This window comes from Phasianus colchicus, chromosome 18, assembly GCF_987193195.1.
Source record: "Phasianus colchicus chromosome 18, bPhaCol1.hap1.1, whole genome shotgun sequence".
In the NCBI taxonomy this organism is placed as follows: Eukaryota; Metazoa; Chordata; class Aves; order Galliformes; family Phasianidae; genus Phasianus; species Phasianus colchicus.
In genome coordinates, this window is record NC_143453.1 from 5,457,150 (window position 1) to 5,515,523 (window position 58,374).

The 58,374-nt window shown below is 53.4% G+C and overlaps 5 protein-coding genes, 1 long non-coding RNA gene and 1 gene segment (V, D, J or C); 4 read left to right on the top strand and 3 right to left on the bottom strand.

The window, feature by feature from the left end:
• Positions 1 to 1,123: 1,123 nt before the first annotated feature.
• CHCHD10 (coiled-coil-helix-coiled-coil-helix domain containing 10) lies at positions 1,124 to 2,379 on the top strand. The gene is made up of 4 exons (XM_031592374.2): positions 1,124 to 1,197; positions 1,266 to 1,446; positions 1,569 to 1,722; positions 2,136 to 2,379. The coding sequence occupies exons 1-4, from the start codon at positions 1,139 to 1,141 to the stop codon at positions 2,153 to 2,155; spliced, it is 414 nt and encodes a 137-aa protein (XP_031448234.2). The 5' UTR covers positions 1,124 to 1,138; the 3' UTR covers positions 2,156 to 2,379.
• Positions 2,380 to 3,483: 1,104 nt separating this feature from the next.
• On the top strand, positions 3,484 to 13,260 carry LOC116228490 (pre-B lymphocyte protein 3-like). 13 transcript variants are annotated; one of them, XM_090152489.1, is made up of 7 exons: positions 3,489 to 4,360; positions 4,483 to 4,691; positions 5,569 to 7,164; positions 7,987 to 8,331; positions 8,500 to 8,859; positions 9,796 to 9,870; positions 10,389 to 10,912. In XM_090152489.1, the coding sequence occupies exons 3-7, from the start codon at positions 7,104 to 7,106 to the stop codon at positions 10,682 to 10,684; spliced, it is 1,137 nt and encodes a 378-aa protein (XP_090008615.1). In that variant the 5' UTR covers positions 3,489 to 4,360; positions 4,483 to 4,691; positions 5,569 to 7,103; the 3' UTR covers positions 10,685 to 10,912. The 13 variants fall into 13 exon arrangements, with proteins under 13 accessions (XP_090008620.1, XP_031448211.2, XP_031448213.2 ...); XM_090152490.1 differs by having other exon boundaries at positions 4,483 to 4,678; XM_090152488.1 differs by having other exon boundaries at positions 3,489 to 3,901; positions 4,033 to 4,360; positions 4,483 to 7,164.
• Positions 13,261 to 13,514: 254 nt separating this feature from the next.
• Positions 13,515 to 16,108, top strand: LOC116228494 (vacuolar protein sorting-associated protein 29-like; the record flags this gene model as incomplete). Its single annotated transcript, XM_031592370.2, has 4 exons — positions 13,515 to 13,745; positions 14,135 to 14,323; positions 14,879 to 15,114; positions 15,676 to 16,108. Coding segments are annotated over 4 exons (774 nt in total), but the record flags the coding sequence as incomplete, so codon positions are not given.
• A 6,483-nt stretch (positions 16,109 to 22,591) lies between these two features.
• On the bottom strand, positions 22,592 to 23,800 carry LOC116228290 (Ig lambda chain V-1 region-like). The segment is given in 2 exon segments: positions 22,592 to 22,899; positions 23,740 to 23,800. Coding segments are annotated over 2 exon segments (369 nt in total).
• Positions 23,801 to 25,870: 2,070 nt separating this feature from the next.
• Positions 25,871 to 36,769, bottom strand: LOC149915517 (uncharacterized). The gene is made up of 3 exons (XR_016472056.1): positions 36,208 to 36,769; positions 26,461 to 26,548; positions 25,871 to 26,020 (listed from the first exon to the last, which is right to left on the bottom strand). It is a non-coding gene; the product is annotated as an uncharacterized LOC149915517 (long non-coding RNA).
• On the top strand, positions 27,438 to 43,939 carry LOC116228491 (immunoglobulin lambda-1 light chain). 4 transcript variants are annotated; one of them, XM_031592354.2, is made up of 4 exons: positions 39,596 to 39,749; positions 39,875 to 40,166; positions 41,933 to 41,970; positions 43,421 to 43,939. In XM_031592354.2, the coding sequence occupies exons 1-4, from the start codon at positions 39,605 to 39,607 to the stop codon at positions 43,732 to 43,734; spliced, it is 789 nt and encodes a 262-aa protein (XP_031448214.2). In that variant the 5' UTR covers positions 39,596 to 39,604; the 3' UTR covers positions 43,735 to 43,939. The 4 variants fall into 4 exon arrangements, with proteins under 4 accessions (XP_090008625.1, XP_031448214.2, XP_031448216.2 ...); XM_031592356.2 differs by having other exon boundaries at positions 39,875 to 40,163; XM_090152498.1 differs by having other exon boundaries at positions 39,875 to 40,160.
• On the bottom strand, positions 43,640 to 53,645 carry LOC116228318 (carbonic anhydrase 15-like). 3 transcript variants are annotated; one of them, XM_031592070.2, is made up of 8 exons: positions 53,373 to 53,645; positions 52,295 to 52,330; positions 51,613 to 51,783; positions 51,375 to 51,526; positions 51,179 to 51,271; positions 51,029 to 51,095; positions 50,766 to 50,932; positions 43,640 to 50,294 (listed from the first exon to the last, which is right to left on the bottom strand). In XM_031592070.2, exons 1-8 carry the CDS (start codon positions 53,437 to 53,439, stop codon positions 50,088 to 50,090), a joined length of 960 nt encoding a protein of 319 aa, XP_031447930.2. In that variant the 5' UTR covers positions 53,440 to 53,645; the 3' UTR covers positions 43,640 to 50,087. The 3 variants fall into 3 exon arrangements, with proteins under 3 accessions (XP_031447930.2, XP_090008622.1, XP_090008623.1); XM_090152496.1 differs by lacking the exons at positions 52,295 to 52,330; positions 53,373 to 53,645 and adding an exon at positions 52,008 to 52,285; XM_090152497.1 differs by lacking the exons at positions 51,179 to 51,271; positions 52,295 to 52,330; positions 53,373 to 53,645 and adding an exon at positions 52,008 to 52,285.
• Positions 53,646 to 58,374: the final 4,729 nt, after the last annotated feature.

Here is a 58,374-nt window from a genome sequence, read left to right on the forward strand (position 1 = left end):
TAATTACCAACCCTGCAGTTGCTGGGCTCTCTAATTCCTGCTGGTCAGTGAACCAGCCCAAAGAGCTGCTTTTTCTAAGTTGCTGAATGTATGAACGCAGCCCTGGAGCCATAACACAGCTGAGGTTTTTTTTTTCCCTGGACAACTTCCGGATCAATGTCAATTTTGGGAATTTCTTTCACTCACAGGGCAGAAGGAGCATCCAAAGATACAGCAGGGAACCAGGCCTGGGAGCAGCCACGGACTTACAAGATACAGGAGCCCAGCTGGGCTGCCAGACAGGGTGTGATTACCAGCAAATCGGTTTGAAGGTAAAGCTGGCACCTGCCAGCCCGTCTGTCTGCGATTTGAGGGCTCACTTTGGGTGTCTGGGTGTGTGCTCCCACCTCCCAGCAATGTCCACGCCTTCAGAGGTTTCCTTGATCTGCTGGTTTGTATCCAGAGGGCTGCTGTGAAGATTGTTGTGCTGGTCAGTGGCTGAGACCACATCACTCCTCCCCGCTCTCCTCCCCGGCTCCCTTTCTCTCTGCCCCATTTGCAGACCGCTCCTCTCCCTTTCCGAGCCCTTCATTATCCACCTCCCCTCCGCCCACCGCCTCTCATGCAGCACAGCCCGGCTCCGTTGCCCATTCCCAACAAGCCTCTTCATGCTCTGCTCCTGCAAGGCCAAACCCGGTCAGAGCAAATGGAGCTGTGGTCAATGACTCTGAGGAGGCAGATGCCATCACACAACTTTATCCTCCTCTGCTGCATGCCCTCCCGTTAGCACAGAAGGCTTGGCTGCAGCTCATGGGCCTTTCCCACAGGGGCAGCTGAAGCACGTCGAGGGCTGAGCAGTGAGGCCGTGCAGCAGGGACGGGTTGTGCCGGCCGGGGGAACGAGCACAGGGCCGACCCCGCGCTGAGGCCAGGCCGACGGCAGCGCCTGCAGCTCCCGCCCTGTCCGCCAGGGGGCGCCGCGGCGCCCGAGCCCGAGAGCAGCAGCGCCTCCTGGCGGTCCGGACGGGTGCAGCAGGCGCCGGCGCTGCTCGGGGAGGACGGCTTCGGGCGGCGGCAGTGAGCATGCGCAGGGAGTCACGTGGGAGCGGGGGCCATTCTTAATGCGGCGTGCGTGGTCGCCTGGGCAGACGGTTGCGGGGATGGCGCGGGGCGGCAGGAGCAGCAGATCGCGGCCCGCGGCGCCGCCGGCACCCGCCAGGTACGGGCTGGGACGGGAGGGGCTCGCCGGCGTCCGCCGCGGCTCTCTGACTCTGCTCTCTTCCGCAGCGCGGCCCCAGCGGCCCCGGTGCCGGCGGCGCAGCCGGCACAGCCCGGGCTGATGGCGCAGATGGCGAGCACGGCGGCGGGAGTGGCCGTGGGCTCCGCCGTGGGGCACGTCGTGGGCAGCGCCCTCACCGGAGCCTTCAGCGGCTCCTCCGAACCGCCCAGAGCGGCGGTGCCCGCGCAGGTAGGAGCCGGGCCGGCGGGCGGGGTGACCTTGTGCCGCCATTGTGCCGGGCCGCGCCGCTGCGGGACGGCCTGAGAGCACGGAGCTGCGGCTCACCGCACCGCGTCGCGCCCCGCCCGCAGGAGCCCCGGCAGCAGCCCGCTGTGCAGCCGCAGTCCCCGTACGGGCCGTGCCACTACGAGATGAAGCAGTTCCTGGAGTGCGCTACCAACCAGCGGGACCTGACCTTGTGCGAGGGCTTCAGCGAGGCCCTGAAGCAGTGCAAGTACAGCAACGGTGAGTGCGTGCTGCCCCTGTGGGGGCTGCTGTCAGGATAGCGGCTGACAGGGCGTGAAGGCTGCTGAGCAGCCTGCTGTGTGACCTTGTGTTTGGCAGTGCTTCTGCCCCTGTGAGCGCCCTTCCTGTGCCCTGGAATGCTGAGGGGAGGTGGGGAAGGCAGGGAATTGCCCTCACTACCCCTGGAGGGGAGGAACTGAAGGGGGGGGGGGGTCACACAGCTGTGGTTAAATTCCAGGTGCTCTCCTCTTGCTGCTCTGAGAACCATGCTGCTGTTAGCATACAGCTGCCTAATTCCTGCTATGTTTGTTACTAGCAGATTTCAGTGATTGTGTCTCAGCTTAGGCTGATCTACTTACGTGGGAGAGCATTTGCTAATTGCTGCTGCTGACCTTGTGCTTTCTCCCCTGTAGGTGTTTCTTCTCTCCTGTGAAGAATCTGCTCCCCTATAGGAAGAAAAGGAGCTGGTGTAGAGCCGTGTTGCCTGCAGGGAGTGAAGGAAGGATGGACAGGTGCTGAGCTGAGGGAACGGGCTGGGAGAGGAGCCCTCTAGTGGTCCTTCACTTCTGGACTAGTAGGGAAGGAAAAGAACAGTTGAGACTGTGGAAATTAGTGTTCTATTTATCATGGAGAAATAAAGAAGCTTATTTGGAAGTACTACCTGTGCATGTTCCTTATTTAACACGAAGGCTGAAATCAGGCTAGCTAAATATTACCCCTGTTATCTGCTTGCAGGGCAAGGCACGTATTTGCATAACTTCTGCAGACAGGAGCTGCAGCCCAGCTGGAACTGTACCTGTGTGACTTGGCGAAAGTAGAGGGCACAACTGAGATGGGGTTGGCAGTGCTGCAGAAAGAGCAGGGGCTGGTAATAGGAATGTCCTGCAGTGCTTTAGAAGTGTTCTGTTTGCACTGATAACCTCTTCCTGAAGAGCTGTTCTGACGAGCTAGGAAGGTGTGACTGTCTGGGGTGTGACTGGGATGTGTTTGGCTGATCTTGCTTAGTGTGTTATGCAATGTTTTCAAGGTCATTAGCATCGAGTGGAGTTCAGGGCTGCTTTCTATTTACAGTTGTGGCAGCAGAACAAGTCTCGTTATTACTGCCTGCATGCTGTCTTTGGGAGATTCTGGTTCTTATCTTGGATAACTCCGTATTCCTTATTACACAGCAGTGAAAGCGTAACACTTTGAAATACTTGACCCTTGAGTTTTCATGTCAGAATCAATCTGTAAACTGCTGAACACTGAGCAAGTTCTGGGCTTTGCTGGAGCTGTGAAGAAGTCCAGATGGAGATGCTTTAAGTTGGCAGTAGTGTTTGAAGGTGCTGGCCCTTTCAAATGTCAGAACCCAGATGCTTGGTAGTAGACTGTGTCCTGAGCTGCCCCTATCCTCACCCCGTGGTGCCTCGTGCTTTTTTGAGAGACAGCCATCCTCAGTTCTGCACGGCAGCTCTGGCTGCTGCTGCTTGCTGCCTGAGTTCACTTGTTAGAGCCAGGACAGCCATGGAGCTGTGCAGAGGGCTGTGATGTGGAGCAGGGCTGTCCCATGGGTGGTGTGTGAGGGGAGCCATGCCTGCACCATCAGTTCCCATGGGGATGAGATGGGTGCCTGGCCCTTGCCTGCTAGCTCAGGGTAGTGTTTCCCCAGCTTCCCCAGTAAGGATTCATAGCAGGTAGCTGCAGTGCTTTTTTTTTTTTTTTCCTGACAGAAGAACAGGAAAAGTGAATTAATCTCTTTACTAAAAACCGAAGTCAAGACTTGTAAATGGGACAGGTGGCTCTGTTGTGAGAATCTGCCTTCCACCTCAGACACTTTTAATGTGAGTTTCTTTCTGTGCAGCCTGCAAATGACTACTGGCTGTGAGCCCTCTTGAAAGCTGCATCGTTGTTTCCAGATGGTGATGAGGCTTCCCTGCTGTGTGGGACAGTAACCTGAAATGCTGTGCAATGCTGCCCACCCTCTGAAGCAGACCCCCTCCTGGTGCAGTGGCTGAGCTGTGCCACCTTGCTGAGAACTTACAGACATCTCTGGTGAGGATGTAGCACTGCCTTTCACGTAGCTGCTTACTGGCAAATTCAGATGTGGTGTTTTCTGCTTTGCTCAAATTCATCTGCACCGCACATCACCCACAAGATCAAAACAGTCTGCAGAAACGGATGTGGTGAAGAAGGTTCAGAGGTATTTCCTTGGCAAGTTAGTGCTATAAAGAGAATGTATTGAGGTCTAGAGGGGAGGAGGTGTGCTTTACCTGTGTTTTGGGATAATCTGCAACTCTCATGCAGTGTGTTACCCTTTGCTGCTTCTTTAAGGGAGAATGTCTGTCCTTGGGATGATCACTGCTCACACACTGCTTGGTACCTTCTGTCCCAAACTCACACTTCTTCAGGTGAGCAGTGAGGATCAGGATGCAGCACTGCAGGTTCACCACCTCCTGGCAGTTGGCTGTAAGCAGAAAATGAGATCTGTGTGACTGCCCTGGATCCAGGGGCCCCACTGACACAGCAGGGAGCTGGGAGCTGCCTGGTCACAGTCAGCAAAGCTGAGGTCTCTGCATGGCCTTCTCAGCAGCACTCTGAGCTGCATTATTACAGGCCATGTCTGCTGGTACACGATGCTGGAAATGCTTCAGCTTATGAGGTGAGCTGAGTATTCTGATTTGGGAAAAACTATTCTGCTTTGTGAAATACCTATGTCCTTTAACTTAGTCTCCTTAAATCAGAGTAGGAAAAATCCCTGTCTCTTGCTATTTCCCTTCCAAGAACTTGTCCAGGTCACAAGGGGAAGGACTTAAATCTCAGCTGAGTCATTCTGGATGTTTTGGCCATGAACTCTCACCCAGTGTCACTACAGAGAAACTGCCAGGGCTGACCAACGTCAGCAGTCAGCACTGGGCATCCAGCTCAAATAGCAGAGGGAGCAAAAGCTTTGGACCACGTGCATCTGGCAGCTTCAGCAGTGAGTGCTTCAGGTCAGGCAAAGGCTGCCTGCCAAGTGTGGGAATGTCAGCACAGCCTGCTCGTTCCCTCCTCCCCTGCTGCATATGCTTGCACTCTGAAGCTGAGGGCCAGGATTAGAGCAAGGGGAGCCCTCCCATAAACCTGGGAGCAGAGGTGCTGTGCTGGCAGCTGTCATTGCCCAGTGACTTTGCTGGTCTAAATGGAGCCAGAAAAGTCCCCAACTGGCAAGTTCCCCAGAGCTGCAAGGCTGGAAATGTGCAGTGAGGACAACCTGGGGCCATTCTACCACTCATGATCTTGGCTGCTGCTCAGTAACCAACCCCTTGCTTGGCCTCCCTTCTTTCAGGTAGCTTAACTCTGTGGCATGGCTTTCCTGTATGACTCATTGTGCAGGAGTTAAATGTGTCCATCATACATTTTTTTTTTTATAATAAATAAATAGATAAAGGATGCTGATGTGCTCTGGTGGAGCTCTCCTGCCCTACTCCCTGACCTCTGCACACTGCATATAGTTCCCTCTCCAGGGGGCTGCTGCCAGGCACTAAGAGCTGAATCAAGGCTGGTGTTTTCCCCACTTACATCACTGTGACAAACAGCACTTCCCAGAGGTAGTTGAGGTAACAAAATGCCAGTGGTGTTTGCTCCTGGGCACTCAGAGAGGGGCAGTGTTCTTAGCAGATGCTGTCCTAGTTTCAATTGCAAATTTCCCAGCAATGGGGAACTGTCCATGCAGATTCCTGAGCCTTCTGCAGCTGGATTCTGGGAGGAATATTATGGAGCTTTACTAACAGCGTTCTGGGAGGTCTGGCTGACCTGTGTGATCTCAGCTGCTCTGAATCTCAATCTTTTCACAGCATGGATGATTCTGTCCCTTTGTTTGCCCTGCAGGCTCTCTGGGCTGTGATGGTGCCAGACTGAAGAAAGGAAGACACAGGGGCACAACAGAGAATGCAGGATGATGCAGCACCAGTTCTGGTTCTTATTTTGCCCACACCTGATAGGAGTGGCTATGCCTTAGTCCCTAAAACATCAAATTTAGGATAAAACTAGAGAGAATTCACTTTGTTCAGTAAGCACATATCATAGAATGGCCTGGGTTGAAAGGGCCCACGATGATCATCTAGTTTCACAGAGCAGTCTGCACTGCTTGTGCAGCGGCTGCATCTTCCACTGAGTTTCCAGATGTTTCCCCAGCAGTGCTTGTAGGTGCTGTAGCGTCATCTCCTTTTCCTGTGGAAATGCCAAGATGTGCAGGTGAAATCCTGTCCCACAGCTTGGCTGCAGAGCACCTGAATGGTGGGAGCCAGTACTGACGCTGTTACAGGGAGTGATCTGCAGAGCTGTGCTGTGTCACAGTGCCATGGACAAATTGCCTTTCTCTACATTTCCCCTCCTCACACAGAGAAAGGTCCTGATAGCCGTGTGGGGTGCAGCAGGGTGTGTGTGGGCAGAGCTGTTCTCACTGCTCTGTTTATCTCACTTTTCCCACGAGGAACTGTGAAACCACAGAGCAGAGCGTAAGGCTGATTAGCAGTAGCCTCAGAGCTGGGGCTGGTGGTGCTGCAGCTCTCACTACTGGGCTGGCCTAAAACCTTGGTTTCCAGATCAAACATCTGAGTGTTCACATCCGTTTTAAGTGATGCCTCACTGTGCTGCACGTTGCAGTAGCTACTATACCAGGCTATGGAAGATTCATCTTTCCCTTTTGGGTGGTACAGCACAGGTCTTGTGAGCACTCACATGTGAGCCTGCGGATGACTGTGACAAGGAGGGTTGTTTGGATTCCCCTGGGCCATGTTCCAAGGCACCAGGACAGTTCCCGTGCTAGCATTTGGTATTTCTGCTCTCAGGGAGGTGATTTAGAGTGCAGCATGTGTCTGGAGAGTCCCTGGAGCAAGCAGAACAAGCACAGGGAGCATGTTCCTGTAATTAAAAGCTTCTTATTAAAGGAAATTGCCCCCTTGCTCCAGCATTGGCACCCCTGCCCTGTGCCCTGCCCTGCCCTGTCGCCTCAGCCTTGTGCTGGAGGCAGCTTGGTTGGGAAGCTGGAGCAGATGGTGAAGCTTCATGAAGGAGCTTTGCCTCCTGCCCCCAGGGGCCGTGGCTGCCAGCTCGCAGGCTTTTCTCCTGCTTCTGAATGCAACAGGGAACAAACCAGGGTCCCTCTTTAGCTGAGAGGCCTGGAATGACCCCAAGCCACTGGGCAGACCCCAGCGTGGTGGTGCCTGCAGCCTCCTGTCCCCTGGATACGGTCTCAAGCAGTGACATGACATGGACAAAGCCATGCTGCAGGACGAGGCCGGCTCGTGCTGACAGCTATCGGTGGAGCTGTTTCACACCATTCTGCGCGCGCACTGTGCGGGCGGTACCTCTGCGCGAGGTGAAAAACAAGGGGCTGCCTCCTGTCTCTGCTGCCGGCAGGCATGGCGCTCACCCTCTCCTATGTGCTGCTCGCTTTCCTCACCCTGCTGCTCCTGTCCTGGGGTAAGTGCCTACTCTGTTCTCTCTCCCTGGTGGGAAGCACTTGGACTGTCCCACTTCAGCCCTTTCTCTGGTTTGGGTTTTTTTGGGGGTGAATGATGCTTTGAAACCATTACTTCCTCACACTGTTCGTGATCCCATTATGCCGGCTCTCTTCAGAACCTCCTGAAATCAAGGCAAAAAAGAGCAAACAGCTCCTGATATATTTTGAAAAAGTTTCTGGATGCTGAACAGAGAGATGGACAGAAATACCCAGTGGCGCTTAACGTGCAGGAGCTTGAGAACATCCGTTTGTTGGACATGATCTAGTGTGCTGATAGCCAAAAAGAATAAGACTGCAAGGTTGTGACAGTCCCTGGGGTGAAACGTTCCCTACTGCTTCCCCACTGCTTATTCATCTCTTGAAATCTTACCTTCTGCAGAGTCATTACTGTCTGGGCAGCGCACACAGTGCTGGGTAGGAGCTGTGCTCAGCAGTATTTCCTGTTGTTTCTGAGTGGGAATGCACAGGCCACAGTAACTGGGGAGGAGTCCTGAGGCTTTAGGGACTGCTGAGCATGCAGATGACTCCCAGGCTTCCTGTGGCTCTGTCTGGAGCTGGAGAGGGTTTTAGGGCTAGGAATCTTGGTCAGGGCATCCATGTGCCCTGTGAACCCTCAAAGAGATGAAGGCAGTAGGGGCAGCTGTCAGGCCTGCACCAAAGGGCACTTGCCCAATACCTGAAGCAATCACTATGGTGCAGAATGGAGTGAGTGTGACTGTTTCCTGTCCAGAAGCAGGAATTGGAGCTCAGGACAGATTTCCAGTTCTTGCTTTCTGTTTTAGGCTCAGGGACTCTCAAGAGTCAAGTGGTTCTTGTGACTGTAGGAGAGCCCGTGTCGATGGAGTGTCCTTTCCACAAGGACAACAGCACCAGCAATCCCTTCTATGAGATCCTCTGGAGCCATAGGAATGAGTCGAGAAGGGTCCTGCAATTTAGGATGACACGGTCCAATCAGTCCTGTGTGTATGACAGTGAAGGCCACTTCAGCGGCGTTCTGGATTTTGGAAGGAGCGTGAGCTTTCTCTACATCTCAGCAGTGCTTATGAATGACACTGGCCCTTACTTTTGCTATGTGAAGATAGGGCACAGCGATCCAACTAGAAAGATGATTTACCTGCTCATTGGAGGTGAGACTGGCTCTTTCTTTCAACACTGCACTTTTGCATCCCTGAGAATCTGTGGTCCTCTCTGGTCTTTGAGTGGTTTCACAAAGCCCCTGGGAAGTGTAAGAATTGTTGAATTGAGCTCAGTGGACAAGGGACCTGGCCACCCCCATGAACCTCTTTTCTTTGCAGGTCAGCAGCCCTGGGCAGCCCCTGGGGACCTCAGCTATTCTGCACCTCAAGGCAGTAAAGTCTCCTTGGACTGTGATTTCCCCGCTAACCTGACTGACAACTTCACAGACCTCTTCTGGCTGCACAAACGAGACCAGAGCCCAACCCGACTCATAGCATGGCATCTCAGGTCCAGTTTCCAGGTTGAGAACGGCAGCATTGGAAGTCGTTTCCAGAGCTCATTAGATCTGGAAAATCACCGGAGCCGTCTCACCATTACTGGGTTGGAAGAGAAGGACAGTGGCTGGTACCAGTGTCAGAGAGGCCTGGGAGAGCTTTCTGGTGGGCAGAGAGGGAGGGGAACCAACCTCACTGTGAAAGGTGAGCGTGTCTCCAGGGACCTCATGGAGCAAGTGAAAAGCCTTCTGTCCCTCCTGGCCTTTATGTTTCAGTCACTCCATCTAATCTATGGGTTTAGTGACAGGATGGGTGTGAGTTTTCTCATCTAGGACACATCTTACTGTGCGGGGTGCTTCTCATTCACCTTACCACCACCTGCTTGGGGAGTTTGGGGAGTGCAGGTAGCCCAAAGTACAAGCTGCTGTTATGGTGCAGTGGCAAGGCTTTGCAAAGTCACAGAACATCAGTGCAAGATCCACAGATATATTTAAAGCACCTACAAAACCACAGAAGTTCATCTGTGAGGTTATGTGCTTGTTGCTGCAGATGGTTATCTGTAAAAGTTGTTGATCACTGGTGATGTGACCCTTCCATCAACCAATTTCATCTGTACCTAATGACAACATAGATTTTTAATGCATGCAGTTTAGTATGCAAAGCATCTTTTATCCAGTGTAACTCGGTCGCAAAACCCAGCCTGGCCAATTAACACGGTTAATTACAATTACACAGTAATTTGGGCTCACCGTGACTCACCTGGGAAATATATGATGTGAGGATAAAACATGACCCTGTCTTGAGTTGTAGGACATGCCATGTCTGTGTTGATTTGGAGCCAAAAGAAATGTGACTTATATTTCAGAAGACATTCTTAAAAGTCAGGCTGGTTCCTTGTGCTCTTCTTTCTGCATCCTCATGCTGAGGGAAGCACCCTGCATGACAGGATGGCACAGCCTGTCTGCTCCATGCTTTTAGCCTTTTTTCACAGGTTTTTCTTCAATGTCTTACTCATGTTTCTGAGCTGCAGAGGCCAGAGCCTGCTGCATTTTCACTGAAACCACGAACCCACTTGCAGGTTTGCACATCCCAGTAGATATTACAATATGAATATGTACAAGCTTGCGTTCTCCTTTCTAGGCTCTTCATCTGTCCTGCTGGTGTGTTTGAGTAGCGCTGTGTTTGCTGTGATTGCTCCGTGCTTGTATGTTCTGTGTAAGTAATACTGGGCAAGGAACACATCTTCACCCAGACAACACCTCACACCTTGCAGTGGCAGTGGTCAGCTCTGCGAGAACATTGGCTCATCAGCAGCATGGCCTGGTCCAATCCCTCATCTGATTTATGTTGCCCTCTGCTGACACCTCACTGCATCCCCTGTGGTCTCAGCCAGGTGTGATGCACTGGGAACAGCTGTGACTCATCTGAGTGGCACTACATGAGGTCACTGCTCTCCCGTGCTGTCACTGGGAGGAGTGCAGCAGGATGCTGAAGGCTTCTCCAAGTCCTGGTAAAAAGTCTTCTGGCAGTTAGCTTGATGCAGGATTGAGCCAAAGGAAATACCTTTGGACTATAAGAAGGAGTAAAGCGGACCTTTATAGTGGGGAAAAAACTGTCAGAAGAAAAACCTTTGTGATCTAGATCTGTGAGCAGAGACTGCAGTATAACTCATTTGTGCTATTTCAGTATGGGCTGCTCCTGCAGAGCTGTGTATCCTCTCTGCACTGTTTCAGACAGGTATTATGTCCAGCTGAGGAGACGGAACACCTTGGCAGACAGACTGCATCCCCACTGTGGGCCTTTGGAGACCATCTACATCAGCACTGGCAGCACGGAGTACAGCGTGAGTGTGGCCCCAGGCACCACAGAGCTCTGGAGGCAGCCAGGCAAAGCCCAGGGATTGCTGATTCCCCACTGCAGTGGTACAGGAGCTGGTGGCCAGGAGCCCTGGGGAAGAAGCTGTGGCCATGCTCCTGCCTCGCATGTAGGACAGCAGCAGATGTGGGGCTCCTCTGCTGCCATGGGGTAACCAAGGCTGTTTTGTTTGTTCACAGCTCCTCACTTTCCCAGGAAGGAACCCTGCAGCAGGGGACGAGGGACAAAGATGACAGCCCAGAAGGGCCCAGCAGGACGCATGCTGTGTTCATGGCACCATGGATAATTCTTCTCCATTGTGTATCATGCAAAGGTCTCTAGCAAACTCCTCTCTCCTTCAGTGGTTGTTTCTTCTGTTCAATTAAATCCTCTTGAGAACAAACCCTGTGAGTGTATGTTCAATTTCTGCTGTACCTGGCTGTTTTGGCTCCTGGTGGAGCTGGCTTTTGGCTGCTGTGTATCTATCCTAGCTCAGACAAACTTTTGCATCACCCTCTAGGGCTGTTACCACCTGCCAGACACAGCCACATCCTCCCATGGAGGAAACACTCGGCTGCTTTTTGGGGTGGAGCAATGCCTACACGGCAGCTTTTCTTGCTGAAGGAGGGAGGGAGAGGTGCTGTTGTCTCTGCTCTTACCGTTGTTCCCTCAAGAATGCAAAATTCTGGAGCAGGGAATAAAGCGCCAATTCTCACTGTCCTTGCCAAACCAGGGCTGCTTGGGCAGCTGTGGTGCTGCATCAGTCAGCACCTCTGGGCTGAGCTAATGCATGGCACAAGGCACAAGAGGTGAAGGCCTTCCAAAACAAGCCTCTATTGTTGTGACCTTTGTTTTGTGATCAAATCTCTCTGTGGTTGATGAAATCACATCAAGATGGTTGTGCTGGTTTTGTGTAAGGTGGTATTTGTGTTTCCTCTGCCACCTCACAATTTTCTCTGATATGTGCTGGCTGTGGCAGAGCACCACAGCACTCTGTGCTCATGCTGATGAGGCTGCTGCTCTCATCAGGGTGTTTCATAACCAGTTGGGTATTTCTGTTCCTCATGGGATGCATCCAGAAAAACCCTGCCTCCACTTCACTTTGGAGTACCCTGCTGCCTCCTGTGCTGCAGACACACCATGCTTTCAGGTGGTCATGTTACAGTTGCTCTGAGGAGCATTGGCCATCACTTTTCACTCTTGTTTTTCTCTCACTTCTCCCCGGGGAGACTGTGTCACAGAAAATTGGTCAAGGTCACATAGAGGGAAGTCATTGCTTTTGTTAGACCAACTGATATAGAAGGTGGAAAAAATAGATAAGCCGTTGGGCACATGAGCCCTTGTTGAAAGCAATGCAGCGTGTCACCATAGTGTCTGGTTTGTTGTGCCATACCTGTCCATCTCTGGACCAAAGATGCAATGCCAGGGTGACCTAACAAGACAGGACCCTGTCCCAAATCTCATGGCTCCGTTTTCCCTCACAGCCAGAGAACACCTACAGCCATGTTGGGAACTCGTAATCATCTCTTGGGTTTGGAGACACCTTGAGAGCTGGGCTGCAGAGTCTGCTTGCACTGTGGTGGTGTTAGACAGGTGGGCCTTCATGCCTGTTGACTCTGGCAGCTTTTTGCTTTTCCAATCTGCAGTCTTTCTGCACTGGGCACCAATTGTGCTGCAGCCAGAGCCCCCAAAACCACATTCCTCTGGTAGGCTGATGAGGTTTCAGTGGTAACCTCACTCTGTACCCTATTGTTGGGGCAGGCTGTATGTCCAAGGATGTGACTTGGAAGTGAAGGTGGAAATGCTGGACCTTTGCCCCACTGATTAGAGCCCCACTGCTAAAGCTCTGTTGCAGCAAATGGAACAATGTGGTGAGCTGGAGTCCCCCAGCCCCTTGTGTCATTTACATATGCCTCACCAGCACCAGAAGCACACACAGTAACCCGGGCTTGTGCAGCACTGCAGTCTGTCTCAAAACAACCTCCCTTCCTCTGCTCCTGGATCCTACCATGGTCCTGGGTTTCATGCTCCTGCTGCTGGTGGGGACAGCAGGGTCAGGTAAGATAAGCAGCATAGCTGCGCTGACACTGGGGATGGCGGGCAGGACTGAGCTTTGCACAGGGGATCATCAGCCAAGAAAGGCAGTTTGTTTCAAGCATGGAGTGACCGGCGGGTCTGGGCAATGGGGATGCCCCATGGGGGTAGAGGAATGTTTTGAGGCTGGGGGTGTCAGGACACAGCTCCGTATCAGTAACCACATCCTTGGTGTGCACAGCCTGCAGGGCCCAGCCGGTGCTGACCCAGCCAGCTGCCGTGCAGGTGCTGCCTGGGGAGACTGCCCGGCTGTCCTGTATCCTCAGCCCCCAGTACAACATCAGCGACTTTGGCATCACCTGGTACCAGCAGCGCCCAGGGCAGGCCCTAAGGTACCTGCTCTACTACAACTCCGAGCGAGACAAGCACAAGCCTGCCAGGATTCCTGACCGTTTCTCTGCTACCAAAGACCTTGCCCGCAACGCCTGCATCCTCATCATTGCAGCCGCCCAGGAGGAAGACAACGGTCGCTATTTCTGCTCATTGCCCCTCACCACCAACTGGCTGTAGAAGCAGGGAGCAAATATGGTGCGATGCTGCCAGCAGACAGAACGGCAGCTGTGGAAAGAAGGGACAAGGCCCCCCTGCCGGCTGAGGCTCTGGCGTGGTTTAATAATGATAATAAATGTAATAAGTACAATAAATGTAATAAAGATTTGTCCTCGCACGCTCTTTAGTCTCTAGATAGCCTCAAACCTCACGCCGCCATTTTGCCGCGCCTCACGCACTCCCCCCCGCCGCCATTTTGTCGCTCCCCTCTCCTCCTCACAGAACCCTGCACTCCCCTCACGGTTCCCCACCGCTTCTGAGGAAAAAAGGACGCGTATAATTGCGCGGGCATTGCTGGGCGCTTTGTACGAACGTTGCCACGCACGGGGGTACTGCGTTTTCCACAAAATTCTCACAGATAACTCACAGCGCGAGCAGAGCAACCCCACATCGCTTCGCGCCCAACGCGACGCCGACGGCCGCGCCTCCGAACTACGCATGCGCAGCACAGCCGGGCGCGCACTGGGAGAGGCTTTGGGGGCGGGGCCAGAGGTGTACGGAGGTATCACGTGGGGCAAATCGAGAGCTGCCATTGGCCTAGAGGAGGAGAAAATGAGGCGTGCTACTTCCTGGCTACTGTAGTGCGCGTCGAGGTAACGGGTTGGTCCGAGCTCTGTGGTGGAGCAGGATGGTGAGCTGTGGCTTTGGGGCCGCTTCCTCGCCCTGCTGGGCTGGCGCTGTGGCTCCGGACTTTCAGTGGTGTTTGGTGTGGTGCTCGCTATCCCTTGGTGTCACTGGGTGGTGAATTCCCTCAGCTGGGCGGTGAGAGCCCGTGGGTGTGTCCTATTAGGAGTAGGCTGGGGCTGCAGCGCGGGCTCTTTGCGTGTGTTGAGGGTGGTTCCCTGGAAGCTAATTCTGGTAGAAAGCCCTGCTGCCTCTGTAACAGTTGCTGGAAATGTCAGACGCATCGGAGCTGCTGACTGGCTTCGTATTATTGAGTGATGTGTTTAAAACTCTCTCTTTCCTCGTGCTGTGTGTGAAGCTGGTGTTAGTACTAGGAGACCTGCACATCCCACACCGATGCAGTGGTCTGCCAGCAAAGTTCAAGAGCCTCCTAGTTCCAGGGAAGATTCAGCATATTTTGTGCACGGGAAACCTCTGCACCAAGGAGACCTATGACTACCTCAGGACTTTGGCTGGGGACATTCATGTTGTTAAGGGGGACTCTGAGGTAATGTTCTTGCTGTTCATTCCTCTGTCCTCCATCTTGCAAGCTGTAGCTGTCCCACTGAAACCTGGGAAGTCCTTTGCATGAATTGCATTTGCAATTCCTGAGCACTAAGGTGTGGGGCTAGGAAGTAGAAATAAATAAGGCTCAAGAAACAAAATGCCTTTCTAGGCTTTTCTTATTGCACTTATGGTAAGGGAGGACTTGGTGTGTAGTGGTGATAATGCACTCAACTTCTCAAGTTCTGCATGAGTCTACTTATGATTGCTGTGATGTTGCTGCAGTCCTTCAGATTCCTCCAGGAATAGGGACCTTCTTTATTGTTGAATAGCCTTGAAGCTCCTGCTCTCCGCTCCTGCTTTCCATGTGGTTCCAGTCAGGCTCAAGATCCCAGTTCTTTACAGTTGTTCTTAGGATATGGTGCAAGCATCTGGGTCACTGTACAATCTTGGTAGTAAAAGGTGCTTGGGTAGTAAAAGGCATTCTTGTGTTGTGAACCTTCATTGTGTTGGTGAGGTTCTTTCTCTGATTTCTAACTTGTGTATTTCTCTTTCTCAGAGTCTGAATTATCCTGAACAGAAGGTTGTAACTGTTGGGCAGTTCAGAATTGGGTTGATTCATGGCCATCAAGTCATTCCCTGGGGTGATGTGGCAAGCTTGGCATTGCTACGGAGGCAGCTGGATGTAGACATTCTTATCTCAGGACACACACACAGATTTGAAGCATTTGAGCATGAAAATAAGTTCTACATCAACCCGGGATCAGCGACAGGAGCCTACACTGCTTTAGAAACGTGAGTGCAGTGAGCCTTGAACTACCCAATGCAGCTTAGCTTAATACATTGCCTCAGATGTGTGTGTCTGCCCTTAAGAGTGCAGCCCACGTGTTGCAGAGCACTGGTGATGCAGTGCTGTGCAGGCCATTTCTCCCTTTCCCAGAGAATGCAGCCTTGCTCCCTCTGTTCATAAGGTTTTGGTTAGCTCATGAGCTGGCCAGGACAGTCTGGCATTGATGTGTCATGATCATAATCCTAAACCCATACAATGGTGTGATGCTGTTGTTTCTTAGAGTTGCATTGCCTTCAAGTGTTTTCCAGAAGCTGTGTGCTGAAGTCTTGGGAAAGAGCCCCTCAGGGCACTGCCAGCATCTGAGCCTTGCAGGAGCTGGGACATTCAGCCTTGAGGGCTGCTCTGGCCAACTGCAGCTCTGAGTCTGCAGACAGTGCCTCTGAGCTGTGGTACTTCCCAGATAACTGCAGCCATTTGCAATTTAATGTTTTATAATCCCATAATACAACTTGGTAAGAGGTGTAAGCTAAAAAGGATGATCGACAAAGTAATTTTTTTTTTTCCAGGAATGTCATTCCTTCATTTGTACTGATGGATATCCAGTCTTCCACAGTTGTGACTTATGTATACCAGCTAATTGAGGACGATGTGAAAGTAGAAAGAATTGAGTTCAAGAAATACTGATACGTGTTTGAATCTGCTTGCTGACTTCTCACCAGCTCTCATTCGTTCTCTTCTAGTTAAAGCTGATTCCGGCCACGTGGGGGTGCTGCTGCAGCGGCGTGTTGGCTTGTAAATCGGCAGCCACGTGAGCTTGTGAAGTTTCTAAATAGGGTTAGGGCAGGAGAAATTGATTGAGAGAAATGGCCTTATAAAATAAATACATATCCTATATTTAAGAAGGAGGTCTGTTGTTCCTTGCCTTGCAGAGTTGCAGCTAGTGGTTGCTTGGGATTGAACCTCTGTAAAATGAGCATAGAATAAAACAGTATTTTCATGTTTCTGGATCCTATTAATTTATTAATTGAGAAGAGGACAGGAATTCAGTTTTGGGGCTGGAAGGGAGCTGCTCTTTTCTTCCCAACGTGTATCACTGAAACCTCTCTGGATTTATCAGAGATGCTCAGTGGACTCTTAATAGTGCTGACTGTGGCACCTGACCTCCTGCTGCTTCCAGCCTCCCTTCCTGGCTGGTATGCTTGTGTTGAAGAGCTGTGGGAGGCTGGTGCAGTGCTGTGGGTGAGGCTAGGCCAGCTAAATAGCCTGGGAACTGGCCAGGGGGCTTGGTGGGAGGAGCAGGGCTGGGGAATGATGTGAATAGCAGGTTGTGCCACTGCTGTTGTGAGGAAGAAGGCAGCTTCTGCAAATGCTTTGCAATGTAGGATGGCAAAGTGCTCCTGCTAGCCCTAGGCCCTTGCTCATGGCTGTGGTGGTGCTTAACAGTACCAGAGTGCAGAGAAATGGACATGCCCACCTGCTCTGGTAGTAGCAGTGACTATGGCTGGTACCAGCAGAAGTCACCTGGCAGTGCCCTTGTCACTGTGATCTATCTAAACACCGAGAGACCTTCAGGTACCTCTTTATACTTTTCCGGTTCCTCATCTGACTTTGTTAACATGTTAACTGGGGTCTGAGCCAAGGATGAGAATGTGGGATGGGTGCTGTTTAGTCAGTGCTGCCTGCACCAGGGAACTGGAGAGGAGTGAGGGGAGAAAATGGAGCTCAGTGAGTGCCTGATACACAGAGCCTACACTAGGCAGTGGGTTAAGACTGCTGAGCCCACAGGCCATCTGGTACTATGGCTGGTTCCAGCAGAAGACCCCTGGCAGTGCCTCTGTCACTGTGATCTATGCTGACACCAACAGACCTACAGCTTCATGAGCACACTAATCATCACTGGGGTCCAAGCTGAGGACAAGCTGTCTATTACTGTGGCAGCAGGGACAGCAGTGGTAAGCCTGGTGCAGTGGTACAGGGAGATGTCAGAACATGAACAGGGATTAAGAATGGAGGCTTTGTGCCCTTTTCAGTCATGGCTGGGCTGTACAATGAGATGAGTTCCTCTCCCCTCTATGAAGCACTGTCTGTGAACAGTCACCCTGTTGTGTGCTGTGGTGCATGAGGAGATTCTGAGGACAAGGGACACTTCTGTCTGTACCTGTAAAGGTCCAAAGTTCTTGGCTGTGTACAATAAATCTGCCCAGGGCACCTGAGCTGTGGGCAAGTCCTGCCAGGAGAGGGACCAGGCCATGGTACAATCCCAATGGCTCTGTGTCCCCATGCCAATGGGGCTGTGCTGCAGACCATCACACCCCCTTAAACCTCCTAAGTTTTATCTCTCTCTTCCAATTAATCATTGTCAGCATACAGCACTAGTGCTGTCATCCCAGTTCCCACAGCAATGGACAGCTTCATCATCAGCTTGGATCCCAGTGATGGTTAATGTGCTTGTGTAGCCAGATGTGGAACCGGTGAATCATGATGGGATGCTTGAGGGTCTGTTGTTGTTGTAATAAATCACAGTGACAGGGACACTGCCAGGTGACTTCTGCTGGACCCAGCCACAGTAGCCACTAACACCAGAGCAGGTGATCTTGATGGTTTCTCCTGGGTTTGCTGACACTGAGGCTGGCTGAGTCAGTGCTGCCTGCACCAGGGAACATAGAGAGAGAAAAGAGAGGGGAGAAAGTGGAGCTCAGTGAGTGTGTGACACACAGCCCTCAGCATATGGCAGTGGGATAACACTTCTGAGCTTGCAGTCCCAAATGGAACCTCAGGACTCCCTCATCTGCTCCAGTATTAGCAACATCTATGGCTGCTCTGAGCAGCAGACTCCTGGCAGTGTCATTGTTGCTCTGATACTGGAGGCCAGCAAGAGACTCTCAGACATTGCTTCATACTTCTCCTGTTCCAAATCCTGTGCCATGCACAAATTAACTGTTGTCAATATTCAAACCAAGGGTGAGACTGTCTGTTCCTGTTGTGCCTGGGACAGCACCAGCAATCCTGGTATGGTAATAAGGGGAGATGTGGGGGGAAAAAAAGGTAGATATAGGGGTTAAAAATGGAGGATTTCTGCCCATCTGTCTCACAGCCAAGCTGGGCTGTACAACTGAGGTGGGTTCCTGTCCACTCTGTGAAGCACTCGCTGTGAATGGCCTCCCTCTTGTACCTTGTCATGCAGGAGGAGATTCTGGGGACAGAAAGCACTTCTCTTTGTCTCTGCGAAGTCACAGTACCATGTCATGCAGTTTTTGCTGTTACTGCTAGCACTTCCATCCTCCTGCTTCTGAAGAGACATGATGTAAGTGGTCTCTTCTGCAATGGTGGTGTTCCTCATCCCATGGCTACCAGGTGAGGACTGTCAGGCACTTGCTGAGCTCTGTTTTCTCCCCTCTCTCCTCTCCTTCTCCAGGTTCCCTGGTGCAGGCAGCACTGACTCAGTCTGCCTCAGTGTCAGCAAACCTAGGAGAAACTGTCAAGATCACCTGCTCTGGTAGTAGCAACAACTATGGCTGGTACCAGCAGAAGTCACCTGGCAGTGCCCTTGTCACTGTGATCTATCAAAGCACCAAGAGACCTTCAGGTACCTCTTTATACTTTTCTGGTTCCTCATCTGACTTTGTTAACATGTTAACTGGGGTCTGAGCCAAGGATGAGAATGTGGGATGGGTGCTGTTTGGTCAATGATGCCTGCACCAAAGAACTGGAGAGGAGTGAGGGGAGAAAATGGAGCTCAGTGAGTGCCTGATACACAGAGCCTACACTAGGCAGTGGGTTAAGACTGCTGAGCCCACAGGCCATCTGGTATCCTCTATGAAGCACTGTCTGTGAAGAGTCTCCCTGTTGTGTGCTGTGGTGCATGAGGAGATTCTGAGGACAAGGGACACTTCTGTCTGTACCTGTAAAGGTCCAAAGTCCCTGGGTGTGTACAATAAATCTGCCCAGGGCACCTGAGCTGTGGGCAAGTCCTGCCAGGAGAGGGACCAGGCCATGGTACAATCCCAATGGCTCTGTGTCCCCATGCCAATGGCGCTGTGCTGCAGACCATCACACCCCCTTAAACTTCCTAAGTTTTATCTCTCTCTTCCAATTAATCATTGTCAGCATACAGCACTAGTGCTGTCATCCCAGTTCCCACAGTAATAGACAGCTTCGTCCTCAGCTTGGATCCCCTCATCAGGCACTTGCTGAGTTCCGTTTTTTCCCCTTTCTCCTCTCCTTCTCCAGGTTCCCTGGTGCAGGCAGCACTGACTCAGTCTGCCTCAGTGTCAGCAAACCTAGGAGAAACTGTCAAGATCACCTGCTCTGGGAGTAGCAATGACTATGGCTGGTACCAGCAGAAGTCACCTAGCAGTGCCCCTGTCACTGTGATCTATCAGAACACCAAGAGACCTTCAAGTATCTCTTTATACTTTTCTAGTTCCTCATCTGCCTTTGTTAACATGTTAACTTGGGTCTGAGCCACGGATGAGAATGTGGGATGGGTGACTGGGATGGGTGCTGTTTAGTCAGTTGATGCCAGCACCAAAGAACTGGAGAGGAGTGAGAGGAGAAAATGGAGCTCAGTGAGTGCCTGATACACAGAGCCTACACTAGGCAGTGGGTTAAGACTGCTGAGCCCACAGGCCATCTGGTACTATGGCTGGTTCCAGCAAAAGACCCCTGGCAGTGCCTCTGTCACTGTGATCTATGCTGACACCAACAGACCTACCAACACCTGGGACAGCTTCCCACCTTTCTACATCTCTGGTGCAGCTTCATGAGCACACTAACCATCAGTGGGGTCCAAGCTGAGGACGAGCTGTCTATTACTGTGGCAGCAGGGACAGCAGTGGTAAGCCTGGTGCAGTGGTACAGGGAGATGTCAAGAAAACATGTACAGGAGTTAAAAATGGAGGTTTTGTGCCCTTTTCTGTCATGGCTGAGCTGGGCTGTACAATGAGATGAGTTCCTGTCCCCTCTATGAAGCATCGTCTTTGAACAGTTTCCCTGTTGTGTACTGTGGTGCATGAGGAGATTCTGGGGCCAGAAGGCACTTCTCCCTGTCTCTGAGAAGTTGCCACACCGTGTCATCCCCAGCCCTGTTCCATGTTACACTGTTTGCCCTGTCCTCCTGATGCTGAAGCTGCCTCCGTGCTGGGATGCCCTGGGCTGGGCTCTGATCCTCTATAATGGCAATGGTCTCTTCTCTTCTGATGGTGGTATTCTTCATTCCACTGCTATGCAGGGAGAGCTGTGTGAGTTGGGCACTCACTGAGTACTGTTTTTCCCCTCTCCAGGTTCCCTGGTGCAGGCAGCACTGACTCAGCCGGCCTCGGTGTCAGCAAACCTAGGAGAAACCGTCAAGATCACCTGCTCTGGGGGTGGCAGCTGGAGTGGCAGGCACCTGTGGTAGGAGGCATTGGGGCTGGGAACAGTGCAGTGCTGTGCCTTTGCAGGAACAGGGATAATGAGGCACTGGACCCAGAATTGATTACTAATTGACAAGGTTCAGTAAGGGAGGATATTTATATGTACAGCCTGGCAGAAAGGACTGGATCCTGCCTCAGCAAGGGCAAAAGGCTTGCTTTTGAATTGCAGTCTGTGTGTTACCCCCACATCTCCCCGTATCATTATACCAGCACTAGTGCTGCTGTCCCAAGCACCACAGTAATAGACAGCCTCATCCTCAGCTTGGACCCCAGTGATGGTTAATGTGTTTGTGGTGCCGGATAGGGAACCGGAGAATCGTGAAGGGATGTTTGAGGGTCTCTTGGTGTTATCGTAGATCACAGTGACAGGGGCACTGCCAGGAGACTTCTGCTGGTACCAGCCATAATAGCTGCTGCTACTCCCGGAGCAGGTGATCTTGACGGTTTCTCCTGGGTTTGCTGTCACTGAGACCAGCTGAGTCACTGCTGCCTCCACCAGGGAACCTGGGGTGGGGAGAAAATAGGGCTCACTGAGTGTGTGACACACAGCCCTCAGCATACGGCAGTGGGACTGAGCCCCACGCCTGAAGTCCCCAGCTGCATGCCGTAAGTCTGCACTGTTCCCCTTAGCTGTGGGCAAGTACTTTCAGGAGAGGGACCCAGGCAATGGTGTGATCCCAGCAGCTGTGTATCCCCACACCAATGGAGCTGTGCTGCAGACCATCGCTGCCTCTTAAACACCGAACTGCCCACAGCACAGCCTCTCCATGCAAAGCTGGCCCTCATAGTATGTGGCAACTCCCATTGCAGTGCTCCCACTACGCTCATTTTCTTGGCCTGTAGAATGCCAGTCATGGATAGCTGTCACTGGGTTTGAAGCAGAGGAGTAGTGACACAGAGAGGTGGGGGACAGAGTTACGGACCTTAGTTAAAAGTTGAGGCTTTCTTCACTTGCTGACTTAGTAGGGCTGGGACTGAGGCAGATTTCTCTCCTCTTCACATGGCCATGTTTGAAAGCATTCTCCTCAGTGTGTGTAGATATATGTGATGTTACTTTGGGTCTTGAGCCAAACTGTACCTTCTTACAAAGGTACAGCACTATGTCATTCCCAGCCTTGCTCCATGTTGTTGCTGTGAGCCCCATTCTCCTGCTGGAGCTGTTTTTGTGCTGGGATGCTCTGGTCTGGGCTCTCATCCTCCAATGTACTGGTGGCCATGGCTGAGGTTTCTTCTCCTTCAATGGTGGTGTTCTCTTTCCCACTGTTGTATGTAGAGAGCTGTCCATGTTGGGCACTGACTGAGCACCATTTTTCTCTCCTCTCCCTCTCCAGGTTCCCTGGTGCAGGCAGCAGTGACTCAGCCAGCCTCGGTGTCAGCGAACCCAGGAGAAACTGTCAAGATCACCTGCTCCGGGGGTAGTAGCAGCTGGTATGACTGGTATCAGCAGAAATCACCTGGCAGTACCCCTGTCACTGTGATCTATGATAACACCAACAGACCCTCGAACATCCCTTCACGATTCTCCGGTTCCCTATCCGGCTCCACGGGCACATTAACCATCACTGGGGTCCAAGCCGAGGACGAGGCTGTCTATTACTGTGGTGCCTACGACGGCAGCAATGCTGGTATAGTGAAATGGGGAGATGAGGTGGTGAACTGATATACAGAGCTAAAAATAACGGATTTCTGCCCTTCTCCATTATGACTTTTATTGAGATTTTTTCTCTTCCTGTGGTGGTGTTCCCTGGTTTTCCTGGGGTTAGAAGGAGCGGAAGGCACTGCAGGTGTCTTGCTGGGAGAGCTGGCACTAGCAAGGATAGTGAATGCCCAACATGGAAGAGAGGGACACAGCTATGGCCATTTTTGATGAGAGGTATCCAAAGCAGAGCAGCACATCCCAGTGCCTCAGCTATCTCCTGTGCCCTGCGGCATGAAAGAGAGTGCATTCATAGCCATGGCCATGTGGAGGTAAGAATAACAAGCTTACTGCAGTAATTCTGCGCATGGAAGAGGAAGAAGGACAGAAAATCTTCGTACAGTTCTCTCTCTCTCCTCCAATTAATCATTGTCACCATACAGCACTACTGCTGCTGTCCCAGTTCCCACAGTAATAGACAGCCTCATCCTCAGCTTGGACCCCAGTGGCTGTGGAGCTGGATTTGGAACCGGAGAATCGTGAAGGGATGTTCGAGGGTCTGTTGGTGTTGCTATAGATCACAGTGACAGGGGCACTGCCAGGTGACTTCTGCTGGTACCAGCCATAATAATATTTTCCAGCAGAGCTGCTACTACCCCCGGAGCAGGTGATCTTGACGGTTTCTCCTGGGTTCGCTGACACCGAGGGCGGCTGAGTCAGCGCTGCCTGCACCAGGGTACCTGGAGAGGGAGAGGAGAGAAAATGGAGCTCAGTGAATGCCCATCACATGCAGCCCTTCTCTGTCATGGCTGAGCTGGGCTGCTGTTCTCTCTGCAAAGCACTGTGGGTGAAAGGCATGAAAGTGAGAACATTCAGAGCCATGACCACGGGTACGTTCCTGTTCCCTCCCTACAGCCTCAGCTCTGCATGGCTAAAGCACTGTGCCATCGCAAGCGCCACTCCCTGATCCTGGAGTGGCATGGCTGTGGCTGAGGTCCCCTCTCCACTAGTGCTGTTCCCTGTTCCCTTGCTGCCCAGTGAGGGCTGTGTGTGGGGGGCACTTGCTGAGCCCCATTTTCTCCCCTCTCTCCTTTCTCTTTCCAGGTTCCATGGTGCAGGCAGTGCTGACTCAGCTAGCCTTGATGTCAGCAAACCTGGGTGTAACTATTGAGATCACCTGCTCTGGGAGTAGTGGCTGTGGCAGTTAAGGGAGCACCAGCAGAAGACATCCGGCAACACTCCTTTCTCTGTGATCTACCTCAACACCAACAGACCCTCGAACATCCCTCCACAATTCTACAGTTCCAATTTGAGCTCCACAATTTGAGCTAGTGGTGTTAACTGGCACTAGGGTCCAAGCTGAGGACAAGGCTGTCTATTACTGCAGGAATGAAGACAGCAGCGGTACTGGTACACAGTGACAGAGAGCAATGGAGATGTGACATACAAACCTATAAGTGCTGGGAACATTTGGCACTGACACCATGTCTGCTCCTGGATTAACAACTATTATGGCTGGTACCAGCAGAAGTCACCTGGCAGTGCCCCTGTCACTGTGATCTATGCTAACACCAACAGACCCTCGAACATCCCTTCACGATTCTCCGGTTCCAAATCCGGCTCCACAGCCACATTAACCATCACTGGGGTCCAGGCTGAAGACGAGGCTGTCTATTACTGTGGAAGCCAGGACAGCAGCAGTACTGCTGGTAGTAACACAGGCAGATGTGAAACTGAAGTACAGCCCTGAATTAAAAATTTGTTTTCTGCCTTTCTCCCTCAGGATCATGCTGGGCAATGCCACCCAGGCAAGTTTCTCTCTGCAGAGCCCTGGCCTTGAACATTTTTCCTGTTCTACCTCATTGTATGGGAGGTTACTTTCCCAGTTATGCTGGAGAAACCATAAAGATCATTTCCTCCAGTGCTAGCAGTGGCTATGGTTATGGCTGGTACCAGTAGGTAATCTCAGGCAGAGTCTCTGTCACTGTGTGGTATAGCAACAGGAGGAGAACCTCAGGCATCCCTCCATGACTCTGTTTATGCATCTAACTTCAAGAGCAAGTTAACTGCTACTGATGCTGAAACCAAGGATGAGGCTGTTTAGTATGTGTGAGCTACACACAGCAGTGATGCTGGTGTAGTGACGCAGGGAAGCGTAGCTGTGATGTCTACTTCTGCAGTGCCCTAAGGCATGAAAGTGAGAACATTCAGAGCCATGACCACAGGCATGTTCCTGTTCCCACCCTACAACCTCAGCTCTGCGTGGCTAAAGCACAGAACGTCAGAAAACCAGCAAGGAATAGGGCTGGGCACAGTGCATGCCAACCCCTTGTGGGGACAGCTACAGCTGGAGTTCAATCATAGTGAAGTGGAGTTGAACCAGAGTTGTCACCAGAGGCATTCCCCAGAGCTCCCCTTTGTTTAGTGTAACATTACAAACAATACAGCTAGGCATCAAACTGTACTGATCTTCCTGAGGGTAAGAAGGCCTTGTAGACAGATCAGGATAGGTAAGATCAATGGGCTTTGCCAAACCCCTTGTCGTTCAAGAAGGCTAAGTGGCAGGGCCTGCACTTAGGCCATAACCCAAAGCAGCAGCGTGGGCAGAAGAGGTGGTTTATTGAAGGGTCATGTTATAACAGGCTGAGGGCTCAGTTTTGTGATCACGAAGATATCTTCCACTCAAAATGGCTGTAGGATAAGGACAAGGTACTCTGGCCTTAGAATCACTTGCAACAAAAAATAGAGCAGGGAGCACATAAACAACTGTGGCCATATTAGGGGACAGGCATCTGCCTTAGTCCCCTTAGTCTGATCAGCCATAAGAGAGAACGACAAAAAACCTTTGTTTATTGCTGTGATCCCTGCCTCACTTCCATATCACTATAGCAGCAGGAATGCTGCTGTCCTTGCTCCCACAGTAATAGACAGCCTCATGCTCAGCTTGGCCCCCAGTGATGGTTAATGTGGCTGTGAAGCTGGAGAATCGTGATGGGATACTTGAGAGTCTACCGGTGTTACCATAGATCACAGTGACAGGGGCACTGCCAGGTGACTTCTGCTGGTACCAGCCATAAGCACTGTTAATCCCAGAGCAGGTGATCTTGACAGTTTCCCCTGGGTTCGCTGACCTTGACTCCAGCTGAATCAGTGCTGCCTGAACCAGGGAGCCTGGAGGGGGAGAAAACAGGGCTTAGCAAGAGCCTGACACACAACAGCGCCAGAAGATGGCACTGATCCCCAAGGCAATGAGACCATGCATGTTAAAGAGGTTCTTTTTTCTCTCCTGCTTCCTCTCAGCCTGGCTCTAGGGTCTCCTCTCCTTCCTACTGCTCTCCTTCAACCTGTACATCAGGTCCCAGGGCTTCCCTGCATTTCTGCTCTTGCAGGCATTGCCCGGGGCCCTGCATCAAGACCAGGGATTGGTCACTCTGGGAGCAGCCATGAGTATGGCTGGTTCCAGGAGAAACCTGTAGTGGTGCTGTGACTGTGATCCACAGTGACACCAACAGACCCTCCAAAATCCCTTCACAATTCTCCTGTTCCACCCTCCAGTGCCGCCACCACCATAACCAGCACTGCTGTCGTAGCTCCCACAGTAATAGACAGCCTCGTCCTCGGCTTGGACCCCAGTGATGGTTAATGTGTGTGTGGAGCCAGATTTGGAACCGGAGAATCGTGAAGGGATGTTCGAGGGTCTTTCATCATCCCAATAGATCACAGTGACAGGGGCACTGCCAGGTGACTTCTGCTGGAACCAGCCGTAGCTGCCACTACCCCCGGAGCAGGTGATCTTGACAGTTTCTCCTGGGTTTGCTGACACTGAGGCCGGCTGAGTCAGTGCTGCCTGTACCAGAGAACCTGAAAAGGGAGTGGAGAGAGAAAAAAAAAACTGGTTCATTGGTTGCCTGACATACACAGCCCTCCCCGTAAAGCAGTGAGTATGCCCAGGTCACCTGAACTGTTGGTAACCACCACAAGGAGAAGGGCCTACACCATGGTGTTACTCCAACAGTTGTGCCTCTTAGCCCCCCACCCTTCTACAGAACAGCCTCCCAATGCAAAGCTGGCACCCATGGACGCTGGCCACCCCCCTCCCATGCTCCCTCTGCCTCCTGAAAGCATTTTCCTTGATCCCAGAAGACCAATCATGATTAGCCATTACTGGGGTCTAAAATGAGCACAAGCATATGTACTACTTTGGTGGCTTGGGAAACAGCACTGGTGCTGGTAGAATGGCACAGGGAGATGGGAAACTGAGTTATTGACATGAGTTCAAAATGCAGGCTTTCTGTACTTACTGACTTATGGCTGACCAGGGCTGTGGGGCTGAGGCAGGTTTCTGTCCTCTCTGCATGGCCGTGTTTGTAGATGTCCTCTTCTCCGTACCTAGATGTATGGGAGATTATTCTGGCACTTAACCACATTGTACTTGTCCCTGCCAAGGCACAGCACTATGTCAACCCCAGCCCTGTTCCATGTTGCTGCTGTGAGCCCTTGCATCCTGCTGGAGCTGCCTCTGTGCTGAGAGGCTCCAGGCTGGGCTCTCACCCTCCAACATACCCATTGGCATGGACCCTTCTCCTCTGATGACAGCACTCCCTCTCCCGCTGTTTCTTGGGGGAGGGCTGTGCAAATGGTGCACTTGCTGAGTCCCATTTTCTCCCCTCTCCTTCTCCATGTTCCCTCGTGCAGGCAGCACGACTCAACCAGACTTGGTATCAGCAAATCTGGCAGAAACTGTCAGGAGAACCTGCTTTGGGGATAGCTATGATTGTGGCTAGTACCAGCAGAAGTCACCTGGCAGTGCCCCTGTCACTGTGATCTATAACAACAACAACAGACCCTCGAACATCCCTTCACGATTCTCCGGTTCCACATCCGGCTCCACAAGCACATTAACCATCACTGGGGTCCAAGCCGAGGACGAGGCTGTCTATTACTGTGGGGGCTACGACAGCAGCAGTAATCCTGGTATGATAAGGAGATATGTGGGGGAAAAAAAAAGGTAGATACAGGGGTTGAAAAATTGAGGCTTTCTGCCTATCTGTCTCAGAGCCAAGCTGGGATGTACAGCTGAAGCAGGTTCCTGACCCCTCTGCAAAGCACTGTCTGCACATGGCCTTTGTCTTGTAACTTGTGGTGCAGGAGAAGATTCAGGGTATAGAAAACACATCTTTCTGGCCCTGCAAAGACACAGCACTGTGTCATGCCCAGACCATGCTTGCTGTTACTTCTGGCAGTTCCATCCTCCTGCTTCTGAAGAGTCATGGATGTCTGTGAGGTCTCTTCTGCAATGGTGGTGTGCCTCATCCCACTGCTGCCAGGCAAGGTCTGTGTCAGGCACTTGCTGAGCCCCATTTTCTCCCTTCTCTCCTCTCCCTCTCCAGGTTCCCTGGTGCAGGCAGCACTGACTCAGCCGGCCTCGGTGACAGCAAACCTGGGAGAAACTGTCAAGATCACCTGCTCCGGGGGTAGCAGTAGCTATGCTTATGGCTGGTACCAGCAGAAGTCACCTGGCAGTGCCCCTGTCACTGTGATCTATTACAACGACAAGAGACCCTCGAACATCCCTTCACGATTCTCCGGTTCCAAATCCAGCTCCACAGCCACATTAACCATCACTGGGGTCCAAGCCGAGGACGAGGCTGTCTATTACTGTGGGAGTGCAGACAGCAGCGGTACTGGTACCATAGTGACTCAGAAGTGGTTCATGAACCTCCTTCAGTGCAAGAAACAGTTAATGCTCTTAACTGTCTCTGTCTAAGAAGTCCCACCTCCATCTCTGCCCCATGCTGCAGGGCCCATGACCTCTTGTGCTGCCAGGCTGCATAGTAGGTCCTGCTGGCTGCCTCCCTGCCATTCTACATCACTATTTGTGAGTGTCCACTGTATGCACTGGGGTAACAGTTCCTCACGTGCTCAGTCCCAGCTGGTGGGCCACGGTCACTTGGTTGATACATCAGCATAGCACCAGTTCTTTCCCATGCATCCCTACAGCACCTTGGTGGCCCTCCCTTGGACTCTCCACTGAGCCCAATTTTCTCCCCTCTCTCCTCTCCAGGAACCCTGGTGCAAGCAGTACTGACTCAGCCAGCCTCGGTGTCAGCAAACCCAGGAGAAACTGTCAAGATCACCTGCTCCGGGGGTAGCAGTAGCAATGCTTATGGCTGGTTCCAGCAGAAGTCACCTGGCAGTGCCCTTGTCACTGTGATCTACTGGAATGACAAAAGACCCTCAAACATCCCTTCACGATTCTCTGGTTCCCAATCCGGCTCCACAGCCACGTTAACCATCACTGGGGTCCAAGCAAAGGACAAGGGCTGACTACTACTGCGGGAGCAGAGACAGCAGTGATGCTGGTCCCATGGTGACACAGCAGTGGGGAAGTGATACACAAACCTCCTGTCAGTGCAAGAAGCAGCTGGCAGCCTTTGCTGTCTCTGTTTGATGGTGGCACAGGTCCCCACCACAGCCCTACACTCCCTGTCCTGAAATGTGGGTTGCTGAGCATGGGGTCCTGAACACATCCCAACAAGGTGCACAGCACTGCAGCATGCCCAGCCCCTGATGTAGCAGCTGATGCCCTGGTCTGATTTCTGCTGGGGCTGCCTCCATACTGGGGTGCTCCTTGCTGAGCTCTGATCCTCCAAAGGGCCCATGGCCGTGGCTGAGGTCCCTTCCACTCTGATGGTGGTGGCACACTGCAGGAACAGAGCCCAGACCAGAACAGCTCAGTACAGAGACAGCTCCAGCAGTGGGAGGATGGGGCTTGGAGCAGCAACATGGAACAGGGCTGGGGGGGAGTGACACAATGCTGTGCCTTTTCAGGGACAGGTATAATGTTACTCTGGGTATTAAGTCACCTCTCATACAGCTAGGTACACTGAAGAAAGCATTTACAGACACGGCCATGCAGAGAAGACAAGTCTGCCTCAGCCCCACAGTCTGCTCAGCTATAAGCCAGCAAGGGTGAAAACCCTCTATTTTTAACCCCAATCAGTTAACCTCCATCAGTTCCTCATCTCCCAGTGACACTAAACCAGCATCAGTGCTGCTGTCCAAGCTCCCACAGTAATAGACAGCCTCATCCTCGGCTTGGACCCCAGTGATGGTTAATGTGCTTGTGGAGCCGGATGTGGAACCGGAGAATCGTGAAGGGATGTTCGAGGGTCTCTTGTTGTCGTAGTAAATCACAGTGACAGGGGCACTGCTAGGTGACTTCTGCTGGAACCAGCCATAGCTATTGGTAGTCCCAGAGCAGGTGATCTTGACAGTTTCTCCCAGGTTTGCTGACACTGAGGCCAGGCTGAGTCAGTGCTGCCTGCACCAGCCTGAACCTGGAGAGGGAGAGAAAAATGGGGCTCAGTGAGTTCCCAGCATGCATAGCCTCTTCATTTGGCTGCGGGATGAGGCTGCTGAGCACACAGACACCCACAGGACAGCAGAATACCCAAATCTGCTCCAGGATTAACAACATCTATGGCTGGTACCAGAAAATACCTGGCAGTGCCCGTCACTGGGATCCATGCTTACACTGGTAGACCCACAGGCATTCTCTTAAAATTCTTTGGGGTCCAGTCTAGGCCCACACACATGAATTATCATATTAACTATAACTGTGGTCCAAGCTGCAGGCAACACTGCCCATTACTGTGTTGGCAATGACAGGAACGGTGGCTTGAGGATGACACTGATCACCAAGGTAGTGAGACATCAAAGAGGTTCTTTTTTCTCTCCTGCTTTCTCTCAGCCTGGCTCTAGGGTCTCCTCTCCTTCCTATTGCTCTCCTTCAACCTGTACATCAGGTCCCAGGACTTCCCTGCATTTCTGCCCCTGCAGGCATTGCCTGGGGCCCTGCAGCAAGACCAGGGATTGGTCATTCTGGGAGCAGCCATGAGTACCACTGGTTCCAGGAGAAACCTGGTAGTGGTGCTGTGACTGTGATCCATAGCGACACCAACAGACCCTCCAACATCCCTTCACAATTCTCCAGTTCCACGTCTGGCTCCATGCACAAGCTAACCATCATTGGGGTCCAAGCTGAGGACATGGCTGTCTTTTACTGTAGAGACTGAACAGCAGCTGCTATGCTGTATTTTTACAGTATGTAGTAGGAACATAAACACAGAAGCCACATATACAGTAAAGTTACCAGGCCATCTTCCATGGGCCCTGGGCTTTGGAATTGTGACTTGTGTTACTGTTGTGGGAATTCAAGAGGTCCTTGTCCTACCTGAATGGCCAGGACCGTGACTGTTACCCCAAACCATATTCTAGGAATGATTGTGATACTGGGTATAGACCCCATTGTCCTTGTCCATCCCTGGGCTCCCTGGTGCAGGCAGCTGTGACTCAGCCAGCCACTTTGTCAGCAAACCCAGGAGAAACTGTCAAGATCACCTGCTCCGGGGGTGGCAGCTTTGCTGGAAGTTACTATGGCTGGTACCAGCAGAAGTCACCTGGCAGTGCCCCTGTCACTGTGATCTATAGCGACACCAAGAGACCCTCGAACATCCCTTCACGATTCTCCGGTTCCACATCCGGCTCCACAGCCACATTAACCATCACTGGGGTCCAGGCTGAAGACGAGGCTGTCTATTACTGTGGGAGCTGGGACTGCTGCTCCAATGCTGTATGGTGACAATGATTAAAAGGATCTGACATAACAAATTATGACTGTTTTCTGTCCATCTTCTTTTTGGCCATGCAGAACTGTGGCTGTAACAGTTTCCTGCTCCATCCGCATGGCCATGAATGCACTCCCATGAATGCACTCCCTTTCACGCTGCAGGACACAGGAGATGTCTGAGGCACTGGGATGTGCTGCTCTGCTCTGGACACCTCTCATCAGAAATGGCCATAGCTATGTCCCCCTCTTCCATTTGGGGCATCAACTACCCCTGCCAGTGCCTTCTGCTCCTAACCACAGCAGTGGGTGCTGCTCCCAGAGCTGCTCCACTTCACGATTCCCCACACACACTGTCCATCCAGCAGTGTGGGACAGGGAACACCATGGCAGGAAGAGACAAGACCTCAATCACAGGCATAGTGGAGACAGACAGAAGGCTGTCATTTTTAGCTCTAGACATCATGTCACTGCCACGTCTCCCTGTGCCTCTATATCTACAAAGCTGCTGTCATAGGCCCCAGTAGGACAGGAACATAAATGAAGTTCTGCAAAGGCAGCAACACAGCAGCAGTGGTCCCAGAGGGCAGAACTGACTGCCCTCGACAGCTCTGCCCATGCAGGGAAGAGCATAGCAACAAGGAGGGGGAAAAACCCCACAGTGCCACCACCACCATAACCAGCACTGCCGTCCCAGCTTCCTCATCCTCAGCTTGAACCCCAGTGATGGTTAATGTGTTTGTGGAGCCGGATGTGGAACCGGAGAATCGTGAAGGGATGCTTGAGGGTCTGCTGCTGCCATCATAGATCACAGTGACAAGGGCACTGCCAGGTGACTTCTGCTGGTGCCAGCTATAGCTGTAGCTACTCCCGGAGCAGGTGATCTTGACGGTTTCTCCCAGGTTTGCTGACACCGAGGGCAGCTGAGTCAGCGCTGCCTGCACCAGGGAACCTGGAGAGGGAGAAGGAAGAAAATGGGCTCAGTCTGTGCCTGACACATACAGCCCTCCTCCTCATGGGGAGGTGACCCCTGAGCACACAGGCATATACAGAATATTCCCAACTTCTACTCCATGGTTAACAGCAACTATGACTTGTACAAGCAGAAGACTCCTGACAATACCACTGACACTTTAATCTATAATACCTCCACAATAAACCCCCTCTCTCCTCTCCTGGTTCCCTGGTGCAGGCAGCACTGACTCAGCTGGCCTCAGTGTCAGCAAACCTGGGAGAAACTGTCAAGATCACCTGCTCTGGGAGTAGCTATAGCTATGGCTGGCACCAGCAGAAGTCACCTGGCAGTGCCCCTGTCACTGTGATCTATGAAAACACCAAGAGACCCTCAAACATCCCTTCACGATTCTCCGGTTCCACATCCGGCTCCACAAACACATTAACCATCACTGGGGTCCAAGCTGAGGACGAGGCTGTCTATTACTGTGGCAGCAGGGACAGCAGTGCTGGTAGTGACACAGCAGGGTATGAAATTGAGGTACAGCCTTTAATTAAAAATGGATGTTTTCTGCCTTTCTCTCTCAGGTTCACACTCAGCTATGCCACTCAGGCCCTTCTCTCATTGCCCTGGACTATACATGGCAAGGCAAAAATCACATCCCCAGCACTGACAGCAGGGAATCTGTGGGCTGCTGAGCAACCAGGCCAAAGCTCCCCACTTAGAGGGGATGTCTCCCACAGCACAAGGCTGCTGGCATTCTCTTCTTGCCAGAAGAGAAACAGCTGCAGAATCTTTCAGGTCAGGATGGTTGTTGTGATCTGCTTCTACCTCAGCTCAAGTGGCAACACCTACAGCACTGTGCCTAGGCCTGTGTGCAGGTGGCTGTCAGATCTCCAAGGACAAGACTCCATGGTCTCTCTGGGCAACCTGGGTCAGTGCTACGTTACCTGTGAATTAAGGATGTAACTCCTGGCTCTGACCAGACAGGACCTCTGCGTTCAGTCTGTGCCTCTTGTCCTGGTGCTGGATTCTGCTGGAAAAAGCCTGGCTCTGTTCACTTTGCACCCTCCCTTCAGGTTTGTGTGAAGGAGAAGAATGAAAATAGGGCTCAGCAAGCGCCCAACGTGCATAGCCTTCACCAGGCTGTCAGATGAGGCACCCGATTCCAAAGGGACAAATGGGGTAGCAGGACACCCACATCTGCTCTAGGATTGTCAACATCCATGGCTGATACCAGCAGAAGTCACCCAGCAGTGCCCCTGTCACTGTGATCTATGCTAGCACCAGTAGACCTTCAAACATCCCTTCATGATTCTCTGGCTCCCAGTCCAGTTCCAAGCTGAGGACAAGGGCTGACTACTACTGCGGGAGCGAAGACAGCAGTGATGCTGGTCCCATGGTGACACAGCAGTGAGGAAGTGATACACAAACCTCCTGTCAGTGCAAGAAGCAGCTGGCAGCCTTTGCTGTCTCTGTTTGATGGTGGCACAGGTCCCCACCACAGCCCTACACTCCCTGTCCTGAAACGTGGGTTGCTGAGCATGGTGTCCTGAACACATCCCAACAAGATGCACAGCACTGCAGCATGCCCAGCCCCTGATGTAGCAGCTGATGCCCTGGTCTGATTTCTGCTGGGGCTGCCTCCATACTGGGGTGCTCCTTGCTGAGCTCTGATCCTCCAAAGGGCCCATGGCCGTGGCTGAGGTCCCTTCCACTCTGATGGTGGTGGCACACTGCAGGAACAGAGCCCAGACCAGAACAGCTCAGTACAGAGACAGCTCCAGCAGTGGGAGGATGGGGCTTGCAGCAGCAACACGGAACAGGGCTGGGGGGGAGGGGGAAAGGGGGGCGGGGGAAAGGGGGGCGGTGACACAGTGCTGTGCCTTTTCAGGGATAGGCATAATGTGACGTAGTACCCAGAGTAACCTCTCATACAGCTAGGTACACTGAAGAAGGCATTTACACACATGGCCATACAGATAAGACATAAACCTGCTCAGCCCCACAGGCAGGTCAGCAAGTGCAGAAAACCTCCATTTTCAACTCAGGTCTGCATCTTCCTCTGTTTCTATACCAGCATTAGTGCTGCTATACTAGCCACCACAGCCTCATCTTCTGACCTTATAACAACTAACCACAATTGGTCTTTGGGGATCCAGGGAAATGGCTGCATAGAGCAGGGGGAGCACTGGGATGGGAGCTGCCACCGTGAGGGCAGCTTCTGCATGAGTGGGCTGTGCTGAGGGCAGTCCAGGGTATGAAAAGGAGTTTGAGTCCATGGCGTAGATCCATTGCCATGAGGATGTGCAGCTGCTGGGATCACACCACAGCCTGTGCCCCTCTCCTGCTGGCAGTGCTGACCCACAGCTCTGGTGCCCTAGGAAGACCCACTGTGCCCAGCAGTGGCCTTTGGGCAATGGGCCCCATCCCACTGCTGCTGGCATTTTTAAGACTCAGCATCAAATCACTGCAACGTCTCTCTGCATCACAATACCAGCACCACTGCTGTCGTAGTTCCCACAGTAATAGACAGCCTCGTCCTCGGCTTGGACCCCAGTGATGGTTAATGTGCCCGTGGAGCCGGATTTGGAACCGGAGAATCGTGAAGGGATGTTCGAGGGTCTACTAGTGCTACCATAGATCACAGTGACAGGGGCACTGCCAGGTGACTTCTGCTGGTACCAGCCATAAGCACTGCTACTCCCGGAGCAGGTGATCTTGACGGTTTCTCCCAGGTTTGCTGCACTGAGGCCAGCTGAGACACTGCTGCCTGCACCAGGGAACCAGGAGAGGGAGAGGAGGGAAAACGGGGCTCAACAAGTGCCTGACACACACACAGCCTCCCCAAGCAGCAGCGGAATGGGGAACACCACTATTAAAGGAGAAGGGACTTCAGCCATGGCCACAGGCACATTAAAGGATAAGAACCCAGCCCAGAGCATCCCAGCACAGAGGCAGCAACACAGAACAGGACTAGGGATGACAAACTGCTGTTTCTTCACAGGGCTGGGTACAACATGGCTAAGTGCCAGAGTGATATCCCATACATCTAGGTACATAGAGGAGAGCATTTACAAACATGGCCACACAGAGAGGACAAACCTCAGCCCCGCAGCCCTGATCAGCCATAAGTCAGTAAGTGCAGAAAGCCTCCATTTTTAACTCAGGTCAGTAACTCAGTTCCCCATCTCCCTGCGTCACTGTTCCCCAGTTTGGACCCCAGTGATAGCTAACCATGATCAGCCTCCTGTGAGCCAAAAAAAAGAGTGTAGTGAGTAGGGAGAACACTGCAATAGGAGCTGGTAGTGATCATAGGGGCCTGTACAGTGGGCAGTTTTAAGAGCGAGCTGGGGTCCATGGCATAGCCCTATCAACACCGGGATGCACAGCTGTAGGATTTGCACCATGGCTTGGGCACCTCTCCTCCTGGTGGTGCTTGCCCACAGCTCTGGTATCCTGGGAAGGCTTGCTGCACCTTGTTGTCAGTAAAACTGCAATAAGCCATCAAGATTTGATATGATTCTGCCCCCCTGCTCTACTCTTATGAGTCCCCACCTGGAGTACTGCATCCAGTTCTGGTACCACCAACACAAAAAGACAAGGAGCTGCTGGAGCAGGTCCAGAGGAGGGCCATGAAAGTAATCAGAGGACTGGAACATCTCCCTTATAGGGACAGGCTGAGAGACCTGGGGCTTTTGAGCCTGGAGAAGAGAAGACTCCAGGGGACCTTTCAATGGCCTTCGAGTACTTGAAGGGGGCCTACAGGAAAGCTGGGGAGGGACTTTCTATAGGGACATGTAGCAACAGGACAAGGAGAAATGGCTTTAAACTGGAAGAGGGTAGATTTAGTTTAGATAATAACAAGAAAGTCTTTACACTAAGGATAGTGAGACAATGAAACAGGTTGCCATAAGCAGCTATGGGTGCCCCCTCCCTGGAAGCATTCAAGGCCAGGCTGGATGGGGACCTGAACTAGGGGGAGGTGACCCTGCTGTAGCAGGAGGGTTGGGACTAGATGGTCTTAAAGGTCCCTTCCAGCCCAAATCACTCTGACAATTCTACAGAGATCAGCTACTCTGGGGGTAGCTACAACTACGGCTGGTTCCAGCAGAAGTCACCTGGCAGTGCCCCTGTCACTGTGATCTATCAAAACACCAACAGACCCTCGAACATCCCTTCACGATTCTCCGGTTCCAAATCCGGCTCCACAGCCACATTAACCATCACTGGGGTCCAAGCCGAGGACGAGGCTGTCTATTACTGTGGGAGCATAGACAGCAGCTATGTTGGTATCACTGTGACACAGAGCAGTAGAAAACGATACATAACCTTTTGTACACCTGGAATGTGTATCACTTAAGGTGACAGAAAGTAAGCAATAAAAGCAGAGCATCACAATCGTAGGCTACAGCAAATGAGAACAAACCCAGCCACAGAAACAAATAAATAAAAACTACCTACCTTTAGAAGGCCTCAAGTACACAGGGATCTCCAGCAAGATACCCACACCTCCACTGCCAACCCTTAAATGAGGTCTGGGAAGGGGTGAAGCCAGGACCCAGGTCACTCAGATACATTGCATGCACCTGAGTTCCCCTGGGTTGGCCCTGCCTTTCTACCAGGTGCTCAATCACTGCTGCAGGCTGTGACTCAGCATTTCCACTACAACATCGCAGGGAGCAGTTGCTGTTCCTGTGAGGGTGCCCCAGGAGACCTGAAGGCATGAGTGGCGGTCAGGGTTCCCAAATCTATCCACAGTTAACAGACATTATATTTACAGCAGCATAAACCTGGCAGTGGTGTTATTGCTGTGATGCTGCAGTCCCAGCCACCACAGTAATAGACAGCCTCGTCCTCAGCTTGGACCCCAGTGATGGTTAATGTGTGCGTGGAGCCGGATCCAGAACCGGAGAATCGTGAAGGGATGTTTGAGGGTCTGCTGCTACTATCATAGATCACAGTGACAGGGACGCTGCCAGGTGACTTCTGTTGGTGCCAGTCCTAGTAGTCGCTGTAACCCCCGGAGCAGGTGATCTTGACGGTTCCTCCCAGGTTTGCTGACACCGAGGCTGGCTGAGTCAGCGCTGCCTGCACCAGGGAACCTGGAGAGGAAGAAGAGAGAGGGGAGAAAATGGGGCTCAGCCAGTGTCTGACACACATAGCCCTCCCCAGACTGTGGGATGAGGCCCTGTGCCCACAGTCACATATGGGATATCAAGACACTCACATCTATGATAATCAGAATCTGATTATCAGCAACTATGGCTGGTACCAGCAGAAGGCACCTGGCAGTGCCCCTGTCACTGTGATCTACTATGATGATGAGAGACCCTCGAACATCCCTTCACGATTCTCCGGTTCCCAATCCGGCTCCACGGGCACATTAACCATCACTGGGGTCCAAGCCGAGGACGAGGCTGTCTATTACTGTGGGAATGAAGACAGCAGCGGTACTGGTGCCACAGTGACACAGAGTCACTGTGGAGAAGGATACACAGACCTCATATCTCGGGGAGTAGCTGGTAGCCTTTGCTGTGCCATTATTCTGGTGACACAAGTCGCAGGCATGGCCCATACTGTGCTGCAGGTGGCTGCGCCATGTGCCCTGCTCTGCTCGCCTATAGAGCCTCAGGACTGTGCCCATCACTCAGGGAGGGGATGGTTCCAGCAGCCCTGTTCCTGCCCTGCACTGCACATAGCTCCTGGACCCCATCTCCTGCTGCCCACCCATCTTGCCTCCCTGTGTTGCTGTTGCAGGGTTGCTTCTGCCTCGTGCTGGTTTCTCTCTCCTGAAGGTGGCCAAAAGCCAGACCCTGGGCAAGCTTGGTGCATAAATACCCAACAGCTCCTAAGCAGGGCAGGCATGGGCTGCTGAGCCATCCCTGGCACCCAGGCTGTGTGCACGTGCCTGGGGAGACCTGCAGGCATAGGTGGCAGTGGGGGCTTCTGGCTGTGCTTTGAGCAGCACCTGCCTGGGGTAATGGCAGTACCCTGTGCATGAACAGTGCTCCAGGGCTCAGCTCTGCTCAGACCACAACCCTGGCACCAACAGAAACCTGCCCTGCTCTGTGGTCATGTTGATCTTCACAGGAGCCCAAGACAAAGCTGTTTATTACTGCTCTGGCAGAGAAAGAGGCACTGGTCATGGTCGTAGAGACTTCTAGCAACAGGGAAATGAAAACCCGAGCTGCTGAGGTACCAGGGCTCCTCAGGTGCCTGCTGCTGCAGCTTGGACGTGGTCAAGGAACAACAACTGTACCTGTGTGCTGGATCAGGCTGTGCTGCCTGTGAATCTATTCTTGCACATCTCCTCTGTGCCGCTCACAGGAATATCACCCCTGGGACCCCTGCCCCATTGGCCTCTGTGTGGGACATGGCATTGGGCCCAAGGGCTCTGTTGTTCAGGGAGATAGAGGCCTGGAGAGGAGGGAAGGCATTGAGATGGGGCTGATACCAGGGGTGTGAGCCCAGGCAAGAGAGCAGCAGAGCAAGGAGGAAGAAGTGCAGGTGCTGGGGTTGGGGAAAACCCCAGATGGCTGGAGCTGGTGAAGCCACTGCGGATCGTCTCCTCCCACCCTGCTCCATGCTGGGGCAGCTGCTGCAGGCTGACCAGGACCTGCCTGGGCAGGTTGTGAAGGGCAGCAAGGATGGAGACTTCACAGCTATCTTGGACACGTGTTCCAACGTTTGATCAGCCTTGCAGCAAAAGAGGGTGTTTTGCTCTATTGAACAGTGTTCAACAAAAATGATCAGTGGGCTGGAACACCTCTCCTACGAAGAAAGGCTGCGAGAGCTGGATCTAGAGAAGGCTCTGGGGCAACCTCCCTGCAGTCAGTGCTTAAAGGAGGCTCATGAGAAAGATGGAGAGAGACTTTTTACAAAGACCTGTAGCAATATGACAAGGAGAAACAGTTTAAAGTGGAAAGAGGGTAGATTTAGGTTAGATATGAAGAAGAAATTCTTCACTCAGAGGTGAAGAAGCACTGTAAGAAGTTGACCAGAGAAGTATTGGATGTTTCCTTCCTGGCAAGACCCCAGGCCAGGCTGGATGGGCTATAGGCAGCCTGTTCTGGTGGGAGGTGTCCCTGCCTGTGGCATGGCTTGGAACTGGGTGGGCTTTGAGTGAGGTTCCTCTCAGCCCAAACCACTCTATGTTCTGATCGTTCCCTGTATTTCAGCCTTTGCCTGTTGACTCTGGTGCCACCACTGGATAATTCTACTCAGCTCTGTTTCATCCCTGCCCCAAAGCACTAATCCCATGGATAAGTGATGCTCTGAGGCCTTCACCACCCTTGGCTCCTGCTGATCCTGGAAGCCTCCTTTCCAGTACAAGCCCTTTGTTGGCTGCACTGCAGCTGCTGAGGGTCCTGCCAGCCCCCAGGGCCTTTTCTGCTCAGGCTCTGCCACCTGCTAAAACCCAGCATGCCCAGGGCAGGGCATCGCATGTCTGAGGGGTGAAATGGGGCAGGGGCAGCGCTGCAGGCAGCGGTTCAAGAAACATTTAGATGTTGTACTGGAGGATGTGGTTTAATGGGAAATATTGGTGATAGGTGGACAGTTGGACTGGGGGATCTTAGAGGTCTTTTCCAACCTTGGTGATTCGGTGATTCTGTGACTCTATGAAGGGAGCAATGGCCTGTTCCCGCCATGCCCCGCTGCTCCGGCTCTCCCCAGCACTTCGGTACCACAGCACTTCGGGCTCACTCTAGGGCTGGTGTGGGCCTGGGTGCTGCCACGTGTCCCCGCTGCAACGCCTGGCCAACCCCGCTGTGCCACAATGCAGGGGCTGGGCCAGGAGCGGGCAGGGAGGTGTGGGGAGAGGCGTAGGACGTGGCTGGGAGCACAGGGAGTTATTTGCATGCGGGGCGTGCTGCGGAAGGACGCGGGTATAAAAGGGCATCGAGGTCCACAGCACAGCCCCATCGGCGTGGGGACACACAGCTACTGGGATTGCGCCATGGCCTGGGCTCCTCTCCTCCTGGCGGTGCTCGCCCACAGCTCAGGTACTCGTTGCGCCCGGTCGGGGACTTTGGGCACGGGGCTCTGTCCCACTGCTGCGCGGGGGGGGCCGTGCGTGTTGGACAATCGCTGATCGCCGTTTTCTCCCTTCTCTCCTCTCCCTCTCCAGGTTCCCTGGTGCAGGCAGCGCTGACTCAGCCGGCCTCGGTGTCAGCGAACCCAGGAGAAACCGTCAAGATCACCTGCACCGGGAGTAGCTACAGCTATGGCTGGTACCAGCAGAAGTCACCTGGCAGTGCCCCTGTCACTGTGATCTATGCTAACACCAACAGACCCTCGAACATCCCTTCACGATTCTCCGGTTCCAAATCCGGCTCCACAGGCACATTAACCATCACTGGGGTCCAACCCGAGGACGAGTCTATCTATTACTGTGGGAGCTACGACAGCAGTGCTGCTGCACGGTGACACAAAGCAATGGGGAAATGATACAAAAACCTCCTTTTCAGTGCAAGGAGCAGCTTGTGGTTTTTACTGTCTCTGTCTTACAAGTCCCACTTCCATCACTGCCCCGTGCTGCAGGGCCCATGTCCTCTTGTGCTGCCAGGGTGCACCCTGGCCCCTGCTGGCTGCCTCCCTGCCATCCTATATCCACTGTCTGTAGTGTTCCCTGCATGCACTGTTCTGGCAGCTCCTCATCTGCCCCTGCACCCAGTCCCTGCTGGAGGATCACCTCTACTCAGCTGGTACATCAGCACAGCACCGGTTCTCTTACACGCATTCCTTTAAGGAAAAAAGCTGGACTTCTGAGTACCTTAGTGTCCTCCCCTAAAATCAAACTGAAATTCCATGAAAGTCTCAGAAATACCCAGAAACTGCTCATCCATAGCATATGGCATCATATACTTCAGTTATATACTTTGCACAGTCAGTTTCAATGAGGTTGTGTCACTTGCACCAATCAATTGCACCTAAGCCTTCCCAGAGAAAAACCAAACATTTGTAACAGAAAGTACTTCCAACCACAAAATCTTTGATGCATCATTCATATTCTAGTGACTCAGGAGATTCACCAACTCTGCCTCTTTCTATAATCACTTGCACAAACCACAATATTTGCATATTTGTGAGTTCATTTTTAAGCCAGTGCCTTGGCTCTGGCAGCTCTGGTGGGCATTAACATCCTCTTCACATTTTCTTTTCCTCTCTTAAGGAGGATGTGGGCAGCAGGGACAGGGCAGTGGTGCAGCGATGGGATAAAGCTGAGCCCAGTGAGCTGGAAGGACAACATCAACGAGAGTAAGGCTATCAAAACAGGCCTGAATTGAAGGGGCTGCACTAAAACTGGCTGACAGGCAAGAACATTATTTGGTGGGTGCTTGTGGCAGGTTGACATGACTTCAGCCAAGGCCTTGACCAACAATGGCACAGCAACTGGATATCCCTTGGAAGAGATGAAGAGGATGCACAAACACCATCTGCACTCCATGATCCACAGCAAGCAGCAGGGCTCAGCCACTCATGAGGCTGGGCATGGGCCACTGCATGGCCGTGTATCACTGCAAGTATTTCCCTGGTGGGACCTCAGGAATCAACTGATCATCCTCAGGAAGTTGCTCTGTGTTAACTTATAGTCTTCCCCAGCAGCAAGTGGATGCTTGGGCTCTTCATGCCCTTTGTTTTTTTGGTTGGTTTTGTTTTCTTTATCCAACTTTGGCTGTGGCAGTATATCCTTGGTCTGCCTAGCCACACTGAAATGTGCTCTTGCACCTCTCCCCGATTTGCAGAAAGAGGGTTGTATGGTCTGAATGCTCGGTGCTGTTGCAAGTCTCTTCTGGTTCTCTGAAATCTGCAAAGTCCCTCCTGATTGTGTCTTTGGTACTGAACATCCTTATTCACTTTATTAGAAGGCAGCAGGGGGGCTGGAGGCAGCAGTGCATGGCACCAGGATCCCCTGGGACATTTCTTGTCTTCAGTGCCTGGGTGCTCTGCATGGCTGCCATAGGGACACACCTCCCATACCAGCCCCCAGCACCACCATCCTGCTGTGTCCATTCCATCACCTTCCTCCTATCATGGCCAGCCCATCATCTCCCTCCTGCTTTGTCCATCAGGACACTCCCATCCCATCACTTCTCACCCATCCCCTCATCCTGCCACCTCCACAGGACCCAGAACTGCTCCTGCCACGAAGTGGGAGGTTTTTGCATTGCTCCGTATCACTGTGTGGTATATTTGGGGCCGGGACCACCCTGACCGTCCTAGGTGAGTCGCTGTCCTCGTCTCGGTCTTTCTTCCCCCATCGTGAAATTGTGACATTTGGTCGATTTTTGGTGATTTGGGGATTTTTCCCAGTCTTGGCGGCAGGCTGGGGTCTGTCACCAGCGCAGGGACGGGCACTCAGCGCGGCAGCCTGGGCTGAGTCTTGTCCCTGCCAACCAGGAGGGCTCTGGTGTGTGCCATGGAGGACTTGGGGTTATTTTGTCCATGAAAAAATCTTAAAATTTGACCAGAAAATGTGCCTGAGGTCTGTCTCTGACACACAATTTCAGAAATTGTGTTTAGGTTGATAAGAAGACAAAGTTTTTGTCTTTGTCAAGAAATTAGTCATGAGTTGTTAGTCCTTCCCTCTTAGTCCGAAGGACTAAGATCTTTGTCCCCGGTCTGATCTCTCACTGGGGACTTCTGTTGGCTCCAGTGCCATGGGGAGCCCAAGTGTCACTGAAACAGTGTCCTTGGGGGTGAAATTCAGTTTTTCAGAGGTTTATATATATATATATATATATATATATATATATATATACATAAAGAGAGAGAAAAAAATATATATTTTTTGATTTTTAGAAAAAAAATGGCTGAAAAAACCCAATCTGCACCAAATTGTTTAGGGCATAAGTCCAAAAAAAGTGCAGTTCAACAAATCCTCAGTGGAAAGTTTTTAGTGGGGGCAGTTCTCCCCCATTTTCTGGTGTAGATATGAATGAAGATATAGATATGTCTATAGATAAAGATTTGGCTATAGTTTGTTTGATGAACAGTCTGAGAGAGAGTAAATCTTGCCTTCCTCGTGGCAATTTTTAATTGTACTTTTTCTGAGGCAAATCTGAATATGTCTTGAGGCAGAAATAGGCAGAAAATTGAGAGATTTTTCTTTAAAACTTTAATTAAAATTTAAAAATAGCCTTGCAGCAGGAAAGAAAGGGGATTATGGCAGTTAACCAGTGTTCCAAAGCCGAATCAGGTTCACTCAAATACGTATGGCTGAAATTTTGTGTGTGCATATATATAAATATATATATGTATACAAAATAAAATTGCTTACATATTTAAAAAATTGTGATATATATTATATAGATTTATTATAGATATGCACATAAGATATAACACATTTATATGTATATATGTAGTCTGCTGTACGCTTTATGTGATTTTTATAGATATAAAGTGTATTATATTATATCTATGGATTATATATCTATAATATATTTTATCTGTAGAAAAAACTACAATAAAATGTATATATGCATATATATATATATACATATTCAGATATACATGTATATATGTGTGTATATACATATACACATGTATAACATCCTTGAAAATAGATATGGATGGGTGGATGTGTTTGTTTTACAGATGTACCTGTATGTACATACACACACGTATGTGCAGCCATACACACACGTGTGGCCGCTCTGCCTCTCTCTTGCAGGCCAGCCCAAGGTGGCCCCCACCGTCACCATCTTCCCACCATCAAAGGAGGAGCTGGAAAGCACCAAGGCCACCCTGGTGTGCCTGATAAACGACTTCTACCCCAGCCCGGTGACCGTGGATTGGGTGATCGATGGCTCCACCCGCAGTGGCGAGACCACAGCACCGCAGCGGCAGAGCAACAGCCAGTACATGGCCAGCAGCTACCTGTCACTGTCTGCCAGCGACTGGTCAAGCCACGAGACCTACACCTGCAGGGTCACACACGATGGCACCTCTATCACGAAGACCCTGAAGAGGTCCGAGTGCTCTTAGTCCCACTGGGGATGCGATGTGAGGACGGTGGTTCCTCACCCTCCCTGTCCCTCCGGGCCACTGCTGGTGACAGCAGCCCCCACTTCCCACTCAGATGTCTCCCACCGTGCCCCCATCACCCACTTCTGCCTGTCGCCTCCTCTTGCCCCCATCCCTCCAGATGTCACATTAATAAACATGACACTGAACTAGTGCTGACTCTGCATCCATGTCTCTGTGTCCCTTTGCGTGCTGTCTGCATCTCACAGAGTGGGGTTGGCCCCAGTATGGGGAAGGGCTGGGAGGCACATACACACATACTGGTAATGTTGGGGGGGTCCGTGGCTCAGCACTGGAGACACTGGTGTATACCCAGGCACCACCAACATCTAAGGCAGGATGCTTTGGGGCAATTTTGGGGCAGTCTAAGGTCTGTGCCGGCACTGAGCACGTAGCTGTGGCTGTGCTGTCCTCATCTCCCACTGCAGTTTGTTCCAGGTCCTTTGCAAAGATTTGCTTTATGCAGGGGACATGGGTAGTTCTGGCTCTGTTCCCTTGCGTTCAGACACCCTGGTGTCCCCTGGGTGGGATGTCAGTGTGAATGCTCCTTTGTGCCCTGTGCTTGCAGCAGCCTGACTCTCCACACCACATACCTTGTGTACACCCCACCCATCCCCGCTCCCCAGGGAGATTTTGCAGTGGCCCCTGTAGGGCAGCTCTGAGCACAGCCCGCAAGCCAGCAAGCAGAAAGCACTGCTGTGCACAGCTTGTCAGCTGTGTGCCCTCCTTGCTGAGGAGGATCTGTCCTTACTGAGTCCATCAGTCTTGTCCCATTCAATCGATGCTGCCCACCTCCACATATCTACCCATCTATTCAATCTACACCAATAATTCCATTCATCCGACCCACCCAAACACGTCCATCCATCACATCCATCACAGCACCTCCATCCAACCTGCACACTCCAGCACCTCCAATCCTTCCATCACCACCATGCTGATCTGCCTCAGCTACTCCAACACAATCATCCATTCTATCTACACTATTGTCCATCCATCCCGGCCACTCCAGCACCTCCAGCCATTCCACCCACTCTATGTCTCCATCCAGCCAGGGGTGAAGGACATGGGGCCAGTTCTACTGTCAGGACTGAGGTTTTTGCATGGCCCCATATGCACTGAAAGCTTTTCTCTGCAGGAGAGTTGTGACAATTCTGGGGAACTTCCATCCAGTTTGGAGAAGGGCTGGGATCTCCCAGCTCCATGGGCAGGCATTCATGACACTGGGTTTAGTGCCCAATGGGTGGGATGAGGCTGAGCTCCATTTTCTTTCACCAGTGACTTAGTTTTTGCAGTTGAATGTGAATTCCTGCTTTCTGCTCTATGAGTTGCTGTTTTTTCAGGATTTACACGGGGAATCAGCAGTCTTCATTCTCCCCCTGCCATGTGCTGTCCTCACGCCCCTGTGCCCAAATCACTGCCCTCTGCCCATGCCTGCCAAGCTGAGCCCTGCAGGCTGCCATGCTGGATTGACATGAGCCCTGAGATTGGTACAGAAATGGTGACTTTTGGGCTTTTTCCACACTCAGGAAGCTGAAAGCTTAGTGCTTAGTGATGGATTTACCAAATTGTGCCCTGAGGCAGATGCTCATGCTGGATAAAATCACCAGAGCACAGGGAACCAGGCGCTGGGCAGGGATTTCTCATGGGCCCCACTTTGAAAGCTGCAGGCTGCAAGCCAGGCTCTGCCTTCGCGCCTCGCACTCATGAGGACAAGCTCACTAATTATTGATTAAAAGATTTTGCTAAACCATTTCCAGAAGCAACAACACACTGAGGAGCGCGTGCTGAATTATACATCACAGCACCACGGCCCCAGCCTTCACAGCAGGACTGCATGGCACCCACAGTGGCACTCAGTGGGACCACAGGGCTGGGACAGCGAGGTCTGGCAGTGGTGGTGACACAGCTGAGCCCAGGACGAGTCCCCTGGACAGTGCTGGGCTTTGCTAATGAGCAGAAACACGGATAGAAAGCAACCCTGGGGCTCTGCACCCAGCTGCAGCTCTTGCTCTGTCGTGTCCTTTGGTGAAATTTTAAACAGTCACCTTTTTTTTTTCTTTCTTTTCTGGCTTGCCATTAATTTCAAACCAAGAGAGACTTAATTTAGTAAATGAGATGCTTCAGGAAGGCTTTAATTAGCTGCAGATGGAGGCAGGCAGTGCTATCATGGGGCCCAGATCGCACAGGGGGCTGCACACTCTCACTACCAGAATACACCCAGGCTGGGTCCCTTCCACATTTGTGCCCCAGACCAGAGGGGATGTGCTTTGTTCCCCACACATCGCTCCCCATCTCGCAGCTGTTGAGCCCCAACATCCCACCAGCACACGGGGCTCAGCTCGCCTGGCGACGTGGCAGCAGCAGAGCAGGCCGCGTGGTACAGCTCCATCAGCACAGCCGGGGCCACACAAAGAGCTGGGTTACTGTGGGCAGCTGGCTGAAACCCGAAAGCAAGAGCTGGGGGCTCAGAATAGCCCTGGGAGCAGGCAGGGCCTGGAGGTGAAGGCAAGCACCAGGCCCAGGGCCGCCCAGCCCTTCCAGGAAGGCACAGATCTGTCAAGGTGCAGCTCAGCCCCACCGTGCAGCTGTGCGGCCGGGGCATCCCCGAGCTAAATTTACTCCTCAGTCTCCAATCAGAAACTGAAGCTGGGGGGCCCACGCTGGCCAAAAAAAGGAAATGAAACAGTCTCCAGAAAGCACTGACGTGTAAAGCAGAGCGAGTGCCTCGCAAACTGGCCGCCATGCCACATGCCTCAGGTTGGGGCTTTGCCAGATTGAGCTTGCTACTGCTTGGGTGGGTGCCCACGGCCTGGGCACATGGCATGAGATACACACGTACACACACTTGCACACACACTACCCCAAACCATCAGGTGATGGGTGCCCTCCAGGCTGACCCCATACACGTGGGGCTGGGCCCACACTGCTCAATCTGTGTCTTTGCCCCTATGTGCCACCCCTGCCTGCTTCTACCACGCTTCACCCCAAGTCCTGAGTTAATCCTGTGACTCCTGCCTGCTTCCAGAGTCTGTGACAGACTGGAGATGCCCAAAATACAGGGCAGATTTCCCTGAATCTGGGAGATGAAACGGAGTTATGGGTGTTCCCCTGCAGCAGAGCCTCAGCTGTAGGAAACGCAGAGCCATCACGCCGCAATTAAAGAGGAATTAAATTAAATCAATAAATGTTTTAGGCGGGCTCAGCTGCCAGCACCACCTGACCGAAACAGCCTGCTTGCGAAGAGGAGAGCATTTGCATGGCTGTGGCAAAACAGCAACCGCCTGTTGCGCAGCTGGGATGGTGTTATCTGGAAATGTACGCAGCCTGTGAGGGGTAAACAGCTCCAAACAGAGACCCTGAGCTTGTCAACAGGTTGTAAACAGGCGGAAATAAACACCTTTGTGCTGCGGAAAAATATTTATCATCTCAAATTTAGCAGGTTAATAAAATAAAACTCCCAACAGAGCTACACACCTGCTTTGGAAGGGAAGCAAACACTTGTTTTCTGCTTGATGTTGACTGTAAGAAGCCATGTTCCCCGATGCAGGTGGGCCACATTGCACTGAAATCACAATGCGAGCTGAGCTTCGGCCCTGTTTAAGCCCCCATCTCAGGGCTTGTGGCCTGGGAGCAGACAGGGCGCAGGGGCTGGGCAGGGGGTGGCACAGAGCTGGGTGACGTGGGCTGGCCCTAGGGTGTCTCACTGAGCTCTTTGGGGAGGGGTTTGAGCCCTGGGGCAATCACAGCCTGCACAGAGGAGGCGGGGGGATGCAGCCAGCAGCTGCCCTGCGCTGAGCAAACCCCATCCGTGGGCTTTCAGATGGCCTTCCCATCCCTCTGCAGCCTCAGCATGGGCTGAGCACAAGGTTTAAACGTTTCTGCCATGTTTTTGGCGTGTTTGGAGGGGCAGTGTGGGCACACGGGTACCGCCACGTGCAGCCAGCCCCACAGCTGAGCCTGCAGTCTCCCAGATGTGCTGACCGCAGCCACAGGGCCCGGGGGCAGCAGTTTCTCTTGCTAAAAATTGTAGCTGGGCCGAAAACATGCGGCCACTTTGGCCAAACAGCAGCTGGAGGACAGGAATAGCCGTGGCCACGGCACGCTCTGCTTCCTCGGCACAAACATTCCAGCACGTGGCACCATGAGTGCCACTGCCCGGCACAGCAGCAAGCAGAGCCAGGAGCAGGAAATGCTGATTTGGGCCCCATTTTGGTAATGGCTTAGAGAAGAAGCTTCCAGGAAGCTCACCAGCGTTGGTAGTTGGGGCTTGGAGAAATGGTGGGGAGGGAATAGCCACTGCTCAGAGCAGGTTCTGGTCCCATCTCACTGCAGGGCATCAGGGCATTTGCACCGTAGCAATTCACAGAAACACCTGAAATGGTTCCTGTCATGTTCAGCATGGCTCCGGTCTTGTTCAACATCTTCATCAGTGACCTAGATGAGTGGCTGACACACCAGAAGGCTGTGCTGCCATTCAACAGGATGTGGACAGGCTGGAGAGCTGGACAGAGAGGAACCCAATGAGGTTCAACAAGAGCAAGTGTAGGATCCTACACCTGGGAAGGAATAACAGCATGTATCAGTTCAGATTAGGGGCTGAGCTGCTGCAAATGAGCTCTGAGAGAAGGAGCTGGATGTCCTGCTGGACAGCAAGCTGGCTGTGAGCCAGTGGTGTGCCCCTGTGGCCAAGAAGGTCAGTGGTATCCTGGGGAGCACTGCAATGAGAGTGGGAAGCAGTGCGAGGGAGATGAGGCCACATTTGGAGCGCCGTGCCCAGTTCTGGGCTCCTCAGTTCAAGACAGACCAGGGAACTGCTGGAGAGAGCCCAGCAGAGGGCTACAAAGAAGATGAGGGTCCTGGAGCATCCCCTGTATGAGGAAAGGCTGAGGGACCTGGGACTGTTCAGCCTGGAGAAGACCAAAGGGCAGGAGCCAAGTGGACAGGGCCAGGCTCTTTTCAGCAGTGCCCAGTGACAGGACGAGGGGCAGCAGGCACAAACTGGAACATAAGAAGTTCCATCTGAACATGAGGAAAAAACTGCTTTGCTTTGAGGGTGACCGAGCACTGGAAGAGCTGCCCGGAGAGGTGGTGGAGTCTCCTCTGCAGATATTCAGAGCCTGCCAGGACACTTTGCTGTGTGACCTACTCCAGGGGACCTGATTCAGCAGAGGGGTTGGACTGGAGGATCTCTGGATGTCTCTTTCAACCCCTACAGTTCTGTGCCTCTGTGAAATACCCCAAATACTGCAAAGCGTAGTGCTAAGACAAGGGTAACACTTTTAAACTGAAAGGTGATGGGTTTAAGTTAGATGTAAAGAAGAAATTCTTCACTCAGAGGGTGGTGAGGCCCTGACACGGGCTGCCCAGAGAAGCTGTAGGTGCCTCATCCCTGGCAGTGCCCAAGGCAAGAAGCCCAGCAGTGACCACAGCTCCACAAGGACGAGCATGGCCCCTTGTATCTCAGCTCACCCTGCCCCAGCTGAACTCCCACGTCCAGCACAGCATGGGCACACAGCTGGGCCCTGTGCTTATGGAGCCCTTGGGGCAGGTCAGCACTCCCCAGCCACAGCCGTGGCTCCCAACTGGAGGCAGCTGGAGCTCGGCAGTCACAACCAAGCAGAGCCATGCGGGGGTGACACCAGGGCCTCCCAGCCCCCTGTGGGGCAGCACGTGGAGGGCTGGGCCCTTGCTCCAGTCTGCAGTGGGTGCACGGGAACCATTGCCAGGATCACCTGCACACCTAAGCTGCCTTACATCAGGGGATTGCTCAGTCCCACCATGACCCTGTGCCCTTATTCCATAACTTAGGGGGCTGGGAGTGCCTGGACCTGGGGCAGACACAGCTGCAGCCTAAAATTAGGAAAGGGCCTTCAGGCTGCACTGTGCAGGGCTGAGATGTGCCACGTCCCCAAGGCCAGGGCTGGGGAAGGCTACGTGGCCGTGTGTGTGTGTGTATGCTGAGCACAAGGACACGTGCTGGGCCAGGATTTGTCTCCCTGGGGTTCACGCTATGTGTCACCCGGTGCCGTCCCATCCCCTCCCGCAGCACCCAGCTCCCCCATGGCCGCACAGATGTGTGTGTGTCCCTGCCACGGCACCGCACAGAGACACGGAGCCAGGGGCCGCACACGGGGCCAGGAGCTCACCTTTATTGCAGCCCTGACAGCCCCATGACCGAGCCCACACCAGGGCTGCCACATCCTCACCCGGCTGACGGCCCCAGCTGCTTTTTACCATTTTTTTCCTCATCACCCATAAACCAGAAATTTCCTCACCGCTATGCAAAGAACAGGCAATAGGGAACCCGGGCCCTAAGGGGAAGACAAGAAGGGGCTGAGCAGGGGCAGCAGGAGCAGCGGGGCGAGGGGACAGCGGGGACACCCACAGCTGGCCGCGGCATCCCGGGAGGAGAAGACCTTGCGGCTGTAGAGCGGCTGTGGTGGACGGAAGTTGTTGGTCATCTTCAAGGGCGCAGCGCCCGAGGCCGGGAAGTGCACGGTGCTGACAAACGCCTGCAGCTGCGGGGAGAGAGGTGCGGGTGGGAGCAGCACCGCGGGCACTGCGGCCGTGAGGCACGGGGCGAAGCGAGGCACAAACACAGACGCTGCCGGGCAGAGCGCAGCGCAGGAGCCCCGTCTTTCCCCCTAACGGCCAGCACACGGCTCTGCACACACTGCGCTTTGTGCCGCCTCGCAGCGGATGGTGAAGCCTAGCAGAGCACTTGCAGAGTGGCCAGCAAACGCATCTGCTGAGATGCCCGGGAAATGCAGAAGGGCTTCATCCATCCCCGCCAGTCCCCTCCTCTCCCCCCTGCCCATCCAGCAACCCACCCGCTTTCCTCTTGGTGCCCCTCTCAAGCTCTCCATCCCCACATTTCTACAGATGTCCCCTTTACTTCGCCTACAAGGCGCAAGAAAATGCACAGGGACTGGGGATGCTCACAGCACGGCTTTTGGGCCCTTCCATCCCACGGCAGGTAATCCCATTACCTGCTCCCTGCTGATGCCCACGGGCTCCTCAAACACGGTCCAGATGACGGCCTCGCTGCAGTCAGGGGTGGTCAGGGAGCCCTGGTAGCGGTAGTACCGGGAGAGCTGCGCGACGTGCGGCAGCAGCGTGCCAAGGCGGAAGGTGGAGGCCAGGTCCACTGCCTGCCCTGCACAGCAGGACGTGGGCACTCAGCCCCACCACCCCCAGCATGCCACAGGGTCTCTCCCCTCCCAACCCAGGGCAGAGCCCCAGGGCACCTCACCAGCATGGGAGATGTTCCTCAATCCCCCAATGATAGTGTTGTAGTTGGAGTTTGCGGCTTCTGAGACCTGCAAAGAGTGAATGGGCCCTGCAGTTGTGCTCGGCTAAGACCAATGCGTGGCAGCACCCATCCCGTGCACTTGCAGCCAACCTGGAGGAAGCAGCCCAGCACAGCCAGCCCGCTTGGATGCCCCTTGGCCTCTCCCAAGGTGTGGTACTTGACATTGATGTGGACAATGTGCAGCTGGAGAAAACATGGAGGGCTCAGCATACACCTGGCCTCACCAGCAGCCAGGCACCAGGATGGGAAATCAAAGGGCTGTGGTGCTAAGGGGCTTTTTGCCTACCTCCATGGGAAGCTGCTGCCCATCCACGGCGTGCTCAGAGCCATTACTGGATGGGCTGCCCCAGTGGAAGTGCAGCTGCAGTGCACGGTACCGGCCCGGGAGGCCCCCACCACTGATGGCAATGTGCTCGGTACTCTCCAGGCTCAGCATCACTGCAAATGATAGGAGAGGGACAGGGCTGGGGGCCATGGGGCAGCACCACTGTGGAGCTGAGCCCTGGCTGGAGCAGAACACCCACCCGTGTGCCCATCATTCAGCAGCCGCCACTTGCCGGGGGGGGCCTGGTCATAGCCCTCAAAGATGATGTCCCCAAGGCTGCCGTCCCGCTGCAGCCAGCGCCGGTCGATGTTAACTGGAGACTGCTTGTCACCGCCACAGGTGTCCTTCAGCTCCTTCCAGTGGCTGGGGCCTGCAGGGAGCACAGCCATGGGTGCACCTGCAGTGCCACCACCACCCCCAAGGGGGACACGGAGCCAAGGGCAGCCCTGTCCCCACCATAGACCCTGCCCCATCTCCATCCCTTCTCTCCCTATTACTCCAGATTTTACTTGGAAACCTGTGGAGCTGCAGCCCACCCCATAAGCTCCCTGTTACCCATTGCCTTCATTAAGGGATGGTGCCCTCAGCACGTGCCTGTTCTGTGCTGCCCCAACCGCCCCTCGCCAGCCCCAGCACGGTTTAATTGCTGCTGGAGCCGGGTCTGTGCCGGGCAGCAATGCTTGGAGCGCTGCCGGACACGGCTGACCTGCAGCACAGCGAGCACACACCTGAGGGCTATAAAGCAATTGGGCTGTAACTGCTGATTACATGCTCCCTGATCCTTAATTAACCTCTTACAAGCTATTATACGTGTGCTTCCAACGTGCCTCCAGGCACTGGGCAGGGAAGCACCGACCAGAGCTGTGACCATCCCCACTCACCACACTTCGGGTCTTGTGAGTCGTAGCACCACTGCCCTGCAGGAGAAAGCTGTAGTCAGGGGCTGCAGAGGCCCCCACTCCCTAAGCCCCCCCGTATTGCAGATCTCTACACAGCGTGGCCGTGGGCAGAGGTGCGCCCACACCGCCCGGAGCAGCGCTACGCGGAGCCGCTTCCCTCCCACCTCGCTGCTGTCAGTGCAGGGACAGCTCGCTCTGTGCTGTGCTGGGAGCGGGGTGAGGAGCGTGGCTGCTGCCCACGGCGGCTCTGCTCCACTCGTGTCCCACCAACCCATCCAAATCCGTGTGGGGGAACTCAGCCACCCCAGCACTCCCTGCCTGCAGGCCATCCTCACCTCTGGTTCCCCTCTCACCCCGCTTTTGTTCCAGCCACAGGCCGTAGGCAGTGCTGTGTGCACCACCTGTGCTGCTGGCTTTGCATCCAGCTCCTCACCGCACTGCTATGTGAGGCTGCAGCCACAGGGCTGGGAATGAGGACTGTCCCAGGGCAGTGACTTCAGGCTTTCCTTCCCATCCAGTGGGAACTGAGCCTCTTGCACACCCTCAGAGCCACAAAGCGCTGCCTTCACCCAACTGTGAGCATCCCTGGCACGAGCCAGGTGGACGCTCTCTGCTCTATAGCAGAGTGCTGCACACCCCAGCCCCACTTGCTCTGAGGCATCATCCTCAGTGGCATTTCCCTGGTTATGAGTACATGGGGCAGAGGGACTGAAACCTCAATCCCAGCTGCCTGAATGACTGTCTGACATCCCAGACACCACCTAGCAGGGCTGACACCTCCCTGAGCGCAGCGGGGACAGAGATGTCCCATGAGGAGGGCACAGGGATGTCCCATGAGGAGGGTGCAGAACACAGCTCCTGGGCTGCACCACATCTCCGAGCCCCAAGCACCACAGACATGCATTCCACCCAACACATAAGAAAGATAATAGAATGCTGGCACTGCTGTACCCCCCCGCCTGGCACCGTGCCACCCCATCACCCCCAGCCACCTGCACCCCGTGCCCATCTCTCCGCAGCCCCAACCACGACGGTGTAGCAGACAGGCAGCGCATCTCACCTCCCACAGCCGCTCGGATGACAAGAGGCAAAGTGACAAAAGTTACCCCCAGCCCCAGCGGCCCCATGCTGGCAGCCCCGCTGCAACGCCCCGTCCTCCTCCGCAGTGCGCCCAGGCGGGCAGCAGGGCTGGGAAGGGATGCAGCGCTGCCAGCCCAGGAGAAATCCTCGGCTCCAGCTTGAACACTGCTTTTAAATATTCATCACAAGGGCTGAGTTTTTAACTCCTCGCCTGCTAGGAAGGAGCGGGAGCGCCCGGCCCCCAGCCAGCCCGTGTGCTGTGCCAGGCCGGGCTGGCACGCGTGGGCAGTGGGCAACGGTGGGGGTTCCTAGCAACACAGGGCTGCTCTGAGCTCCACAGGGCTGCATTGAGCTTTGTGAGTTTTGTGGGGCTGAGGGGATGGCAATGAGGGCTGCGGTGTGCTGCTGCTCTCCATACCTAAAGGTATGGGTTGCGGCATCCCCACTGTGCTGCCAGCCCTGTGTGGGGCCATGGAAGGCTCCTGCAGGGCCAATGGGGGTCCAGGTGTGACATCCTCGCCTCTGGCACAGCTTTGGCACCCCCAGAACTGGGGGCTCAGGGAGGGAGCTGGGAGTGAGCAGTGCCAGGGGGTTCCACAGGTAGAACCCCCTTAGCCCCACAATCTTTCAGCCAGGGTGGATCTGGGGAACTGCTGCATTCCAGCCTAGCACTCATACCCCCAGCACAGCCGAGTGTGTGGTGCAGGGCAGCCGTTATCCCAATGGAAGAGTTCTCCTCCTGCAGAGGGGAGGTAGGAAGGGGGTGAATGCGCGGGATGGTGGCGTTGTCACATCATCCTAAAATATCCCCGCTTGCCTGAAGGCAGCAGAAAAAAGGAGGCCACGGGGCACGTTCCTCCTCTCCTCCCGCAGGTACTGCCCTGGCTCAGCACTCGGAGCTGCTGCCAGGATGAGCAAAGCCCGGCACCACACAGGGCACAGAGTGGGCATCCTGCTGGCAGCTTGGCCACAGCACTGTGGCTCAGCACTGCTACCGTGTGCTGTGTGCACAGGACTGGGCCGGCCAGGGGGCTCTTCAGGGCACATTCAGCACCCACAGTTCATGCTCCAGGCAGAACCCCAACATCTCCCTGCCCTACCAGACACCCACTGCCACCCATCCCTGCTGCCCTCCCACTGGGAGCAGCCTCCAGTTTCTATAGGAACCAGAACAAACCTTCAAGGAACCGCGCTGTGCTTCCCAGCCTGCTGCTGCCATTGCTGCTGCTGCTGCATGCTCACGGCTGCACCATCCTCGCAGGGGGGCTGTGTCCATCGTCGTGCTGGGCAGGACAGGGAGCTCCCACAGCCGTACGCATGGGTGCAGGAATCATTACAAGGATAAAAAAAGGCTTGGTGAAAAATATAAATAGTTACTGATGCTGCATCCATCGATCCAACGTGGGCACCGTGCCTCCCTGCTGGGAGCCCCCGCCATGCACAGCAGTGCCAGGAGGTGAATCCTCAGCTGGGAACATAGCCTGGGGACTTGGGGGACTGGGATGGGACTGGAGGAGGGGGAGAGAAGCTGCACAGCTCAGCTCACCCAGGGATGGGTGCACGAGGGCTGTAGGCATGCAGAAAAGTGGGGAGATGGAGTCCAAGCAGAGTAAACCCTAGGCAGTCCTAGCTTTGTCTGTGGTGCAGCCAGAGTATCCGGACAGGAGCACAGCAGTACCCACACAAAGGCAGCACTGTGGGCAGCAGCTGCATGTGGCCCTGGCACTGCCCGGCACCCGGAGGGGGACTGCCAGTGTCGGGAGCAGAGCGTGGCCCTGAGTGATGCATTTTGGGCTGCCAGGAGCTCCTGCTGCAGCACCCAGACACTGACACCCATGGGTGCGGGCACAGCCAGAGGGTGCAGCAGAGTGGCTGTGCCAGGGCATCGAGAGGAGCCATGCAGGGCCCTGCAGCCTCCCAGAGACCTCTGTCTACCTGTGACACAGGCAGCGTGTGTCACTTAAATCCCATTGCCCTGTACTGCAGTGGCACACAGCTCCAGGTGCAGGAGGAACTCTGTGAGCTCCATGCTGTGCCCCATGGGCAGGGGCCAAGGGGCCCGATGGCACCGCGGTGACGGTGACGTCGTGTGCTGGACAGCATTCAGTGATGAGCGCATCCTGCAGCCACCAGCAGAGCTCGGGCTGCACTCCTGCTGCTCACTGGGCAGCTGGACAGCATGAGCTCAGCCCAGGCCGCAGCCAGGACAGCCGGCCCCTCGCCAGCAGCCCCCACTCCTTTCCTGGCTCTGAGCGCAGCCCTGGGCTATGGCTGTAAATTCTGCTTACCTCCCCAGGTAAGGCAGGTTTGTGACCCTGCACAGAACGCCGGTGTTTGTGATCAGAGCTGGATCCCAGCAGCAGAAGGCAGGAACCCTCATGCAGAGGGCCCAGGGATGGCACCAGCACAGGGACACGCACAGCAACTCTCTGATCCCAAAGACCGGTACCGGCAGCACATGGGAGAGCACGGAAACCCGACCTAGGTATGTTCACTCACTCACACTGCTAAACCAGCACAGCAGCCTACAGAGCATCATTTTGTAGAATCATAGCATGCCTTGCGCTGGAGGGGACCTGACAGATCCCTAACGCCCACCGTGGGCTGGATACCCCCACCAGCACGGGCTGCCCGGCCCCACCGACACGGGGCACCGCCGGGGATGGGCACCCACAGCTCCCGTGTCCGCCGGCCTCAACGAGCCGGGCTCGGGCTGCCCCAGCTCCGCGCTCCGCTCCTGCCCCCTGCTGCCCCGAATCGCCGCTGGACGGGATTTCCCTTCGTGATGCCTAAGAAACGCATCGATGCCAAAAAAAAAAAGAAAAAAAAAAAAAAGAAGAAAAAAAAAAGGAAGAGATGCCGACACAGCCCCTTCGTCTTACAGAACACCATTTATTTGGCGTGGGGATGAAATGTTTCTCACAGCATCTTGAGAAAAAGAGAGCTTAGTGCCAACCCCCAAGATAGACGTTAAAAGCAGCGAAAAGAGCATCACAGGGACCGAATTGTTGTAGGACCCAATTTCAGTTCTGCACCATATTTTCACAGAATATCAGAATTTTCTGTACGCTGCCACAGCTCCATCCAGTCCCAACCAATGGCACAGCGCTTTTCAGACTGCCCTGAGTTCTGAACAGGAGTGCTGATGGATTCGCCTCCCCTACACTGACCTGCTCCAATTTTAGGGTCCAGATCCCAAGATGAGAGGGATGTTTGAAAGAAGTTTTGGTATATTTCACATTCTTTAGCTAAAGGAGGAAAAAGGAATGATTCAACAACTGCAAAATGAAGAGATGTAGCATGAATTGCACAACAAGAAACCCTCAGCTCTTTGCCACTGAAAAGCCACCTCTGAAAGACAAAAACATTCTGAAAAACAAAAACATTCTGAAAAATAGCTTCAGTGCCACTTAACGTGAGATGGGCAAAGGTTGGGTGCTGCTGACAAAAACCCATTTCTCCCAAATGGAACAGCAAAGACACACGGATGGGCCACAGGAACAGGGGGAGCACACCTGGAGGTGAGGCCTTCAGAGAAACCCTGCACCCACTCTGTTTTGATTTCGCCATCTGCATCCCAACACAGACACAGGAACCATCTGAGGCTCAGAATGAGACACAACCAAACATCGCACAAAGCTTTGTATGTCTGACCAGCAGTTTTGCTCTCGTAGCAGAACCTCCCTAAAGCTACAGCATCCCACAGCTCACCAAGTGCAAAAACAGGCTGCTGTGAGGCTGTGCATCACGGTAATGCAGACACACCACAGCTGTGCCCACCACGAAGAGCTGTGAAGAGCTCAGTATGGCAGTACAGTAAGCAGTGTGAGGGGATGCTGAGGAATGGCTTTGTCAGAGCACACAATAGGCCATGGAGCCCCACGTGGAGCCCTGGCAGCCTGCAGAGCTGATGGCAGCCAGGGGCACGCAGAGAGATGGGCCCTTTGCTCATCATCTGCTGATAGGGGAATCATAGAATCATAGAATTACTCAGGATGGAAGGGACTTGAAGGATCATCAAGTCCAACTGCAGTCTAGCCATAGTACCCTAACTCTAACAACCCTCTGCTAAATCATATCTCCAAGCACCACATCCAAACAGCTCTTAAACACATCCAGGGACGGTGACTCAACCACCTCCAGGGGAGCCTATTCCAACGTTTAACCACCCTTTCTGTAAAGAAGTCTTTCCTAACATCCAACCTAAACTTATCTTGGTGCAACTTGAGGCCATTTCCCCTCGTCTTGTCACCTGTCACCAGTGAGAAGAGACCTGCCCCGCTCTCACTGTAAGCACCTTTCAGGTACTGGAAGAGAGCAATAAGGCCTCAGCCGCCTCTTCCCCAGACTGAACAGCCCCAGCTCCCTCAGCCTCTCCTCATAGGGCTGATTTTCCAAACCCTTCACAAGCCTCATTGCCCTTCTCTGGACCTGCTCCAGCACCTCCACATCCTTTCTGTGCTGAAGTGCCCAAAACAACACAGTACTCGAGGTGAGGCCTCACCAGTGCCGAGTACAGGGCAGGATGACTTCCCTTGTCCTGCTCACCACACCATTCTGATCCAAGCCAGGATGCCATTGGCCTTCTTGGCCACCAGGGCACACTGCTGGCTCATGTTCAGCCAACTGTCCATCATCACATCAAGGTCCCTTTCCATCAGGCAGCTTTCCAGTCACTCCTCCCCAAGCCTGTAGGGTTGCCTGGGGTTGTTGTGACCAAAATGCAGGACCTGACACTCGGCCCTATTGAAACTCATGCCATTAACCTTGGCCCATCGATCCAGTCTGTCCAGGTCCCTCTTCAGTGCCCTTCTCCCCTCTGGCAGATCAACGCTCCCTCCCAGCTTGGTGTTGTCTGCAAACTTACTGAGGGTGCACTCAATCCCCTCATCAAGATCATCAGTGAAGATGTTAAACAGAAGCAGCCCCAGTACTGAGTCTTGGGGGACACCACTCGTGACCGGCCACCAGCTAGATTCAAC

Excerpts from the sequence above, each read along its gene's own strand:
- CHCHD10 (XM_031592374.2), top strand. The coding sequence starts at position 1,139 with ATGGCGCGGGGCGGCAGGAGCAGCAGATCGCGGCCCGCGGCGCCGCCG. Across the intron at positions 1,198-1,265 it reads GCGCCGCCGGCACCCGCCAG|CGCGGCCCCAGCGGCCCCGG; the intron begins GTACGGGCTGGG and ends TCTCTTCCGCAG. Across the intron at positions 1,723-2,135 it reads GCAGTGCAAGTACAGCAACG|GTGTTTCTTCTCTCCTGTGA; the intron begins GTGAGTGCGTGC and ends TCTCCCCTGTAG.
- LOC116228490 (XM_090152487.1), top strand. The coding sequence starts at position 7,104 with ATGGCGCTCACCCTCTCCTATGTGCTGCTCGCTTTCCTCACCCTGCTG. Across the intron at positions 7,165-7,986 it reads CCTGCTGCTCCTGTCCTGGG|GCTCAGGGACTCTCAAGAGT; the intron begins GTAAGTGCCTAC and ends TTTCTGTTTTAG. Across the intron at positions 9,871-10,388 it reads TCCGTGCTTGTATGTTCTGT|ACAGGTATTATGTCCAGCTG; the intron begins GTAAGTAATACT and ends GCACTGTTTCAG.
- LOC116228491 (XM_031592354.2), top strand. The coding sequence starts at position 39,605 with ATGCGGGGCGTGCTGCGGAAGGACGCGGGTATAAAAGGGCATCGAGGT. Across the intron at positions 39,750-39,874 it reads GGTGCTCGCCCACAGCTCAG|GTTCCCTGGTGCAGGCAGCG; the intron begins GTACTCGTTGCG and ends CTCCCTCTCCAG. Across the intron at positions 40,167-41,932 it reads TACGACAGCAGTGCTGCTGC|TGGTATATTTGGGGCCGGGA; the intron begins ACGGTGACACAA and ends CGTATCACTGTG.
- LOC116228318 (XM_090152496.1), bottom strand. The coding sequence starts at position 52,284 with ATGGTCACAGCTCTGGTCGGTGCTTCCCTGCCCAGTGCCTGGAGGCAC. Across the intron at positions 51,784-52,007 it reads GTTGGGGCAGCACAGAACAG|GCCCCAGCCACTGGAAGGAG; the intron begins GCACGTGCTGAG and ends TGCTCCCTGCAG. Across the intron at positions 50,933-51,028 it reads GAGGAACATCTCCCATGCTG|GGCAGGCAGTGGACCTGGCC; the intron begins GTGAGGTGCCCT and ends CCTGCTGTGCAG.